The 72,089-nt window shown below is 38.0% G+C and overlaps 3 protein-coding genes across 3 annotated transcripts; 1 reads left to right on the top strand and 2 right to left on the bottom strand.

Moving 5' to 3' along the window:
* Positions 1 to 42,336: 42,336 nt before the first annotated feature.
* Positions 42,337 to 48,333, bottom strand: apip (APAF1 interacting protein). The gene is made up of 8 exons (XM_030765939.1): positions 48,276 to 48,333; positions 48,094 to 48,165; positions 47,846 to 47,958; positions 47,037 to 47,085; positions 46,634 to 46,751; positions 46,208 to 46,343; positions 44,032 to 44,199; positions 42,337 to 43,919 (listed from the first exon to the last, which is right to left on the bottom strand). The coding sequence occupies exons 2-8, from the start codon at positions 48,160 to 48,162 to the stop codon at positions 43,820 to 43,822; spliced, it is 753 nt and encodes a 250-aa protein (XP_030621799.1). The 5' UTR covers positions 48,163 to 48,165; positions 48,276 to 48,333; the 3' UTR covers positions 42,337 to 43,819.
* Positions 48,334 to 51,225: 2,892 nt separating this feature from the next.
* On the top strand, positions 51,226 to 54,686 carry cd44a (CD44 molecule (IN blood group) a). Its single transcript, XM_030794187.1, has 8 exons — positions 51,226 to 51,292; positions 51,783 to 51,948; positions 52,202 to 52,341; positions 52,461 to 52,553; positions 53,129 to 53,602; positions 53,815 to 53,907; positions 54,232 to 54,310; positions 54,491 to 54,686. Exons 1-8 carry the CDS (start codon positions 51,226 to 51,228, stop codon positions 54,684 to 54,686), a joined length of 1,308 nt encoding a protein of 435 aa, XP_030650047.1.
* Positions 54,687 to 59,037: 4,351 nt separating this feature from the next.
* On the bottom strand, positions 59,038 to 66,256 carry slc1a2a (solute carrier family 1 member 2a). The gene is made up of 10 exons (XM_030794447.1): positions 66,112 to 66,256; positions 64,927 to 65,079; positions 64,233 to 64,483; positions 63,698 to 63,833; positions 63,274 to 63,400; positions 62,792 to 63,025; positions 62,253 to 62,447; positions 60,937 to 61,071; positions 60,443 to 60,662; positions 59,038 to 59,109 (listed from the first exon to the last, which is right to left on the bottom strand). The coding sequence occupies exons 1-10, from the start codon at positions 66,245 to 66,247 to the stop codon at positions 59,038 to 59,040; spliced, it is 1,659 nt and encodes a 552-aa protein (XP_030650307.1). The 5' UTR covers positions 66,248 to 66,256.
* Positions 66,257 to 72,089: the final 5,833 nt, after the last annotated feature.

Raw genomic sequence — 72,089 nt, 5'->3', positions numbered from 1 at the left:
TCTTAGTTGGGTGGTTTCAGCTCTGTCTCTGCTGATATGAGGAGTATTTTACCTGCATGGTGGACCAATTATTTATGCTTGAATGCATCAGCACTAATTTTTTTGTGTGTGTGAGAGGAAATAGCACTAATTCAAATTTTTAAACACGATCACCTTAGCTGACCTCTTTTGCATACTGCATTACCAGAGAAACAAACCCTCTTGAATTTCTGCCATTAAACTTTATCATGTCCTTTGACTGAATGAGATGAATGGCTAACCTAACCCCCATTAGACACTGCATGAAACTGAGCATGAGCTCATCATCCAACTCACTTTTATTTAAATGACAGGAATTACAGAGGTTAATGGACAGAATAGTGGCTAAATGCTCTTTTCAGTACCACACCCTCCTGGCCCTGAGGGGAGGAACAGCAGAAGCGTATCTTGCATTGCTCTGCCCATGGCTGTCACGTTTAACACATTAACGCTCATCCTCACAACAGCGCAGTGGTCCCAAGACGACCCACCATACCCTGATTTCTTTCAGCTGCCTGTAAGGATACATCATCAATCAAAAATGAGCATTGGGATTGGAATCCACAGCCTCAAAAGTTGCTAAGGCTAAATTCGGGTCATCATTCTGCAATACAGGAAAGTGATTTTTCCCAAGGATGTTTCAGAGCATTGCCTAATTTGAAAATGAACTTATCCATCAGTTTAACATATCACTTTATATCGCTGACATTCTTCTCCCACCCGAACACACCCAATACCCCTCAGACCACATGAGTGATGATATGCTGGCCTGCTATTCAGACAAAGATGCATAGTATTTGCTAATAAAATGAGATTAGTGGGCCCCGGTGGCATCATTAACAGACAATGACATCTTAGTATAAGACTAGGCAATGTGTAGGACTATCTATACTCAATTAACCATTGCATTATTGTCTGATTTAATTTGGTGATTTAGTAAATTGATGAATTTTGTGTGATATCCTATCATTTTAGTGTCGAAAATGTATTCATGATCTTAGACATTCGCTGAGTGAAGAATGGAGACCAGTTAAAACTGAACTGTAAATATAAGTTGTAATATTAGTTGTAATGTAAGCTGTAGCTGTAAACTGGAATAAACACTGCACTATGGATCGTATTTTTTCAAATAAAATAATAAGATTTTAAAACATTTTGGACATGTAATTTATCATAATAATCATATCTGAATATTACTTTCATGAATATTCTTTGACAAAGATTATCATTTCCAATACATTTAGAGTAATCTTTTGACAGGGATGCTGGATTAGATTCCTCATAGAAGGACGTGATAGATTTCAAACTATATTATGTATTTTAGTTTCAGATAATTCAACAAAGATGCATCAGTTTATTCTTCACCAGGATGTTATCTTCAGGAAGTATAAACGCAGATTCCAAGTTTGAAATAAATTCAAGGACAAAGTAAACAATAGCAAGAAACCACTGAAAAGCCATAAAGGAGAATCAAATGGTATATTTCTTTCTCTCTTTCAATCCTTAGTATGCTTTAATGGTTAAACATTTCAAGTTCCGGAATTAATGTCAATTTAAATGGTTAAAAATCACTATTAGTAAAAGCTGATAGATAACTAAGCTGAATACTATCTCTACATGTTCTCACAGCAAAATATTTTTAGAGCTAATGCTTTCAGGCTAATTCATCACATAATGAGAAGTATTGTGGACTTACCAAAATATCTCATTGGAAGGAGAACCTCTCCAGTGAAAGAGACTGGGAGCCATTACTGTGTCATTATTGGTGAGTCAGTAGGATACAAGCTCATGTCCACATGTAGCCTACTGTAAAATTTGGTAAAAATTCCCTTTGACATTTTTTTTTTTCTCAAATAGAAAACCTTAAGAGAGTAGCCCCACACATCAGTGTCATATTCCATTGATTAAAGAGAAAACATATGAAATCGTTCAGGTCTTGGAATTTTAATCTTGGAGTTCAAATCTGGAAGGTTACGTGGAACATTGTAAGTGGAACCCTGCAGTTTCACACAAGAAGCAATTCAATTAGTAAGGTAAGGTACTGATCAAACGTAACCCTTTGATGTGGTTTCTTGATGAAATTCGACAAATCAAAATGACTAAATGTTTCTAAATATTTGGCAAGGCCAAAGGTATTAATAGCATTGCTTCTCGGTTTTCAGCACCTTCCCAGTAAAGACAGCTCCTGTTAAACTCCGCTCCACTAGCACTGGAGAAGCGTCAACCCACCACAGTGAATCATCCTCCAAATTACGCAATGTCGATCAACGCCGATGTGAATCCTAGATACCAGAGTATAGCATAGAGATGTAACTACCACCTGTGCACGCACTAGTCCTGTTATGAGGCCTTCACAGGGTTAAGAGTTCTATACTCCATCTCCGGAGAGTAGGAGACCTAATAGAGATAATCGCTACAATTTCCATGAATACCGTCGCAAACTATATAAGGCTAAAGGGAATGTTCATGGTTATTTCCCATAGTGTGGTTATGAGAATAGCTTTTAGGATACCGCGTCCGTGTTACTGGAGTTCGTTTGGATGAAATGTCTGTCATTCTTCAAAAGACCCGCAGACACAGTATCACAGTTTAACCACTCGCATTTAGAGCATGGCAAGGGACACGTGAACGGAATATGAACGACCCAAACGCCATATTCTGGCGAAAGTGACGGTAAGTAGAGCAACAGAGGGATGCGAGCGAGCGAGCGAGCGGGCGAGAAAGAGACACAGTGAGAGAGAGAGAAAGAGAGAGAGAGCGAGAGAGAGAAATCAACCAGACCACTGTCGCACCACCAGCACCTCAAAATCCCTGAATCCTGATCTCTGACTTGACAGATAGATAGATAGATAGATAGATAGATAGATAGATAGATAGATAGACAGATAGATAGATAGATTCTTAAATGACAGAATACAATGAAGGGCTAATAAATGTAGGGTTTAGAGGGGAGGGTGATTGATGCGTTTAATACAGCTTTAAAGAACGATGCTGATAAGTAGTTACTCACGCATTTTGCAGTAAGTGTGTATTTGATGAAGGCAGTAAATGGCAGATCCCATGCAGCCGAACCAACCCCGAGTTAATGTAAAATCCATGCACGATTCACCGAGACTTGGGGCTACGGCGCTCCTGGCAGCACTGAATCACTCTATAGACCCAAAAAAAAGAAAAAAGAAAAAAGAAAGAGAGAAAGAAAGAAAACCACACACAGAGGGGAGGCAAAATTCACAATCAGAAGACGAAAAAGCCGAAGAGTGAATCAGACCGAGTGAGACACGTCTTCCAAAAAATAATAATAATTTTAATATTTATCTTGTATCCAAATCCAGTTAGCCTAATAACGAGAGGGAAACCGTTTGGTTTTCAGCTACCTCTCCAGAACTGCTATTCTGATGGCGAAAAATCCAGCGGAGTTACTCAGGAGATGCTGTGTCCCAGTGAGCAGTCCGCCTCGCTCACGTTCTTTAAATCGTTAACACATCCAGCACCGCAATCCACAGACTGAACGTTCAACGCCGACTTTCTCGCTACCGTCTCAAAGCCCCGAAAGAGACTGCTTGACTCCCTTTGAGTCTTTGAATCAGCGTAGTTCTTCCCTCTTACCCAATATTCAGCGATCGCTGGTTTCGTGGGGGAGAGCACAAAAAAGAACGGAGCCCTTCCAAAACTAATGTTCTAAAAAAGCGTGATAAAACCGACTAGGCTCATTCCGTTGATAATTTTGAGATGATACAATTCAGAATCAGAAATGGCATCGGTACCGCATGCTCCTGGAAACATCACAGGCTGTGTGCCGTTTACATATTGCACTGCATGCCATGCTCTTCCATGCTGCCGTGTCTTTCTCACAAGACAAAATCTGACTCACTCTCTCTCTCACTGCACACTCATTTGTAAATGCTCGTATTTGACTTAGAGTGAGCCAAAGAGAGGCGTGTGTTTCAGGTTTACAGAACTCGTTAATGAATATCTGAGAAACTGACGTTGTGGTTAAATTTGCATGTCCCCACAATATTCAGAGGAGTGTATCCCTGTTACTGTTGGGAGTGACAAATTCTGTTTTGGACTGGATTAAGCGTAAGAACCTTTAGTAACAGTAACATGCAGTTGAGTGGAAAGACGCAATTTTGATAGAGAGACAAACTTGTGCTTTTGTGTGTGTGTGTGTGTGTGTGTGTGTGTTCACGATAGATAATACGGACACAAGATGAGATAGGATTGCCACCTACTGGCGTCTTCCTCACAACTGATCCGTGACCATCTGAAATTGCACCAAGCATTATTGCATTTACAGGCATTTTCAGGGAATATCTTGAGCCTGAATTGTGCCATATTGTATGCCATTCTCAGAATGAAAAGACTGAATCGTAAAATGTCCAAGTACAGCTTGTTTGTTGCTTCTTTATGGTGTCCTCTGTTGTTCTTAGAGTGATTAGAGTGTCTTTAATCAAATTAAAATAATATTATAAGACGTAGGTTTTCAGAGACCACAGAAATAATGAAGAGGAGCAATTTCAATTAATTACGGTATGTGGATAATTAATTAATTCAGAGACTGAAAGCAATTCTGAACTTTTAACAGGGAAAATAAGCCAACGAACAAAAGCCAGGCAGATGAGAGGGTGATCTAAGTTCCTGCCTCTCAACTTATCTTCTCCCTGAAATGGCCAATTACCCATCAACCTTACAGTTGGCCTGATGGGTCAGTCAGATAGCTTCTTAAGTACCTGTGTAGTTAGACCATTTTTTTTTTAGAAGAAACACAATGTTCCAAACATTTTCAATGAAATTATACACATAGATTGAATCAAGGCATGCCAAGGATTTAGTCAATCAATCAGTCAATCAATTAATCCATCAATCAAGAAAATTCTGCCTTTCTTAGACAACTGGTCAAGTTCAAGCGGGAGGGAAAAGATTTTTTCTGTTGGGTCAGCGTGTCTGTCTAATATTATGTTAACAGAGGTTTTCTCTCTCTAAGTGCGTGGACAGAAACAATGAGCTCTGGGTAATTTGTCCATTGTTTCCCAGGTATCGATTTGGATCATAGATCCTCTCTCCATTTTGACCACAAAGGCAGTTGTTGCTCTCATATAAGGTTTGATGGGGGTACAAAGAGATGAGATCACAGATAGTCTTCGTGACTTTCATGTATTATATGAATCCTTTAAACAGTATAATATCACGCCACTTTCTGTTCAGTGACAATACATGATGTCCTACATAACATTACTGGGCTGTTCTGAGGATAATTGGTTCCATTTCCTCTGAGTCAGTTCTGTGTTTTTTTTTCACCTGTGTTTACAGCACAATAGAGTAACCCTGTTGTGTCACAACCAATCACTTCTCCTAAACCTTTGAAAGTAAAAATAGAGCGAGCTCACCCAAGATAACTCCTCCCCACCAATAATCCTTTATCCCTCGCTTCCAATGTCTTAAATGTACATCTGCAACATTCAGTTATTACATAACCATTTCATAGCCATTAAGATCACCAGTCTTTTTGAACAAATATTGTAGACCAGATGTGTAAGGGGAAGATCTAGCATTAGATCAGTCCAACTGAATCATTTTGAGTTTTATATTGCTCACATAATTCATTTATACAACACTTCCAAGTGTGCCTCATAATGTCTCATATTCTGCCTCTTTGATTGTGTGTCATAACATGTTTAACTCTGTCTTATTATAACAGTATAACATTTATAACAGTTATGATTCTGTTTACAACCATTTTAATTATGTCTCATTAAAACATACCTGAGCTCCTTGCTGTCTTAGCAAACATGTGACTGCATATATTCGATATTACATGTACTGCTGTTCCTTGACCATCAGAAAAAAAAAGCAGTTGATATACAAATTGTTGGATAATATATCAATCAGAAGTGTGCTTGCAACTTTTATAATTGTATTTCATGGAATATCAGACAATGGAAATATTTCGTTCGCACTGTCTAGTGGAATAGTATGTTGGATCATTTTCAAGCCTTGTGCAATAATGTAATATGCCTAAAGATATGTTGTGTATTGGATGACCGAAAAAATAACCAGACTATAATTATATATTCTTATTCTATCAGACTACAGCTTTTCAATCAGCTCAGTTAACATTATTATGTTATGATGACAGATGCATATTACAGGGCCACAAATTCTGTTCAAGGCTGCTGTCCAGTTTTACAGATGTTTTCACCTCAAAGTTTTCTTCTCCTGCTCAAGTTAACTTTTACTTGTTTTTTTTTTTTTTTAATTTGTTAACAGATGCCCATTGTATGTTTATCATTTTGAGACAGGGAACCAGTCACACTTATGACCGTGACAAATTACACTAAGTGACTGTGTCTTCAAGTGCACCTGAATTATCTAAGGCAACAAATGAATATGTAGTGTACTAAAGATATGGGCAAGCATACACATGACAGAACCCACAAGAAAGGAAAGGAATTTAAAAGTGCATGATCTGTAAGGGCTGTGCTTATGGTGTTAAGGACTAATGGCACACACGTGTTGTTCACATTGTATTGAGCTTAGCCTTAGGCTAACCTTTGCTCCAGGCTAATGGGAGTCTCAGGCCACTGTTGCCTGTGTTCACATTCAGAAACCTTGGGTAAAGGTGAAGCCTTGGGCTAAGCATTCATACAAACTAAGACAAACAAACCAACTCACGGTCAATGTGTTCTTTGTAATTACACAATCTTATTTTGAAATAGCCACTAAATTAATGGACATTAATTGTTTTTATCCATATGATGCTGCTGTTCTTTGCTGCAGAAACATCAATTAACTGACTGTCACTTATTAGAAAAAAAAAGCCAATTCTAATGTTTGAAACATTACAGGCAACAAACAGATACTGTCAATGAACATCAAATTCAGGTAAGATTGAGCTTGTTTAGTGCAAACTGGTAGTGTTTAGCAGTGATTTACAATGACATCACCTGAATACGACATTTTCGGTCTCCAAATTGGACAATATACATTTGACTTTACTATACATTCGTTTATGATTCAAGCAGCTTTCACTTTGCCAGACTAAGATCAGTTCTTTTTACTTTGTTTGATGCTCATAATACAATGATGTGGCAGACAAACAACAACTGTGATTGGACAGTGGTAAAATTCCACATTGCCAACAGTACCATAACATGCCCCCTCTCTCACACATAGTTTTAACACCGTGTCTTGGATGATTTGTGGGGCTCATCAGAGAGTTAGTTTGAATTAAGCCTGTTCTGAAACAAGGCATGCTAGCATAAGCCCACAGCTGCTGCTGGACCACTTATGAGAGTGAATACTCTCCTAACCCAGGGCTAAAGTGCAGCCTGAACAACCACTCTGTTGTCTTCCTTTGCCTATTTTATTAAGTCCTATGTTTAATTAATGTTTCACCAGCAAAGAACAGAAGCAATATGTCGATGAAAAGCTCAAATTAATGTCTGTTAGCTTAGCTGGAAAGGGTGTTCCAAAGTAACACAGTGTCAAGCTACAAAGTAAACCTTGGTTGTTGGTTTGTGGAACACACTTAGCCTGGTGCCTCAGGGAGCATGTGTAAACACTTACCCTTAGGCTGCACCTTTTCTCAAGGTTAATGAATGCCTGTGTGAACACTGTCTAAGGTGCCCCCAGACCACCATTGGCCTTGGGCTAAAGTTAACCCAAGGGTAAGCTTAATGCAGTTTGAATAGCCCTTTTACATCCACCGATACAATTATATGTTTATAAACTATTACCTTTGTATATTTTCAGAAGCTCATTTTATGCTGAAATGAACAAATTAATTAAAATGTGTAATACTCTAGAGCAATGCAATTAATAAGGAAGAATTTTTAGGGATCATACACGGTTTTAAAGACACAAATTTGTTATTTTCTTGCTCTGAACTGTGACAAAATGTACCTGGCAGCTAAAGTTTATGATGGCGATCTCTAAATAGTAACTGAGAATGTTGAGTCTAAATATTGTTGAATACGCATAGATTCAGTGAATATGACCTTCTATGAAATTTTCACGAAGAGACAGCTGAACAAAACAGGATGGATATAAATGGAAACAGAAAGAATAGATTGACAGCAAAACACAGACATAAAGGGAAACAGGCATTTTAAAAAGTGTTGTGCCACATTCCAAAATTGTTGTCAAATAAGTGTAAAATTGAGAGATGACGGCATGACAGAGATGGTTAAGTGGGCTTTTTTCAATCTTTTGGACTAAAAATTCTTCTCTCCTACTGACATCCAAAAGCAGCATGTTTTGGCTTGCTTTATTTTTTGCTAAATGAAAAAGTCTCAGAGACTTTAGATCCCCTAACAGAATACTTATCAGCGTAGAACTATAAGCACAAAGTAAAGCTAAATATGATGGTTAGTGGATTGTTTACATGTTGGCTGAATGACGACTTTAAATGATAAAAATGCACAATGAAGAATTTGCTATCTACTTTGGGCTCATAGATAGTCTCCACCCTTCTTGTCTGGGACCTGCTGGTTGGATAACACAGACCTGCAGCTTTCTGGGACAAACTTCAAAAGGTAAAAAAAAAGAAAAATGGCGGGGGGGCAGGGGGAGGCGAGAGGAGAAACTTGAAGGGCTCTCTAAAGCTACCAAGGCTGTCTTTAAATTATTAACACTGCTGTCCCACTACTCTTGTTTTTTTTTTTTTCCTGTCTTGCTTAAATATTAAATGGCATCCCCTTACAGTAGAATATCTATATGATGACGCCCACGCAGAGAGCAAAGGCAGATCTGACTCTTCTGGGCTGGCTGGGTCCTGTCCCAGAGAGAACAAGATGCCTTTCAACTTAACTTGGTGCGTGACTTTGTGATGAAGACTGCTTGCACCACTGGACTAAATTTAGTAGCTCGTAAACCAATGAGAGGAGCATTGTATTTCCCAGCTATGGGAGCCAGTAGCTGTGTTTCTTACATTCAGACCCAGGTTTTGAATCCTAATTATATCTCACTCTTTTATGTCACTAAAATTGCTGTGATGATAATAATAAGCCTGTTCATTTCCATTGACAATGCAAGAGGTTACAAGAAAATGGTTTAACAATACATCATCATTCTCCTTACTGTTCCATAGGCACATCAGAAAGGTTCTAGAAAAGGAATGCCAAATGCACGTCTTCGTCAATGCTTGAATGTTAGCACATAGCTCTTGTTTTGATGTAGTATATTCATCACAATGCTAGACACATGCGAAATATTTCAAAATTTCGTGCATAAACAAATGACAACAATAAGGCTCAGTGAAACCTGTCCCATTGAAACAGAGTGCTATCTGATGTAATGTTTTGGTTTTGTATAATACAGAAGCTCTGAAGTGATTCCTCCGAGAGATGCCTCCAGAAATTAGTTGCTGTCCATGCTAAGTTGAGCTCCAGTGCTGCAGCCCAAGTTATTTTCAGCTCAAGTGGATAAGACCAGAATTAATTAAGTTCCCTCAGAAATATTGGCTGGTTCTCTAGCAGAGACTGAACCCTCTCCCCTTCACACCTCACAGTTACTTTTCTTTGTAAGTGTGTGCGTCTGACAGCACTCATCCTAAGTGTCCTATAAATGTATGAATGTCACTTTGGCTAGGAGCTGATCAGAGTTAAATAATACAGTGCAGTTTTATCTATCTATCTATCTATCTATCTATCTATCTATCTATCTATCTATCTATCTATCTATCTATCTATCTATCTATTTGTCTGTCTGTCTGTCTGTCTGTCTATTATAACCATAAGTAGTCATGCTCAGACTGTTGAAAAATTATGGTCAGGGTTATAAATGTACCTGTATATTATAAATTTTCAACATGCAATTAGATGAACTGACTATTGTGAACAATTCATGTTGCAAATATGAACAGTCTGAACTCTTAATGGATCTGTAGTGGAGCAAATTTTGAACATTACGACATTAAATAGCTGCCTTTCAAAGATGGCAAACATTATAGGTTCCAGAGAAACACTGATTAACAAAGGATGGTTGTTCAGCCATAAAAAAGAGGTCATTCATGAAAGGCAACAAAATGTTTCCTTTACAAACATCACCTTCATCAACCAAAACAAAGTCTATGTGTCTCATTTTAGCAACTGAAGTACACGATTTTGTTCAAGTTTAATGGGCTGTTCATAATAAAGAGCCAATATACAATTTCTATTTTATTTTATTTTGCAGCCATTGGCAAAAACCTAGGAAACATCCCAGATAGAGATGATAATCTCCAAAAAAAATAAAAACAGAAACAGTCTCGTTCTTCTATTGTATAATGTGTGTATAATATTTTGTTCCTCTAGTTGATCACTATGAATGCAACCTCCCCCAAAAAACTGCATACAATGTTGCTGTAAAGTGCCTGTGACCTTATGCAGATCCTTCTGAAAGCAAGGCAATACAATGGACAGGACAACTGAATCTGCTAAGAAAGCTATATATTTCACACCCTTCTTTAATGAGTCAGGGTGGTGCATGATCCCCTCACCTAGTCCTAGCTTTATTAACTGCTTCCCTTGCCCTTTAAATGCCACTCAGACATCTTCCTTTTGGGTGCATCAGAAAAGACACTTGCCCACCAAAGCAGGGTCCCAGGTCTGAATCCGGGTCTTTGCAGGGCCTCCGGCTCGGCCGGGTGTCCAGATGAACACAACTGATGGTGTTCACGGTTGGAAAGCTGGTAGGGGATTGAATCCCTGTTGCTACAACAGCAGCAGGTGTTGATTGGTCAGGGCACTAGATGAGTGGTGAGTGGACGTGGGGAGCATACCATGAACCTCTGTACGTGTTACAGCTCCTGGAGAAAAGCAGTCAACAAGTCAACATGTATTGGAGGGGTTCATGGGGTGGACTACACCTCCCTTGGCTTGCATAGGGGTTTTGCAGACAATGAGGACTAGAAAAACAAGGGAACTGGTGATCAATAAATTGGGTGAAAAGTGGATGAAAATGCAAAAAAGCTGATCTTCCTTTCAAACAGACAGATCATTACTCATATGAAATTAGCTATACAGTGATTGATGTGCCTGACACTCTTGGGAAGAAAACAGAAAAAGAAGGTATGTGCCCTTGGCAGGCAGAAATGGCAAAAGAAGGTTTGCAATTCCTCTAGGGGTCCTTGGCATCTTAAAATGCTTCTGGCAAAAAACAGAAAGAGCAGGTAAATAAGGCATGGAAAAACATTGAAAACAGAGCTCCTAGCCAGCAGATCAGCACTGAAAGGGTAAGTAGCCTCAGCAAAAAAAAAAAAAAGAAAAAAAGAAAAAAAAAGAAAAAGATCTAAACAACTAATGAATAATTCAGGTTTTAGGGAAAGTATATACATCGCGAAATATTACAGAAAAATTACACGCTTGGAGAAAAAAAAATGCCAACCAAGTGTAAAGGATTTATCATAACATTGCAGATATTTAGCAGACTGATTAAAAACCCAAAGAACATTCAAAATACAACCACTATGGAATATTAAGTAGTACATTCCTTGCTGGAAACATATCCCCATGGAACACTGGATCAAACAGACTGGAGGCTCCAGTGCATCTTGTTGAGGAAGAAGTTCAATTTGCTGAACGAATGTCTTTAAACTAGTGCATATTCACAGCATGAATTGCACGATCAACTTTGAAGTTGTGAGGTTTTCTGAAGTTTGACATTTTATTCTCCAGTTTAACTTTAGATTTCATAATGAGAGCCGAGCAAACAAGAACGCAGAGAAAGATGAATAACTTTGACATCAGAAATATGATGCTACTTAAACTTTAGTGTTCTATCATTTCTTCTCCCCACCATTTTCTTCCAAATATGGAATGGCCTATTACCTATGAAGTCTCATAAGACTCTTCCTTAAATCGCAGCCACTGCAAGATGAGTAACATTTGCACGATGTTCCTCTGATACACATGAAGTCAGCAACTGCAGTGACTTCTCAAAACAAACTGCTTTGCACTGCAACATAATGCAACTGGAGAAAAGCATTCATGCAACAACAACTGCAATGCCAAGGAGTGACAGGAGAGACTACATCCAACACACCCGCACCCAATTATGTTCCCTGGATCCCCAGTGTGTGGGACAGAAAGGATTCATAGTTGGAATCTCCAAATGGATGACTTGCCTTTTCACTTTAATACAGTCTCTTAACTTGATGAAACATTCGGGGTCTGATGTGCTGTCTATCATTTCTGATGCCACTATGACAACCTTAAAAGAAACCTAAAAGAGCCTCATTCCTCACTTCGGTGACATTTTATGGTACTTCTAATTTGAAAGTTGGTGAATATTATTGCAATGGATCTTACTCAAAGATATTATATTGTTGATTGGTGATATGTAAAAAGTCTTGCAACACCAATATGTTCACCTTTAACAATTGTTCTACAATCTGTTGATGTAAAATTACTTTGAATACATTTATTTGCAGACTGCACTGATAGAGGATATTGTAGCTGGTGCTAACTACGAACATTCTTCTCACTGGTGTAGCCTATTTCAATGTGGATAAATTGATTATGAATCAGCCGCATGTTGTGCATTTTGCTTTTTTGAAACTTTGTAAGGACCTCTTCTCTTTTGATGTTAAGCACAGGAACATCCTGTGTTGTAGTCTTACTACGTGATGTCTCTTGAGCGCATTGCTGAATACCAGTCAATGCAGAAAAGGGAAGGTGCTAAAACCTACTTTGACCCATATTCTAAATTCTCACATGTATTCTTTTTCCCAGCAAGTGACAGCTATTCAGGATGGATCCAGATGTACTAACATAACACCTACTGGGAATATACAAGTTAAAGATAGATCATTATCAAGAACCTGAAACACAGTACAAATTTGTTGATACCTTCAAAGTATTCCAGATCAATAGAAAAAAAATGCACCAGCACAGCACTCACAATATTCCACAACATAACAACTGCAGTGAATTGAATAAGACTATAAATATTCAGATGCATCATGCTGCTATACAGGTCTTCAAGATATACTATCATCTAACATGCAGTGCCGGCACTAGGGAAGGCCAAATAAAATTGTTGCCCCCTTTTAACCTGGCCTGGGCAATAAAACGATAGTGAAATGTAACTGATAGACACTTCATCAACAGCAATAAGAAAACTGTTCTATACAATGTTCGATAATTTCACTTAAATGCATTAAATGCAAACTGCAAGGAAAGCACATAACGAATACGCAAAGTTCGGTTGCATGGAAAAACCGCATGCCCCGCCCCACCCGTCTCATAAACAGCCGATCATTACCCTTGATAATGGAGCGTGCCTCAAGTGACACACAAACAGCCAATCATTTCACAGGTGTATGGTTCGGTTGCACCATCGGTACTTGACACAACAACAGAAACAATGTGTAGAGAGAAAAAATGTGTGCAGATGGTATGGAAATTGTTGATGAGAGTAAGGTGGTTAAATTCAAAATTATGACGGAGAATCAGGGCCAAACTGAAGAGCAAAACATTACTGAAATTTCAAGAATAAAATCGTAATAGTACGAGAATAAAGTCGTAATTTTACAAGAAAAAGGTGACTATATTACAAGAATGAAGTCGTAATTTTACAAGACAACAGGTGTAATTTTAGGCTACGTGTTATCTCAGAGGGGAGATATCGGAAGAGCTGCCTGCCACCTGCGTTAAAATGAGGAACCTGGAGCATCTTGTGAAGTTATACTTTAGTATCGGTTTCACAAATAATTAAATACTTTTGGCACATCACCACCACATTATCATAAATATCAGGACTTGAAAAAAATTGTGCAGGAAACTGTCTATTCTGAAGAATGGACTTGGAGGAAATTGCCTCTTCTGTTACGATTTTATTCTCGTAATAGGCCCTATTATGATTTTTTGCATACAATTTCAACTTTATTCTCGTAATATTATGACTCAATTACGACTACGACCTTATTCTCGATATCCCAGAATTTTTCCAATACTCCAATACTCCAATACTCCATCATACAAAATAAAGTGGTTAAATTGAACCTTTTTTTCTTTTCTCCTGAAATCAATCAAAATAGGTCATTAAAAGTGATCAATAATAATCGATATAGACTGAAAGGAAACATTTTATGAAGATCATTTTTTCAGCTATATCACCCAGCCCTAAGCTTAATCATAATGTACACGTTTGCCCCCTTGCAAATCTCAAATGCCCCCTCAGTCACTGCACCCTTCAGCTGACCCTGGCTCAGGACTTGTTGAGGGTCAACATATCCCAAGGGCAAAGTCCACATATTCCTGTGTGCTCAGACTAACAAGACCATGTCAAGTCTCAATCATAGTCAGCACATTCTTAGCCCTCATCTCTCACCTGCCCCTTCAGACGTCTGTTTGCCTTGTTTCATCTGTCAGCTTTCATTAAGACATCCCAGGATCCTGACCTTTCATTTCTCCACCTCTCCACAGGGACAGCAGCAGATTTAGATCAAACTAAGTTTGTGAGAGTAGTGTGCATTTGGCTCAACCTTAAACAGTGTACACTTAGATCTTCTCATTTGAGAGTATGTGGGGATTTTAACTAAAAAAAAATAATCAGTGCAGTGAAAGAAGAATGTATATGCACATATATGGATACAAAAAACTTTCCACCCAAAACTGTTAATTTACTCTTCCATATATTCAAACGCGCTGTCTCAAGCGGTGGTCCCAGTTAATCTCTTTTGATGTTAACACTTGCTGTGTGCTGAGATCTCCTCATAGATCTCATGATAAACCTTTCCATATGTTAACCAGTGTTACTTGTTAAATGATTGCTGAAACATTAATTAAGGCTGTCAGCCATTAGGTTGGCCTGCAGAGTCCTGTAATCACTCATTTATTCATTAGTGATTGTAGCTATGTTTCATAGAAATTGGATCCCTTACTATGAGAAAACAGCTTCCTTCTTTCAAACCCCTGCCTGTGGCACTGTGTAAATTTACAACACAAAAAAAAATTGCAAGCAGGTACTTCTAGAGGACTCCTACCATGCACCACATACAGCACTGCTCTGAGGACCAAAGCAAGACTCAGTCTTCAGCCTTTCCATTTGCACTTTACATACTGTTTGTGAAAGTACTGTATTTGCATCTAAAAATAGATGACAGACAGTATATGAATACAAACCCATATGATATCCATGTGCAGCCCTGTATTTAGTATTTTAAAGTAATTGCAACATAGTCACAAAAAATAATAACATGCAACTTACACATAACCGAGGAAGTGGGAAAGACACTATAGAATTAGTGGGTATGGTTGTCGTGCTTCTTCTTCTTATTATTATTATTATTTTTAATAAAAAAAAACCTTTTCTGACTCATTTGCCTATATAAAGGAAATATTGACCTTGCTGCTGGATATCCATGTGACAGCACCATGTATGTTTAACCTTTTATTAAAACTATATTTCATAAAAATGACAGCTGTTCTCCAACAGCCTCCCAAATCGAACTATAGAAATAAATGATTGAAATCCTTACTTAAGGACATGGAGGATTCTCACAAGTGTTCTGTCACTCACTCCAGGTACAGTAGCCCATGAAACTTTCATCCTAGGTGCTCTTTCTTTCTCTCATTTTCATCCCTAGGCAAAGAAAGCGTACCAGATGGTGACTAGAATCAAAGAACACTTCCCCCAAAAAGCAGTCCTCCAGTGACTCAGCTTTGCAACTGGAGTGAACAAGAGCTTCTGTCACAGAGAAGTACACTTGTCTTTAGATATTCCTGTTTCAGTCTTGAGATGAAAAAATGGGGGAGGTATGAGAAAAAGAACATAGTATTCCCAAACTTGACCTGGCATATGAAACATACTCCTGTCTTTCACCTCACACACTCTGAGGAGCTGCAGCACTAAAGCATACCTTCTCTCTCTCTCTCTCTCTCTCTCTCTCTCTCTCTCTCTCTCTCCCTCTCTCTCTCTGCCTCTCTTTTGGCCACTGAATGACATTGTACTGCATTGCATTATGCTCTGCTCCACACCCCCTCCCCTCGCTTTCTCAGCCACACGTGAGGAGACATGGAGCGAGTCTAGACTACAAATCAGCCAAACCTCCTGGATTTTCCAAAGGCAGCTAAGGTTTTCAGATCCCAAGTCAAGGCTTTTCAATATATGGCAATGACAGAGACACATTGTCTCTGCTGCTGTTTTCATATATATATACACACACACACACACACACACACACATATATATGCATATATATATATATATATTCAACATTTAAATTAGATTCCTTTTTAAAAGGCTGGCCTGGGATTTGTCATATTTCGACTGATTCTTGTTTGAGGGTATGTGTTGAGCACCAATAATGTCTTTTCAGCACAACCAAATATGATAAAATAAGCTGTGTCAAATCTTTGTAGTGGATTTAGTAAGAAGGATAGGTGCATTATGAAATGATATGGAGAGTTCACTAATTGCGTTTTAAAATGTGACTTTAGATAATACCAGTCTCTGTGATATCACTGTCAGTGAGGACACCCTAACCTTTCTGGAGGCTTTGTGTCCCTTGGTAGAAAAGCCTTATCCCTAAGGCTCTTATGATCTCTGGCACAGACTTATCACACCCTGCTTCACCATCATTTGCTATCATTTAATGACAAGACTCTGGGCAAAGGAGTAAGCATTAGGCAATCTGAAAACATTTGCTCCTGATACTTTGCTTCAAGTCATGTATTAAAGTAATTAACTGTGATCACCAAATAGAGTCATTTGTGTGTGGGGGGGGGGGATCACCCTTAATATAATTACAACATACAGAAACACTATCTTGACTGTCTTGTGTAGTTTGTAGAAAACGGTGCATATTGTATTATTATATAGAAGTGTTTAGTCCATGGTGTACCTCACTAGAGTGCATTAGTGAAATTATGGGGAGGCACTGTGTGAACCAGTTAGACATTATCTTCATAATTTTGTAAGTATTAACGTTATCTAATTCATTTTTAAGATAATTTTTAGAGAGCTTAGGTTCCACAACTATTACTCACAGCACAGAACCAGTTCTCCAGGACATTCAATGTGGGGCAAAGTGCCAAGTATTTTTGCCCAAGCTGTTCTTCATTTCACAAAGGCTTTTTTTTCTGTATCCCCTGTACAACAAAATGTCTCTCCTCATCCAACAACCAATGCCACTATATGTATCTAGTCCATAAATGGATTTAGCTTCTGAAAAAGGACTCAGATCCACCAAAAAAGCATTTGAACTCACTCACTGTTTTCCTTTGACCTCTTTGGAAATAATAAGAATCCTATGTGATAACCTCATCAATCAAGTGAAAGAGTCTTTAGGGGAGAGACTCCCTGGTCGTGTTTGGCTCTGTATGATGGATGATCTGAGGCTTTGGCCTCCTCAAAGCCCACAGACTCAGAGCCTCAACCATCATATCTAAATCACAACACAATCCGCCTGCTCCTCAGCTCAGTCTGGACAGAGAAGGACAGCATGGGGACAGGCGACAGCTTCATCAATTAGATTCATTTCCATGGCGACAGCGTTACGTATTCAAGTTAAATAACACTTACATAAATCTTCATAGTGGACACTGAAAAACCAAATCAAACCTAGTACTGAGGGCTTAGTGTGGAACAAATAACTGAACCGTCAATCTAACCCCTGATGCTTTTACCAGGCCTCTTGCCTTTTTGTAATATGTAAAAAAAAATCTCCTGAATGAAGAACAGACAAGGGGCCCAAAGCAATGTCACTTTATCAAGAGCTGAAGGATGATCTAATTCCTGCCTTAAACATTTTGCTTTTTTAACTCAGTAAACACTGCCTGTATTTAATGCTATTACATGAAGAGTTTGAAGCATAGTCAAGACGTGAGCAGTTTTGTAATCCAGCAAAACGGAGCACATCTAGGAGCACAAAAAAGGCAGATCAGTAAAAATATACAGCTGTTCGGCTTACTGATGTCTTCGGGTAAATTAAAACATTGAACGACAGTGTATGTATTATGATAACAGGCTTAGTCAGGTTCAGTGCCTCTTAAGCTTAGTGTTCTACCCAGAAACCGACAGCTTGGCCTCATTCAGTGCCTTTTTAGATGCCAGAGTTTGATTTTATCATTCTTAACAGTGTCCCCCCTGATGTCCAGGATGCTATAGTCCCTGTGGTTTGTGCATGAACATCTCTTGAACAAGTCTGAAAAGCCCAGCTGGAGAATATGTGCTAGTTCACCTCATGTAGTCACAAAGGAAATTAACATTGGCTATTTCCACAGTTTTTCATGATAAAAAACCAAAGCCAATTCCCACCACGCAGAATTCAAAATTTTTGAAAATGCAATTCATTATTAATGTGAGAACATTTTGAATTTGCAGTATTTTAGAAAGTTTAATATTGAAATTATAGTCTAGTTTATTTATTACTTTTTTATTACAATTGCCTCATTTCCCAGTTCTTATTAATAACCATATAAACACTTTTTAGCCCTATTCCAGACCTTAGAGAAGAAACATGCCAAAACAAAGAATTGTGTCTCATTATTTTAAAAGAAATTTATATTTCTAGGTGTAGCAATCTGTTCTGTAGTATCATTCCAGTGTGCAGCACTTGGGGTGGTTTGAAGGTGAACACTGAATGAGCTTTATGAGTAATTTCCAGTGATCTCTGGGTAGGCTATTGTGTGTGCAGTCAGTGATTTCTGGGCTAATTTTAACCTATAGTGGTGAAGAGAATTCACATTAACTACACAAGTTACAGTCACGCGCAAGTTACATCCATAAATGTGCTACACTGATATACCGGGTACAATAAAACAATTTTCAGCATCTGAGAAATGTCAGAACCATATCAAATGTAGGACTCTTTTGTTTTATGTCATACCATGGCAGACAATTGACTGCTGTGCTCCTCAACAATACCATTTAACATTTTTCCATCAGACTTTGCCTATGACAGGGAATACATCTTGAAAGATTCATTAACAACATGAATACTACAACAACTACTCATCATCAGTGGAAGCTGTTGACGGGTTATGTGATAGTTAAGACCTATACTATTATCATCTACAGCATTATCAAACCTTCCCCGGATGGGCCTTAAACCGTTTTGTCAAAAAAAAAAAAGTTATTCAACACTGCTTGAATTAGTTAAAAGCAATGACTATACAATTCTTATTCTCCTCAGACTCAAGGCAGCTAACAGACAAACACAACAGAGATGCATTCTCTGATCCGCTGGGTGGCAGATAACTTCGGGCTAAAACTCTGAAAATGAAAACAACATAAATGCTAAGAATCATAGATCTCAAAGGTCTTCCTTACAATTACACACAAATTCACATTCTTTCAGGACAAATTTTAAGATCCTCCTTTCACAGATCAAAACACCCTTATAGACACCCTCAGAGTCCTAATTAATGGGGCTCAGTCAGATGAGCTGGATTTAAATGGAAAAGAACCTCAGGATTATGTGCTGCCATGATTGAACTTTTCGTTTTATAGAAATAAGATGAGTGTCCCTAACACTAATATCAAGCTCTTCCAATATAATGACAATATGGGCCTTGTTAGGCTTCTTTTACTAGGCAGTGCTTGCGAAGATAGCTACTTGACCATGTCATTGTGATGATCAGAGTAGTTGAGTAACGTAGTGACGTGGGGCTCAGAAAACATAACAAAATACAGTCAGTTTGAATGCAGTGTATCTGGTGTGCAGATTGACTTCAGTAAACCACTCTGAACAAGTTCCAGTCTCTTTTATTCGACTTCACAACACACACAAGAAATGTTACAGTAACTGTACTGCAGAATTGGTGTAAGGCATGTAAGGCATGTTGAGATTAATATTGCCAGAGTAAACGACTAAGGCAGATTAAGACAAATGAAATCACATTCAACACATATTCAGCGGATTAGTGCGCTGTTACTCATTGGAGCAATTTAAATATTTAGCATCTGTCACTGACCACGAGTTTTGAGCAGTCTATTTGGAGGGAACAAATCAATATCTGAGTTTAATAACCAAGGAGGTTGGGCATCTTTGTCATAAGTTTACACACTCTGAAATATCTTGTGAGAGCTTTTTTTTGTCCTTCTGAATTGCACTGTGAGCTATGGCAAAACGAGCAGAAAAAAGCCATTTTTCTAGAATACTTAACATTGCAGGAAAAGTAATCTGCAAGCAACAAAGATAACTCAAATAAATTTTTATCAAACAGCCTTCCCTACTCTCACAGTTTGGGATCCTCCCCACTGGCTTTCAAATGTTAGGGGCCAAAAGGAACTTGCACAAATTGTCATTCATAGCATATTGCAAGCTGTGGAGTGTGCTGAAAATCAGCAGATCAGATAGACTGTGAGCTGCTAAATGTTAGCAAGTGTTTTTTTTTTTAAACAAATTTTGTACTTTTGCATCGATTATCTGTCTGTAAGTGTCTATCTGTATTGTTCTGTTTATTGCATTTTTTTTTTTTTGCACATGCGAATTTTATGTCATGCGCTCAGTATACTTTCATATATTTTTTTTTATCTTTTTAAGAGAAGCCAAGGACAAGTTTCCACTGAGTATTCAATGCTTTCTTGTGCTTCCATTTATATGTTTTTATTTAGCAGTTTCTTTCTTCCAGAGCAAACTACAAATAAGGCATACACAGTATATGCATAATGAGCAAAACAAGGGCAGGTCTGTCCAAGCCCACATTTCCAAAGAGAAATGACTACAACACCGCTGGGTTATTATGGTACAAAATAAACCAGGGGTGGCTCTCTAGTAAAAACTCCACTGTGAGAAAAATCACAACACTGCATAAAGCAAATACAACAAAAAATACAATCATGCAATCAGTACAACAAAGCAAATGAGATATAAAATACATAATATACAGTACAACATACAGCTAGACAGCAGTGCAACGTAGGTGTGTTAATTAGGTGATGTATTTAATGCTCGTCCAGGCACAGTTTAAAAAGATTTATTTTTGAAGCTATATAAGAATGCAAGCAGCGACAGGGCAGTTGTGACTGAGAGCAGTGTCAGACAGGTACTTAGTTTCTTCACTTTTAGAGTGAAGATGTATGAGAAGAATTATAGCGTAGAACTAGAAGTGCTATATGAATCATTACTTGTAACCGAACTACTTGCAATGAAATCTAACCAAATTGCTGCAAGATTTAATTTAACCTTTAACCATAATAGTTTTAATGATGGAAATTGGTAATTCAGTTAGGTATTCCATTAAGGAACAAATCCAAATAGCTTAAAACCTTTCATTAAACATCATTACTTGCTTTGAAAACAATATCATTTAATGGCATTGAAACAAACAATAGGAAGTATAGAGCCGTTAAATCATTGTGTCAGCTATTATATTACCCACACAAATGCAACAATCATAACGTTCAGATGATCTAGCCGCTTTCTGACATCTGTGGACCTCTATAGATCCATTTACTCTGCTGTCAGGTTAGAGATATGACTATCTGTCATTGCATCCCTACCATCCATCTGCCTGGGGAATGAACTGTACCCGTAGCTCATTCATTTTTCACAATGGAGATTCAGCACAATAAATCTGACAACACCGCACATTCGATAAAAAGCAAATATAGACAAGCAAATAACAGAGCCTGAGCCTCTCTCCAGACAGATTTCCCTGGCAGAAGGAAAAAAGGCCTGGGTTCCTGGTAATGCTGTGGCAGAATCCTGATTCTTGAGAGATGATCCTGTTTCACACAGGGGTGACAGACACTTCTGGGCAGAGAGTGGGGCCGTCAGTTTCACGATTAGCCGAGAATGGACTCACAGGAAGGTGCTCCAGCGATTCACCGCTGAGCTCGAAAATGATTTTCACATAATTAGGCTGCATGTTTAAGACGGCAAAATATTACACTCTAAATATGAATGAGTTATCATGTACGTTATTTATGAATGTTTGAACAAGGAGGTTTCTGCATCATTTCCTGTTAACAAGCTCACATAAATAGATGTCATTTTTACAGGCACATATGTACATACATTTACTGTACGATGAAATAATAATAATTAAAAAAAAACACAAATGAGTGAAATGTGAGTCACACCAGGACAGCCACAGGGACGTCAGTACCACAGATGAACAGAAGTGTTATTTCAAATTGTTAGAATCCTGTTTCTGTCCTTTAATTTGAAATATTAAAAACGGAGAAGTAGGCCCAACGGAAGAGTGAAAATGGTTTGTGTTGTGCTGGGATGTGGCTGGAGCTCTAGGGGTGTTGGAATGGCAGCTGAAATAGAGTGGCATATGGTCATCATATGATGCGGCTGTGAGATGACAGGGCAGAGAGATACAGCACAAGTAAACCAGGTCAAATCACAGGCATCTGATCACACACACACACACACACACACACACACACACACACACACACACACACACACAAAAGACGCATTGCTTCACATTAAAATCCAGTTGTAGAAGATGATACTTTCAGACAGTTGACCTTAACATATTTCAAGCAGACTAAGAAATCGCTCGTGTTTGCGAATTTGTGGTTTTTTTCAGCGTGTAATTTTCGATACGGTGTGTGTTACATTTTAGCAAGGAGTTTGTCACTGAGCGAATCTACGGGCTCACAATGCATTGCATCTACAACGATTTTCTCAGAGGAGCCAAACGATTAATGTTCATTATTAACCCAGTCTGTGTAATTATTATCATATCCCTATGTGGGTGCATGGGTTATTATGTGACCAATATTTTATCAATTATGTATTTTGTAACTGACTCTGGTTTCAAAGCCATGTGAGAGGGTGATGTAGACATCTGTGAGGACAGGAGACAACGCTGAAACTCTTTTCGGTTTCGTCGAAAATATTGACCTATTTGTTAGTTTTGTCTTAGCGGTATAATAAAAACCTTATTAGTCCACATTTCTGAGAGTTACAATTTTCAGCAAGTCAGACTAAACTTATGTCAGAATAAAAGGGTGCTTGTAAGATTTAATAAAAGAAGAATTAATTGAGGTTTGCCAGTGCAGTGTCACACTGATTATTTTCAACAAAGAATTGACCGGTGCAGTAGCTGCTGTCTCTGTATTAATGCTGTCATGAACAGACAATGCAGCTGGGTGCATGTGCGGGGAGATGATTTATTCAGGCGAACCCAGGTCAAAAAGGCTTGGGTCAGAAATCGGTGAACAAAATAAAAAAAAAAAGGGTTCAGCAAAGATGTAATCCAAAAGCCAAAGTTTCAGAAATAACTAGGACAAACAGGAGCAATGTAGGCAAGATTGAGACAGGGCGTGGAGAGGTCGTAACACAAAATGGAGTACAAACAACACGTCTCAGAGACTCAGTGGAAATGAGAAACCTCACAGAGATAAACTGGGAAACAGGAAGTATAAATAGGCAGAGAGAAAGAGGCTTGATTTGGCAGAACAGGTGTGGTAATAATGAGTTAACAATCCAATAATCAGTAGACAGGGAGTGATGAACACTGATAGGCAGAACCAGATGGAGTTGGCTGCAAGGGTATGACAGATACACAGAGGTATGGTATAAAAAAGAAAAGATAGTTGCCCTTCATCTCACTCTAAAGACATTTTCATTATACACTAATATAGTATGTAGGATGAAGCCCGCTTAGATTTATTCATGACAGCACAAAGACCTTGTGCTCATTCAGTCAAGTAAACACGATACATTATAAATATGCTTGTTTAATCAGAACCTAAGTGCTTGACGTTTAGAGGTAATTATATGGTAAGTTCTCTTCATTTTCAATGACATGTACTGTGGCTACATCTCACTGCAACTCTCTACCATTACTTCTGCAATGCTGAGTTTATATGTCATATGTTATTATTGGCCCAGACATTCAAAATTTGACCTTGTTATAGCACATTTGTTTAATAAGGGAATGAGATTGGTAAAGAACAAGATGGGTGGCATGAGAAAGGCTTTGAGGTGAGCATAGATTAAGGCACAGTGACCGAGCAAGAATGAGTTAAGAGTCCTTGGAAGCACTCTGTATTTTATCACTTTATATGTTTTTATTTCTTTGGCGTGGCCTTTGCAATTTGTGAGAATTAAAATGAGAATGAGAATTAGATAAATTCTCTTAAAGACATTTTCAAAAAATTTTTATACCTCCGCGGCCATGAAAGATCCAATAAATTTCTCTGCCGGATGGGGTAATTAAATTTCATCTGCGCTCAGAGAAATGTTCAGTTTCCAAGGAAAAAGCTATCGGTGTTGTGGTTTATAAAAGAAACAAACAAAAAAAAAAAAAAAATCCAAAAGATGAACTTTCAGGTTTTTTTTTTAGATTATGCAAAGTTTAGGTTATGGTAAAGTTTTGTATAACTAGAAAAGGAACTTGGGGGGAAAGAGTAAAATCTGAGGGAACTTTGCTCAAGCGCTTTGTTCTGAATCACAACGCCTAAATACATGATTTATTGATCCCTTCAGCTATGATCTGTATGATATGTAGCTTTCTGGTAAAAGTATGTCACAGAAATAGACATTATCAACAAGCTCACGATGCAGCTGGGCCGTGGTGCCTATGCCAAGTGACACGCAGAGTACTTTCTCTCAGCTCATAGTGTACGCCTGCTTCCAGATAGTTCACAGATGTTCCCTCTGTCTCGCAGGAGATAAAGACAAGAGCTGCAGAGAGAAGTTTATACATGTTTAAAAAGAGGCACACCACAAGGATGACTGCTCTGTGATTGTACAATCAAATGCATACACATTACCTACTACTCCATGCACAGACAAGGTCTTTCAGCATCACAATAGCTCAAACGAGTGGCAACATGTAGAAAATTCTACAGCTACAGTAATCAATTCAATCGTCCTTTAAGCAGTATCCGGTTTGATATGGTACTGATATGTAAAACACTGTTATTAAGTTTTAATTTGCTAAATACATACGATTTGTAGAAGTGATACTCCAGAGTCGGTCCCTTCCTTCAATGTAAACGGTCAAAAGTGGCTGTAATCAATGAGGAGAACAAAAAAGAAAAGCCCGTAGTAGAGAGGATCAATTCCAGGGCTTTGCAGCATGGTCACACAGTGTGGTCTCTCACAACTGAACCTGTCAGCTCCTCATTCCTATGCTCTGCTCCCATGTGTCACGTTGGCTTTGAACATGTGTGGAGATGTGACCTTGGCCCCATCCAGAGCTGTGTAATATCGGCTTGTTTCAACTAAGTGCACAGCATGTCAATCATACAGTTCCGCTGCATAGTGCCACTGCAGCATTTATAACCACCTTAAGAATAAATGTTAAAATCAGTCAGTTCACAGCAAAAATGTTTTAAAAACCTTATAAGAACACTTCACTTATGTCTCACCCATGTTGATCTATTTTTATTGCACTGCATTGTATATTACAAGTGTGTCCAGAGTGCCCCATACTAAACGTAGACGTTAACGTTCTCTTGATGTGCAATCCCATCTGTGAAATTCGGATAAAATTGATTAATTCAAAGTATTCACTGTTCCTCAGGTTTGTACTTACATGCAGCGTACCAGGAGCCATTCATAACGAAGAACTTCTAGATTTATAAATCAGCAATATGATGGAAAACCTCAATTCAACAATTCTCAATTCTCAATACAACAAAGTATTATAGATACGGGTGAAGCAGGGTTTGTCTCGCCTTCCCTCCTGAAGACAAGGAATCTCAAAGTTGTGACATTTTGCCTTGCTTCACATTTAACACCCCCTAACAAACAAGCTGAGCTGACAAACGCTCCTGATCATCAAGGATATTTATGACCACGTGTTTGACAAGCTGGGCACTAAACAGAACAGAGCATGATGCACTGAATGACGCATAGGTACCGGCTTTACGTGAGACCAGAGACGCAATCAGCGATCATTATCTCCTGTCTGAGTAAATCAGTGTGACATTTTTATTTTCATTGCTTTAAATGCACATGGCTAAGCACTGTGTGTAAAGAGGGTGTTGCAGGTGATATTCCAATTCGTGACTGCCTCCTGGGCTGAACTGACGGCAGCAGAGACTTAGAAATTCAGTTTGTGAGTGTGGTGGACAGAACACGTCCCTGTAGCGCAGAAAGGTCGGATAAGGTTGTCCACTCTCAGCCTTCTGGCACTGTGCTCTTGAGCAAATCACAAAACTCCAAAACTGTTCCGAAGGCTGCGATGATGTTTGAAGGTAAACATTTCATTCTGAATAAGCACGTCACCCGCATGAATAGACTGAAATGCAAATCTCTCCATTTAAGGCTTTGTTGTATCATTATTCAAAGTTCTAAAAACATCCCTTTTATATCAGTTATTGAGCTGATCTATGAAACATTACACAAATTGTATCAGAAGGGAATCGACAGCTCTACTTTAAAGGATCAGCCCTGACCACTAGATAATTTTTTTGATTATAGATCATGGTACTCTCAATCAAGAACACATAAGCAAGTATGACTCTTTATAACTGATCTCAGAGGGGATTTTTTTCTCACTTTCGATTTCTTCTTTTTTCACATTCAAGCCATTGTCATTATTCAGCCTATGAGTTTTTAAGTAAATATTGAGCCAAATGGACCCCAGATGTCAGATGTCCCAGGTTTTTTTTTCTTCTTTTTTTTTCTTTTTCTTTTTTTTTTTTTTTTTTTTTACATTGAAAATGACGTATTTTCAATTGCTGTGAAAAAAAAATTAAGATTTAAAAAAAGTTTCCTTTGAATAGCCTTGTAAAATAACATACATTTTTCCTGATTTAAGAGCACTTAAAAGTCATGTTCACCCTGCAGTAGATTCCTGATGTCATTTGATGAGCCCTTTCATGCACCTGAGCCACAGTCAAACATTTATTTGCTGCCTACCTGCCTGCAGGACATCCACACACCAGACAGGGATGGAATTATTTTAGAGTTCACTGTGCAACAGTGCAAAAACAACCTGCTTTGCTCACAACCTGAATCTTCACCGTTCCTCTGCTCATCCAGACAATGAACAACACACATCAGGCAGGTGCTAAGACATTTAGATGATTTTTTTTCTGACTGCAGCATTCATACTGGCTTTGTAAACTCATGTATGTATGGACATGTTTAAAGTACTGCCAGTGATTAGTTCATTGCACTTAACATCAGTTTGTATCAAGGATGAAACTGCATTATTTTTATTATACTGAAGAAATAATGAATGCAAAATGGGCATTCACACGACCTCCTGACATATTTTGCACTCTAAGAAAAAGAAAGACATATCTGAAGAGGAGCGTGAATGAATGAATGAATGAATGAATGAATGAATGATGGACCGAAAGAATGAAGGAATGAGTCAATCAATCAATCATTTAATCAACCATTCATTCAATCAATCAGTCAATAAAAAACATTCTTCTTTCTCTTCCAGTTGTGTGTTGATCTCTTTATTCATGTACCCATTTGCTTATTGATACTGTATCTCTTACATTACAGCCTCAACCTAACAGACAGCCTTTATCCATCAGACAGCAGGAGTGGTCAGTGTGGCTAATTTAGCTGCTCCTCTGCACGCTAATCTACTTGCGGAGCCAGATCAGATGACAGAATGAATGGGGCTTTGTTGCTTTTGAGGGCACACAGGTCTGATACAGTTGTGGAGGATCAGGCCCTCTCCATGCTTGTCTGTATGATTTGATCCTGAGTAGATCTGGCAATGCATTAGGCATATTAATTGGTAATTAAAAGCAAGGCCTGCCGGTCAGGGTAATGAGGCCTCAGTAATGGTTTGATGTATGTCTCCCAGAGACATGCTTTAACCATGACTAAAGAGAAGAGAACACCACTCTGTGGGTAGGATTTGATGACATCTTCCCATTGATAATAAAGATCTCTCAATTACATTGATGAGCTGTGTAATGTATGTAAGGACTATGCACTCCATCAAAAAACCATCATAAAGTATTCTTTACATCTCTGTCCCTACCTAATGTCTTTTCCCTTCGGGTACAATAGGATATTAAAAGATATTAGATATTAGAAGACACACACAGGTCACATTTGGAAGGAATAATAATCAATAAAGATAATAATACATGTATTAACAAATAAAAACTAACATAGATAGATAGATAGATAGATAGATAGATAGATAGATAGATAGATAGATAGATAGATAGATAGATAGATAGATAGATAGATAGATGACCCATAAAAAGCTTAGCTGAGCTATGGATTATTTCATTTCAGATGTCCTGTTCATTTCTGGAGGAACATTCAAGCTGTCCTTGGAATGTTCATTTTGGCAAACCTCATCCCACACAGCACAAACCTTTTTGCAGTCATAAAGCTTTATGTATTGAGGTCTATCATCTCTTTTGGTCTCTTACTGCCACTGACAAGATTGATTCCCCTTAGCAAGTCACTTGATGCCTTGTTTCTGATAGAGGGGATTTGGAAAAGCCAATGTGTAGTTGTTTACTATGGGAGAAAAGAAAAAGGTCAGCTGTTTGTTTTGATTCTCTTTGGAATCGTCATTCATGGAAGTCTGTTAACTGACTATATACAGTGGGCTGCTAAATCCTGAACTAAATCTAGATGACAGAGAGAAACTGCAGAGAGGTTGCAGGTAGTGACAGCCTGATAAATTACTTTCTTCTCTGATCCTTATTCTCTTTGCTCCGAGTTTTATTCCTGCACCATGTCACACTCTGTGTTTTAGCAAGAGCACTCATTACAATTTGCCTGAAAATCATTGAGGTTTTGTGACAACATAAATATTTATGTCACTATTTGGCCTGTCGAGATGCTTTTACTGAATCTAAAATTCAGAAAAATATTGACTGAGTCATCAATACTCTGTTAATTGTAACAAAACAGGAGCTTTTAATTCTCCTTGAGCTTGCTTGTCAAAACATTCAAAACAATTCGGCCATAACTTAATGTGGGTAGGATGACAAACCTATTTGGCTGCCATGCGTTCTCTGCTAGATTTATTGATCCAAACCAATAAATACATTCAGCTTTGTTTGTCCACTACTGCAGTTCATAATTATTAATGATGTATGCCAGCTAAATGCTGATAATAGTTTATGGAAGAAGCCAAATAGAACAGAAAGGCTGTTTCACGAGAACAGAAAGATTGTTTGCAGATGAACATAAATGTATGCCATGGGTAGACAGTAGAACTGTAAGACATAAATTTTTTTAGCAAACTGACTATGACATTTTGTATATCTTAAACTACCACATTGTTCAATATGTAGAGATACAATTGTCACTCTTTAGTTTGTCTCTCTTGAGGCTGATTGTCAGTGATACTAAAGCATCTATATCATTCCTGACTAACTACTCCTTGTCTTTAGTGACTCTAAGAATGTCATACGACAATATTATATCATCTTTCATTGTTTTACTATATTCTTAAATTAATAATTCATTAATATTATGATAAAATATGTATCATTTCATTTGAATTGTTTAATCTACTCTGTACATGATGCTCATTTTAGGGAATACTGCGATGATAGTCCTTTGACATGCATTAATTACTATTGCAGTAAATGTTCATATTTTGCCCATTTATGTAACACAAATAATTTATTGTGAGCAAACATAACAATGAAAAAATAGTATCTAACTGTACAGCTGTGTCATGATGAGGCGAAGTGAAGATCAGGCATAATCCACTTATAATAAGTTTCTTCATAAGATTAGTCAGTAAATGAGAACATCTCTAACTCAGCAGCACAGAATCTTAAGGGCATGTTTTCATGATGCTCAACTGGTGCTTGTCAAAATGGGTTTAGTTCCCCTTCATCTCAGCACTGCTGTGCAAATTCACTTCAGCAAGTGTGACAGAACACATGTGCCTGTAACACCCATCTCATATTCATTAGGAGAGATGTATACACATGCACAGCCAAAAAACCAACCTACACTGTCCTCTCCTGTCATTCCTCAGAGTATGGCCTACCTGATTTTATTGAATTTTATTATCTAATCTAAAATCCTGAGAGGGCTGGATCCCCTTCTCTATAGCGGAGAGATAGGTGTCCAAAACATAATTCGTTTAGTTATTTTTACTCACCCCCATTTCTGTTGAAAACCATTTTTGTGGGTGTTTTTTTTTTTTTTGCATCCACGTCAGTTGAAACATCTGCTGTTTACAGTCATTAGCCCTCTCCAACATAATTGATTGTGATGACGGGCTAAAAAAGAAGGATTCAAAAGTTTGTCAAAATATTTTTCAAATGTTTATCAAATATTAAGGATTATATCACTGACTGGCTTAACAGCCCACTGTGAAGAAATTCAGAGCTGATGGGTGAGACAGGGGGAGGCTGACACACCTGAGCCCCTTTGACACAATGAGGGTGGTGAGCAATAGCTAGCAGAAATACCAGTGTAATTATGCTAAATATTAATCAGAGCACACGCTTTTTAAATTCATTAAATTTTTGTTTGGTTTGTACATCCTGATATATGATGAATGTTTTTCAATTTGGAGAGGCAGACAATCTTCAGTGGTGGTAGCTAAAATATAATATTTGGAGGAGCATTTCTTTGAGAAATATAATGTAGGTACCCTGCGTGGTGATGCACACAATGCAGAAGAAACACAAAAATTGCCTGTTTTTCAGGAAAGGTTGTTGATCTGCCCACCACTTGATGCTAGTCACTGGCGCCCAGGTGTCTTTGTACTTGTAGATATCATTTTGCAAATAACAGTCTTTTTCAAACACATTATGTCATTAGATGAAGCTATGCACCCTCATATTATGATAAGATAGAGTGGCTGGCTTCACCTATCTCAGATGGAGTATATGCTAACCTCCTGTTTGTAATAATCATGTCCCTGTATACTGTGTAATATTTAATGTCTTCAGCATTTCCAGTAAAGAATGAATGAGTCTGAGTCTAGTGAAGTATTGTTTATTATTTCATGAGGTATTTTTTAAGTACATGACTGAATCGTATTTTTGCTACTCTTGTTTTTCTACTCTCCCCTATTTCTTTACACCTAATGATCCAAACTCCATAAACTGGGCCAAGCGAAATCCAATTCATTATCTGAAACAGAGAATATGTCAGATAACCTAAGAAAAGTACTTGTTGCAAAACCATAAGCTGTTCTCATTCAGCAACTGGTACCTCTCTTAGCTGACCCTGGAAAACTAGCAGATCATAACTCTTTTCGTATACCAAAATACACTGCCTGGCCAAAAAAAAGTCGCACACTCTGATATTTCTTTGGACCGTCTTTAGCTTTGATTACGGCGCGCATTCACTGTGGCATTGTTCCGACAACTTTATTCAACGTCACAACATTTATTTTCATCCAGAATTGCGTCAGTTTTTGGCCAAGATCTTGTTGAAGATGGGAGAGTTGAACCACTCTGTAAAGTCATCTCCAGCACGTCCCAAAGACTTCCAGTGAGGTTAAGGTCAGGACTCTGTGGTGGCCAATTCATATGTGAAAATGATTCCTCATGCTCCCTGAACCACTCTCACAATTTGAGCCTGTTGAATCTTAGCATGGCCGTCCTGGAATATGCCCGTTCCATCAGGGAAGAAAAAATCCATTGATGGGATAACCTGATCATTCAGTACATTCAGGTACTCAGCTGACTTCATTTTACTGCCGCATAATGTCGCTGAGCCTAGACCTGACCAGTTGAAGCAACCCCAGATCATAACCCTGCCTCCAGAGGCTCCAAATCCAAATGGAGACTTTTTTTTTTTTTTTTGGCCAGGCAGTGTATATGCATGTGTCATTGTGTGCACAAAGCAGAGCTACTAGCATCTCTTTTTATCTCGTGTTGAATATATAAAAGTGTATACTTCCTTGTTTTGAAATGTTATATTATATATAATTTTGTTTTCAGTTATTTGGTTTAGACTGTCTGACTGAGGAGTGGTGATTAAAAATCCTCTCAGGCCCCTTCTGATAATGACAGAGTGTCCTCATTTCCTCTCCCTCAGAGAAACGCACCCAAGCATCTCAAAACATCCCAGCTGAGGGCACAGCAGCATGCCGGGAGGAAGGCAGAGAGGGCCCAAACACATAAAAGGAGCCAAGTCAATATACAAGCACTCATGTCAAGAACAATATGCTCATTATTAGCCACACGAGACGTCTGTGCGGACAGCTAATCTGAGATTTTTTTATTTATTTTTTTTTAATCAACGCTTAGTGTGCTAACCACGACACAGATGGGCCATGTTTACGCATTTCACAGAGCAATCAGTGCTTCTCTGCATTTGGGAATATCCAGTTGGTCCTCAAGTATGGTAAATGATTATAGATGATTCATTAGAATAATTTGTGTGATTACATTTCTTGGCATGCTAATATTTGAGAAATATGGAGTTGTATCGGCAGTCTCATTTGTCTCCAACCTAAATCTTTCACGTAGTCTTAGGGGAAATGTAGTGTAGCATAGTATCAGAGTATATAAAATTGAATATTAACAAAAGTAAATTCATTATGTCTTAACTTATATGAATTTCAAATTCTGATTAATTGTCTATCTATCTATCTATCTATCTATCTATCTATCTATCTATCTATCTATCTATCTCAAATAAAATATGCATGGAAATAAGTCATGTAATGTATGTGAATATGAATTACTTGCACATAACCACACCTCTGGAGACAGCGTTATCGATTTTGGATGTTTTGAGTATACTGACGGAGAAAGAAAAGAGTACTGATCAGTCAGAGGTGATATTTTGATTCCCATCATGCCTTTTACTCACATCAGAACAAGGCAGGAAGTTTAAAACAGCACCTAAAGTGGCTGGCTATAAAAGGTAATTACAATAATAAAAGGTAATAAAAATATGTTTACAGTTTTCCTATTCCAAAACAATATACACAGTTTTCATATTCATCTACCCAGATGTATTCAGAAGTAACTGTAGGACTCGTTTTGTACTTTTCTGTTTACTGGACCTAAGGGAGTAATGCGATACTAGAGAGTAATACACTCAGACAGTATATAGATGGTATGTATCTACTGCTGCAGAGTACTTGAGTGAGGCACTTGACTCCAACATTAACATCATGGCTGCTACATACAGGTACAGCCTGCACTTGAACCACTGCACTAACATGTGCCCTCAAACACTGAAGTGTGTCAGCAGCAGGGGGTACATATTTAATAACAACGGATGGTCTAAATCTGATTACTCTTGGCAGATTTGAAAATTTTGTAACAAGTTCCAGTGAGAATTCAGCAAAATGTACTGTAAAAAAAAAAATATATATATATATTCTGCTCATGCACATGAAAAACATGGTGGATAAGATAAAAAGCTTGAGTCTCATGTACATGAAAAATAAATATGGCTTTACATGAATTGAACACAACAACAAAACAAGCCACAAAAAAAAAATCTTTTTTACACTGTCAGCCACAGCTATCTCTGGAGGCTCTTGTGGAGAAATGGTCTCAGTGTGTAATTCATCTTGAGGTGACGTGTTTATTTTGGTTCGCGCTCTTTTTAGGCTTACAAAAAACATGTGAAGCTGGTTATCCCTTGAGCCAGGGCCAAAGTCAAGGAGATATAAAGAGTTTTTACAGAGGGTGGGGGCATACAAGCAACATTTTACATTGACTCAAAAACCTTTTTTTTATTACCTGTTGTCATGGTTGATAAGACTTTATGATGCAATGGGTAAAATTTGTAAATACAGTGGAGGGGCATTACAATAATATTCTGAATTGTGTATTTCAGTTCTAAGCCTTCTCATACGTCATTACTTGCATAAAACCCTGTTCGTGCCGCATGAATTTATGTAGTACCAAATAAACTTATGATAACCTGGGGTAATGCTGCATCTGACCAGGCAGGAAGCAGTCACTGTGGAGTTCTGAGCCAGTGATTAATACAACAGCTTAAAGGTCTGTGTGCATGTGAGTGTGTGTATGGGCAAACAGGACTTTTTGTACTCTTAAACTTTTAAGATGAGTACATCTCTGTTGCTGACCATGCACACTCTGGTTGGTAGAGATTCTTCGCCTTTTAAATAAGAATAGAAGAAAACCTGAAAAAAATAGATAGATAGATAGATAGATAGATAGATAGATAGATAGATAGATAGATAGATAGATAGATAGATAGATAGATAGATAGATAGATAGAGTCTGCAGAGTTGAGGGACAATGCAAAGTGATGAATATTAAATGACGAAAAGAATGAAAAATGTACAATGTTTTTTTTTTTTTTTAGTGTTGCTTATGGTATATTAACCTTGGCACCAGTATATATTGGAAAATTGATGTAGGCCTCCTGGAAAATTGAACGCTGAAAATTGAACGAAATGTAAGGACAGACTAAAGCGTTGTATTATCTGCTAAGCTTTTGTTGATGATGAAATTTCTCCTTAAATGTACCCAGCAAGTGTTTCCACAGAGACTGTAAATGGACAATAAATGTGGTCTGTGATGTAACTGTACTTTTGTACATATTGTCCTCACTGAAAACTATCATCAGACATGTGTAATATAACTTGGCAATCCAGTTTAAGTTTTTTATATCGGTGCCTTCTACAATTTTACTCAAAATTACTGTAATAAATTTTGTTTCTGCATATTTTTATTATATGTCTCATCCTGTGACTTTTTTTTTTTTTTTACTTGTTTGTTGTGGAGATTAGTCATAACTGTGTTGAGCACTGAAGTCTTTCTGACAGAGCTGGTAGTGTGATTTATTTGCTCATCTTAACATAATCCATGGGCCAAAGCAGAGTTATTTCAATAGGTAGGGCCCTGGCTGGGTATGAGTGACTCGCCCCTAAAAATGATCATACCAGTATTGTGCTTGTCTCATTCCTATAGTGTAGTTCAACACAGATTTAAGTACATGGATCAATTTTCAAAAAACATGCCATGGTAAGAAGTAAAGTGAAGGTGTAATATGTGACTAGAGTCAGATATCAGATATAGTTATAGTTTACAAACATTTTAGCATAAATACACCCAACAAGTAGCCTGTTTTAAAGTTCAACCAGGTTTCAACAGAATACAGTTCAATTAGACAGCCCTTTAAATTCTCAGTAACGATTTGCAACAATCACCTTTTCTCTGTTAAAACCCAAAATGTGTAACTTACATATGTTTTAAGACAAGTTATCTGTGATGGCTGCAATTAGCACTCATTAAAGTTTCCCAAAAAAAAAACTGAAATAAACTGAAATAAAAATGTAAAAGACCAAATGCAAGCTTTACCTTATTAAGAGATATTGCCAGTCTCCCCAAATAGCTCAAACAATTTGTAGACCATTTTTCTGGACATATTATTTCTCCAACTCAATGCAGCGGTCAATTTATGAATTGTATAGGCACAAACAAAACCCCATCTAACACAACACACCCCTTCTGAGTAGAACTCCAAGTCTGACAGATGGATTGACCATTAAATAACTAAAGGAATAGAAAATGTGCAACATTCTTTTCTTTTAGCTGTGTATGATTTACGATCTATCCTACACAAGTAAATGTATGTGTAACTAATAATGTAAATGCAAATGTAACTAATCTATGCAACTAGTTACAGCCACATCTAAAACTGAGAGAAATGTCAGCATGGCTACATTTGCTGCTATTTTTTATGAACGTGACACTGAGATTCAGTATTGATCAAGCCATTTCCAGCAGTAATGCTTTAGACCAAAAATATAAGAGGGCCATAATATATTGATACATTAAGCTCAACAGAACAACCGTGTTTCAACAAGCTCTGGAAATAATAGTTTACAGTAGCTTTTACGCCAATATATAACAGTCTGGTCAAGGGCTAATCACAGCTAAAGTATATCACTGTTCCTGTGGCAGTCGTTCCTGTGGACACCGTAATTTATGATGCTGAACAAAACAGCTCCCAGCAGGAGTTTGCGCATGTAGCCATTTCTTCGTGTCCTTTCAAACAATAGAAGGGTAATGACTTCCCAAGGCTTTTCTATTTGTACTGATTAAGCAGCGCACACACAAGACACAGCTGGCAAAGTAATATCCAGGACAATCCATCTAGTTCTTCATTGTTTGTAAAAAAAAAAAAAAAACAGCACAAGAAAAGAGCAAAAAAAGAAAGAAAGCCTCATGATTGCCAGCTCGTGGAAGCTGGTGGCATAAATGAAACGCTCTCTGTCGACTTGTTTGGACACAAAGTAGTTTATCCAGTTCAGAGAGTAAAAGGGGATTTATCATTTGACTGACCAAATCACTTTAGATATTACTGCCAAAAAAAAAAAAAGAGGAGCCATGAAGAAGCCTCTCCCTTTGGAATGACACCTTGACGTCATCTCCCATCATTCAGAGTCTGCCACCCCCCCAGGTCCAGAGCAAGCTACTGAAGTAGCCCGAAGGCCATTGCTAAACTTGGCACACCACGTCCCTCTGAGAACATCACTGGGCTCTTATTTCTATAGTAACAAATGTCTCTTGCTTATGATGTAGTGGTGGTTAATAGAGGTTTTTGAAGATTTTGTATGAGAAACCCATCTGTGAGTGTCTAAATGTCTTCATTGCTAATTCTAAGAGCTTTTTAAGATAGTGTGGACAGCTGGATTATACAGTTCTCCCTAAACAAATACATTTTGAAGTTATTAAAAACAAAACCATTTATTAAATGTGAATAAAATGTATCATATTAATGGTTGATTAATTGTCGCTAGCTTGCTTTTTACTCGCCTACACTTTCAATGATAACTCACTGTCTACCATAATCTCTCTCCTTCTTCTTCCTAAGCTCTCTCAAAGATACTCATTAATCAAAAAATAAATCTGTGTGTGTGTGTGTGTGTGTGTGTGTGCAAGAGACCCTCTTCTAATTTGAGGATGAACCGATTCCAATGTTTACAGCACAAGCTATGCATATCCTTTCCTGTGCTGGATAAATGAAAGAGTCCTCACAGGATAGCAATTCTGTGGTTAGTCTTTCAGTCTTTTTTTTTTTTTTTTTGTCACTGAAGGATTCCTTTAATTTATGGGGCGGAATTGAGTCCCCACATGAGCACCTGCGTTCTGTTAGGAGATAAATACCCAAAGTAAGAAGACATCATGAAAAACAAACTGAGAATGTGAAACAAGATGTAGGCATACAGAGAGAGAGAGAGAGAGAGAGAGAGAGAGAGAGAGAGAGAGAGGGGGAGAGGAGTAATTTGTCTGATGTGATGCTATACAAGTTTTTTTTTCTATCCTGATTCATTTCTGAGATAGGGAAAAAGTCCATTCAGAAGCAAAGCGGTGCATGGGAGAGTTGTACCACAGCTTGCTCCACAGAAAGAGGCTCTAGAGGCTTTCATGAGCAGAGACACCCTGGGGCTGTGTTTGGCAGCTTTTTAACTCCAGCCTCTTTAGCTCCAGCCTTTCTTTCATTTTATTTATTTATTTCTTTATATACATCTTTTAATTTGACTATGCTACTTCGTCAAGATGATTGGATCCAAAAATAAAAGCCTTTCATTCAAATATTTCTGACCACTTTGGTGAAGAAAATGAGCAACAGAAATTCTTTTCTTAGAATTAAAAGATGTTTGCCAGAAGTTATGTTCCCAAGATAATACTTTTTCTGAAATGAAGACTTTAGAAATGTAAAAATGACGATTATTTTTATTTCCATCATCTTGACCTTTCTGGCACTCTGTTTACTGCACAGGGGCAATGTTCATGAACAATTTTTTTTTTTTTTCCATTTGACTGAACTACCCAGAAATATAGATGTTTGATGAAATAGTTTGGTTTCAGTCAAAGATTCCTGTTTTGTGTTTCTGCTGAGAAAGGAGAGTTCTGAGGATCTTGAAGTTGGGCAATGACAGAGTTTTAAAAACCTTTAATGTTCCAAGTTTTCAATTTTAAAATGAACCTGTGTGGTAGCTTGAATTAATAGCTTCATCATGACTAAACCTATGGGAATGCTGATATATACTAAAGAGAGCACAGCAAAACACAACCTAGTCACTCTGCTGATATTAGAGAGGCCTGCAAGCTTTCATTGTCATTCCAGACACATACGAGGCCTTTAGTCAGTTCAGAACCAACTCTGATAGGAATCTCCCTGCAACAACTAGCAATTTCTGAAACACACAAAGGAAAAGAGAAAGGATGAGGGAGAAAAAGAGAAACAGACAGAGACAGAGAGAGAGGGAGAGAAACACACCCCCATCCAGCATCTTGACTCATGATTGTATTGTGTGGTCTGCGGCAGAGAAGCATCATAACACTCTCTCATACTAGATTAATTTTTGTTTGAGAATATCAGTGAGGTGTTTGATGTCTAAACTGACAAGAAGTACAACACCCAGGTCACAGATTTGATGCAAATTAACAGCATAGCAGAAAGTAGTTGCAGTTGGATGTTATGTTCAGATCCTACTCAAACCTACTCTGTAATCAACCCAGAGTCAGTGTTGCAGTGAGTAGGTGGTGCACAGTTTTATGTTTATTTTATTCATTTAACTTGGCCCTGTTGGAGAAACATCTATGTGCCGTCTAGAGTAAGGAATATTACAAGCACAAAAATACATTTCATTACTTGGTAGTTAATAGTATTCTAAAGTCAATACTTAGTGCCTCTAGTAGTTCTGATATAATTTAATTTAAATTTCCAAGCTCACTCATGCAGTTAGAATACTATTAGAAGGCATAACTTTTAGTTTTGAATGATAATTCTACAACTACTGACTATCTCAGGGGAATATTAGCCAGAACTATATCTTTACCAAAACCTAGACCCCATGGATTTGATTATAATTCGATTCACCAATAGCTGTCAAAGAGAAGTATGATAAACACGAAAAAAACATGAAACATGAAAGAAAAAAAACCCCATATATATATATATATATATATATATATATATATTTTAAATATTGTTTAAAGGGTTCCTGGATAAGTATACCTCCAAATATGGCACGATCCATGTTTTTTGACCTATTCCATAATAAAATTGTTTTATTTTGTAATGCGAACATTATCATAGTATTGACATACTTTATAGGACTGCACACATCAAGGTCACGGCTTCATCTAGGTTTTCAGACAATGCAAATGAGGTCCCTGATGTAATTGCAATATCATTTACCTCCTCCCTGGAGGCAACACCAAAAATGAACCAGCGCCCTCCTCCATTTATTTAAACGTATACTGAAATGATTCAGTGGTCAATATTTGTTTTTGCATGTGCTGGCAGCTTGCAAATTGGTTGTTTTATATTCCTCAGTAAATACTCCATTTAAGGTGCTTCTGCCAAACCACAAAGGGGGAGTGATTAAGCTAAAATAACTCGTTTTGCTTCTCCACCGGGGGCAGTCAGTGTTTATCTCATTTTGGTAGAGTAATGTAGTGGAAAAAAAGGAAAAAAAAGAAAAAAATAAAGCCAGTCTGTCTTCCCTGCACCATCCCTTTATGTCCTGTCCTAAAACATTTTCAACATCACAGCGCTACTTTCGCTAATGTCAGGAAAATGGAAATATTACAATGCATCTGATACAACGTTCATTCTCACTTACTGTATCTTCTTACAGGTTATTGGTGCATATCAAAAATTTCACGGATGATCATTGCTCTTCACTGCCACACTTCAATTTTCCTCAGAATGTTATGACGCTATCAATGAACTACAGTTATTGAAAAAGTGAAGAGACACAGATACGATGATAGTGAATTTATCCTCTCTTACGAAGAAAAGCATACTGGATACGCAAACTAGATCCTGTTTATCTTGAAGAATTTAAAGAAAAATTAGAGCTTTGCTGTTTCTGACTGTTTTCTGATAGTTTTCTATGGTGTCCCCTCCAGTGGAAAAATATAACTTTTATTATTTAAACCAAATGGCATGTTTGCTATGTCTTGCAAGGGATTCTAATGTTCTGTGCCTGTAGTATGTGTTTGCCGATAGATTATGTTTTGTACCATTGGTTGCACCCTGTGAGCTTTGTCGCTTTGCCTCATGGAGGATCATACATAAAGCTCTGTGGTATATTGTTCCTTTTACTCAGGGCTACCTGAGAATGAACATGGTAGAAACACAGTGCAGTTTGCACTATTAGTGTACCTTGCTTCGTATTTCTGACCAAAACGTAATGGAAAAAAAAGAGTAACATAGAATATTAAAAACTAATTAAACATAAAATAGATTTGAGATTCAGGCCACCTCCTTCTCTCCAGCATTGGCTAGAAAGGTATTACTTCAACGCTGAACATTTAGCAAAGCCCCGGCATTTGCAAGACTATTTCAAGCAAGCAAGGACGTTTTTATATCTCATAACCAATTATTAACTAAAGGAACTGAACCACTGTAGACCATTGCGTTGCTATGAAGTACTGTTTATCTTCTCTTGTACAAACTTCCTTCTCAGGAAAGATTCTTCAAAAGGACTACCACAGAAACAAAAAGGAACAACACTTCCTTACACATTCTCTGGAATTGCTCTTACTCTGAATATAGCCTCAGTACAAGCAAAGCACTAAAGGTGTGGCTCTTGTAACCGTGGGAGTGTAGCTGGCCTCTCACGACTTTGAATTGATGGGACTTGAATCAATCTACAAATGAGCATGTGTACAAAACAAGTGGAGCCATTGGAATCGCTCGGGGATGATCGATGTCTCCAGAGACGCAGCAGAACGAGGGCTGAATACTCTGATTTTCTCTTTACTGGGTCCTGACAGAGCTAGAACTGAAAAAAAGGCCTTGATTACCCACATAAAGTATCACAGTACCTTTCCATCACTTCACTAAACCCAAATGGTGCTCATTTTTTTTCTTCCCGGCAATAGATGACGTTCATGACTTTAGGGGAAAAGCATTTGATATGAAGTTCACCAGTCATTACCTGCCACCCAGATCCTTTTGTGACTCATATTTGGAAATTTACATATTAGCAGGAAGTTGTCTTCACAACATTCAACTCAGTTACCACAAACCTCCATCAGCTTTGAGATAGGTGTATTCAGTTGATTACTAGATCAATCAGTAGCCTACTTACAGTTAAAATATTCAGAGAATCAGAAAAAAAAAAAGTCAACAATTTTCCAATTTGTTTGCTAGTATTTCTCAGAATTCTGCCCAAAATTCAGTAACACAAACACAGTAAATGTCTGTTTGATGATACTTCTAGTGCTTTAGATGTTTATTTTGCTTCCAAGTAAACAGGAACGAGCTGACCTCAATTAAATACTGCAAAAATAACATAGAAAGAGAATCAGAGACAGAAAATTCCTCTCCCCATCCACCGGCTGGTTTACAAATAGCGTGGCCATTGCAGAGAGAACCCTGTCCGTTAGTTCATAAAACATGTTTACACTTACAGAGTGAGTAATATATCAGTAACACTCCCAAACTCTTGTCAAGCATATCAGAGTCTGCCATATGGTAGGTTTGACCCTTCCATAACCCTCACAACATCGTCAAGGCAAACAACGCACCTGGGATTTATGTGACAGTGCCATGCCCAGAGCTTATGTTTTCAGTGCCAGTGCAAGTACAGGTAGACTGCTCTCACTCAGAGACTGCCAACACAAAGAGTCCCAGTGACTGAGACTGAGTGAGAAGGGGAGAGAAAGAGAGAGAGAGAGAGAGAGAGAGAGAGCAGAGATGACAATGACAGATGTAAAACAGTATAACAATTTCATCAACAGGTAAAATGATCTCTAACCCTCAGGCAGATTATTCAGATCATTAAACTCACAAATCTGTGCTATGTCTCATTTTACCCTATAGGGCAACACCAGCTCAGTGCGGATCGTATCCTTGGCAGAAACTGAAGCATTGCTGCTTGAATCTAAGATGGGAGTGCAAGTGGTGTTGACTAAGTACTGGTTGGTTGTGAGCTCTAATGTCTCTGTCCTTCCTCTGGCAACTGTCATTGTGCTTTTGTGCAAGCCACTTAACCCCAGACAGCGTTAGGGGTGCAGCATGGTACATCCTGGCCATCACCCTAGTGGGAACACCCCGGAGAAGAGCAAGTGTCCTCAAAAAAGCCCATTATGGCTTAATAGAGGCAGAAAGGTTTAAATTACGGTATTTGAAAGGAAATAATAAAATACATCTCAAGCATGAATGATATCAGACATGTTTTCATCTATTTTTGAACTGATCTCAATGGATTCCAGTTTTCCCTAGGTCACCATGTAAGATCTATTAGACACAGCAGTCAGTTTATGCTGCACAGACAGGAGGAATGGCGTCAGTGAAAAATGAAGGGCAATAAAGCAAAGGACCGGCTCCAAGAAGTCCCTCATCTTCACTCAACAAGACGCTTTCATAGTCCTTTCCTTTTTAAAACTCTATCTCCATCATTCTCTTTTCCCCCCTGTTGGGTCTCCTTCTTGGCTAGTGAAAAATAAAACATTTCATATTTTGAATTATTCATCATAATTTAGGGAGCATGTAAATACACAGCAGAATAAAAATACTCTTTTAATATAACACATGATAGGCTGGTTCAGTATTTGAAAGGGAAATGTTACCATACAATGAGTTGTGGTGCAACACTGCCCCTCTGTGGCTGAAATTTCAAACTTCACTTTTGACAAATCTTTTAAAATTAAGATGAATATTATGAAGAGTTTAAATGGAGTTTTGCTAAATGTTTTATGAGATGGCTCCAGTAAAGTCAAATTGATGTAAGGTAGATAATATTACAATGATGGATATTACAACAATGGACCAAAGTAGTGCTCTACTGCCCCTAGAGGTCATGTTGGTTACAACTACAAAAAAAATTATATACCATGTCCATATTCCATCTCATATGTAAAAGACAATTCACTTTCCTGAAAATTATACATTTGATAAATATGCAGAATTTAAAGCACAGATTGCATGCCACAGTAAATACTGTATAAGTCAGTATGTGCTCCTCCATATCTGTATTAACTCCGCGAAGGCTGATGAATATAACGGGCAGTGATTAACGAAACTCTTAATCAGGGTGGGTTCCATAAAGTGGACTTTTCGGTCAGTCATGATCTGATTAGCCCATAATTAAACATAACCTGCTTATGCTCTGCAATATTTGAGAGACTGGCACAGTAAGTTACTTGGAAAGCCAAAACAAATTAAACACACCTGGAGGAAATAGCAAGATTGTCTTTCAAGGAAGTTTCTAAATGAAAAATAACGTCCCATTTTGAAGTGTAACAGGAAAGAAAAACAGTTAGGCAGTGCTGTCTGTGGTACGGAGGTGTAGCAGGAGATTCATACACAGTAAAGGAAAAGCATTACACCTGTTCTAAAACAGAATTCCTTTACTGACAACATCAGAACAGAGAAAAAACATTTATTTTTATTTTTAGTATAATTTCTTTTGACCTCAAAGCTGTCCTCCTTCCCTTATCTACTATTTGTTGGCTCTTTGTGTGTGTGTGTGTGTGTTCTGTGCTCAGTGTCTTTACCTCAGATCACCTTATTTAAATATTGAAAGTTTCCCTAAACAACTCACTTCTACTGTTCTGCACTGGACTCACTGTCATACATTTCCATTCTCTCTGCTTTGAGGAAGTGCTGCATTACAATGCATGGTCAGGGGACAATAATAAAATCTGCCTTGTCATTCAAAACTGGAATCAGAAAACTTTGTATAAGCCTTGTTCTCTTATAAGAAAATCATTGCTGTTGATATTTAAGTTTAATGTTTCAAAGACCTGTGGAACTATGAGAGAAACTTCAAGATAAAAAAAAAGATAAAACACTTTCGAAAAGGTAACATGTTCAGCGGATTAGAAAAAGAAAACACTGACTTTGATCTTCTGTTCTTCTTATTTAAGCAATCTTAAATCTGGTAGCTTGTTTGACTCAGACTTGCAAAACACTTCATTTCAAAGAACAGCAGGATTCTGGACGCTCAAAGTAGGGACGAAAGCTCTGCAGATTGATCTTAAAGTGTTTCTCAAAAGCCACTCACAATGAGAGTGCTGTTTAATGTCAGAGAATTCCCTTCTGCTCTGTCGGTAGTGCGGATGGATCCAGGCCAACAGTTTTCATCTGAACGGCTATGTCAAACAGGTAATCATAACACTCACACCTGAGGAGACAAACGGAGCCAGCGCACTAAGTTGCATAACAAGATCTTTCAGATAACTGAAAAACTGATAAAGTTGAATTCAATGGAAAAAAAAATGTCTCTGGTTACTCACATTGTTTTCGCCTTTTCCCATGAATCGCCCCACACATAAACGCCATGACGACGGACGAGGACCGCACAGGATTCTGGATACTGCTCCATGGCTCGAGCCATGCGTTCCTTCAGGTCCTTCTCCTCTGGGGTGTTCTCAATGATGGGAACCACAAGCATGTCGTCATATCTGTAAAGAAAAAAAAACAACAAAAAAAAAACCTGTAAATGAGATACTTTAACACAGATACCTCAACACAAACACAGATAGAGCTGTAACAATTCCAAATGTTGCTGTACAATTAATTGTCTCTGAAACAATTGCTATATAATTGTCTCGCTTAGTCAAATTGAAAAAATATTTATTTATTTATTTATTTATTTATTATTTTTCGAACAAATGAAAGTTTTGAATGAATCCCAGGATACATCTTTTGGTTATTTCACTGTTATGTGACCCAGATAATGTAATAACACAAGCACACAGCCTATGAATAGCTAAACTCAGTTGGGCTTGCAGACTCCCCACATTTTGACAGGGTCAACGGAACAGTGTGAAGCGATCTTTTTTTTTTTTTTTTTTTTTTTTACCAACATTAAATGAAAACTTCAGTGAAAACCAGACGTATGCCAGTTTAATGTTATGGGCATTTCTCAAAGGTACAACACTGCTTCTCATGAAAGTGCTCAATTCTGCTTGGATTTTTAACGTTCGAAAACTGACTTGACTTCGCAACTGCAAATCAATGCGGTCGGAGCGTCCTCTGGTAGGATAGGATACCTACTGTTCTGTCGCGCTACAGGGTGCACGCAAGCATCGGAAACGTGTTTGATGGATGCAAAAAAAAAAAGTGTGACCACACTTTGATCCATCTCATTAAAAAACTAGAAGGGCACTCAGAGAGCGTAGACCTCTGCCAAGGCCAGCAGTCCACTCCTCTATGATATTCAAATCTGCAACCACAGCCACTACGTCTGGATATATTTCCAAAACTATTAGAATAAAAAAGTCAGAATGTATGATTGTGAAATCTAATTAAGTAAGAAACGCTTAGCGGTTACGCGCGTGTTATGTATCGGGGTGGAAGTATTGTTTTGTTTGCAATTACGCCGGGTTCGCGCATGCGTGACAAGTTCAGTTCATTTTTTTTTTTTAATCTCGCAGTGTTAACGAAAGTGGAAAACAATACTTGGATCCACCCCGTGACTCTGATCCGCTCCAGAATTTAATGGGTTCTTCCTTGGCCCACCCTACCCCCTTCCACCAAGTTTCATGTTAGTTTTTCCGTAATCCTGCTGACAAACAGGCAAACCAACATACAAACAAACCTCACCGAAATCATAACATCCTTGACGGAGGTTAAAAAAAAATGCTTTAACCACGGTTCAACAAATAAACCGCGATCACATCAAAAGATGGCGGTTAGGCAATTATGAGATAATTATTACAGGCCTAAACACAGATACAGACTGCACATTCACTACACAGAAAGAGGCTGCACACGTAACATTCCAGTTCAGAAAAATTCCTGAATAAAGCAAGTCCTGTCTTTCAGAAAACAATACAGTTATTTGCCTGATCCGTGCTGTAATCTAACACCAATCTAGTAACCGATTACACAGGCGTAACTTTAATCATCTGCCTGCGCATTACTGTGGGTACTGAAGAGCACTGATGAGCCATCTTCATCAGCAGGGTTAGTGTGAGAATATTCTAACAGATAAGGCTGTGTAGACATGACCTCAACCAAGGATACCAAGTGTCTGGCCTGTGAAATCCTGTAAACGTTAGTCAACGGATATGAGGGCGTAATTTAATTCTTTTAAGCCAAGTACTTGCAGAACTGCTAAAGTCTCAAGAAAAAAAAAAAAGGTCACATAAAAGAGAGCTCAATGTTGTGTGCGAGTGTGTGTTTGTATTTTAGTAAGAAAAAAAAAACACAATGGGACATAACGCACATAAAACCTCATATTATTACATACACAAGTTGCACTGTAAGCAAAATTACACTGTAACAGACGTAAATGCTTAACCAAACACATGTAAAAGCAAGAGCCCAAGATATCGTACAAAACATAAAACACGTCTTCATAAAACAAGTCACCATAATAAAGTTTGTCCCAGAGAATTTTATCCAGGAAATTGTACAGGCACGCCGCAGAATGAACAGTGCAACAGTAACAAGACATGTTCCTACCTGTAGTTTGTGCCTGTGTTTCCCTTACGGATGCCTTTAATCATCTCTTGGTGGGTGATGCGAAATTCTTTGCCGGGAAATAGGAGCGTTGCCATCACAGCTGCCTTTGAGTGCGTATGGATGACTGCCTGAGCCCCTACAGACGTCATACTTGATAAGACTAAATCCATTTTATAAAGCCATAGACAATAGGCCAACTAAATACACAGTACACCTAAATAGTGAAAATAAAAGTGCCTTTATTGGAGCTAACTGAACACATACAATTTGGCACTGCAAGGCAGGAAAAAAGAAACTTGATTTGGTGAGAAGAAACATAAACAGTGCCTATTGCATTTTGCCTTGTTGGAGACCTGTTGAAAGCATGTCCTTACTGATGTATGAATACCTCTCATGGTGTAGGCGTTCATGAACATGTATGAATACCTCTCATGGTGTAGGCGTTCATGAACAGCGGAGTACACTGACTTTTCTTCAGTTTCTTATATGGGGGTGGACAGCTAATGTCCCTCTCCTCTATATCACACACAAACATGTCCTCGGGCTGAAAAGAAACAGCTATTTCATTTTCGATACACTTTCATTCAATTTTTCACACACTCACATTCAGCAAAGCTAACATCAAATCTGACATCACAAAGATAATGTAAGCAAAGACAGGGGGGAAAAAAAAACAACTAAATTTGAAAAACTGTGAAGAGGTGTGCAGAAAGACTGTGCAAAGGTGAATCATGTTCAAACTCCACATTTCCCAGAGAGCTGATGAACTACAGTTCATTCACCCATACAGACTCTAAGGATATATGTTGTTATACAAATAAGAGCTTGCCTGTATTCTCTCCTTCTGTACTCCTGAGGGTGCAATATAGATGTGATCACTGAAAATAAAGAGAGAGAGAGACAGATTAGTATGCAGGAAAACGAAGTCTGATAGGCGATTTATAACATTTGAAAGAAATGCTCAAACGTTCAAAAAGCAGACAGGAGTGGCAATCACTGAAACGACCTGATACGTTTTCTGACGCAACAGGTCAATAAATTTCTGAGCAATATATCGGTTTCGTGGAATGGAGCCATTCATTAAGCAGCATCATGTACTTACTTGAACTTGAAATAGCCTAATAATGCATATGTGACGTTTTTCATTCAGTTCCTAATATAATGCTATATAACATGAAATGTTCTAGGTGCAGTATTTCTGTGTTATGTTTACAGATAGACAGACATACTTGTATCACAGGAGCCATGTCTTGCAATTTCTTAGAAAATTTGCATGTTATTTGCTTCTTCAGAGTGGACTAATCCACTCACCTGTGCCAAAGCAGACAGGTGTGGCAATCACTGAACTGACCTTGGTTTCTGACGCAAGAGGTCAATAAATCTCTGAGCAATACAACTGTTTCATTGAATGGAGCCGTTCAATATGAAATATGAGTTTGAGCGTGAAATAATAATGCATACGTGACGTTTTCAATCAACTCCTAACTGTTATATAACAAGAAATATTATTCAAAATAAAGTACTTCTGAGTTATGTATATAGAAAGGTAGGAACACGTGTATCACAGTAGTCATGTCGTTCCGTTAATTAGAAAATTTGCATGTTATTTGCTTCTTCAGAGTGAACTAGTCCACTCACCCATGCCGAAGGCTAATTCCTCCCCCTGTTCCTGTCACCCAGCCAAGTTGATAGAACAGTCTGCAGAGTTCCGGGATCAGGAGTCGCGGATGTTCCTTATCCTCACTGCATTTCTTACATGTACAGTGATATAACATGTATCAGCACAGGCCTATTAAACATTTTAAAGTGCAAAAAAAGCTCTCACTGAAATTTAAAACACATGCGGGTTAGCCTTAGCTTAAGCTAACTGCAAACGGCATGCCTACCAAAGTATGAGCCGAGTCTGCATGGTCACCGTTAAACTCTTCTTTGCCTGAGTCGCACACAGATGACATTGTCTGAGAAAAATACGGAAAGTTAGTCACTTTATTTTGAGCAGCCAAGAACAAAAACAGACAGAACTCATATATATTAAGACTAAAAAGTTTTGATACTGTTTCTAGCCTACCACGATCTCAAACAAAGTCCTTTAGGTCCCTTAGCAGTATTAGTTGACTAGATTTATGCCTGGCTAGAAAATGTAGAAAATCATTTTAAAACGCAAGACTGTAATACTTCTTATAAATAAGATCACCAAGGATTATATTATTTATAAATTCAAAAAATTTAGTCAAGATCTTAAGTTGCGGACTCTCGAATTTACTATACGAAGAATCCGTTTCCTTTCAGGACTCGTATAAGTTTCCCTTTTAATGCTGAGGTTGACCCCAGTTGAATGCAACAGTGCAATAGAGCGTGTTTCTTATTTTCCCATTCTTTTGAAGGATAATGTGAACATCTGCTCATTGCTTAGTTGTATTGCAAAATCTAGACTGTGAGAACCATTCCCAGTGGCTGTATTGTTTCTCTTGTAATAGAGTTATCAAAGTAGGATATGCACGTCAGAAATGATATGCTGATATTATTATTATTATTATTATTATTATTATTATTATTATTATTGTGGTAGGGTGGTGCTGGTTGTTGTTATTCCGTAAAAGGTGCGCAGGGATCACACACATAGCCTACTTCAAAATATATATGCAGTGATAGAGGACAGCCAATGTCAGCATGACACCTCTGTCCCATTCCATAACTATTGCCAATAAGGAATGAAACATTTCTGTTTGGCAAGACAGAGGTCTAATGTAATACCAATTGTGTACTCTCTATTATCTACTATGCTATAGAATTAGTATGTCATAGACTTAGAATACTCCTTGTATGTTTTGGGTCTTTCTGGCCCTCCTGGATGTGTGTATGACTTGACATTATGACTGTAGAATCACCCAGTGTGAAATCAGCACTAAATTTATCAAACAGTGAAATTGTTAAGGACAGAATTAGGCGTTTTCACTGGAGCCACATGTGACTACTTAAAGTTTCTGTCAGGTAAAAACAATCCTATAATTCATATAAAACCTTATAGAAATTAGCTAGATTTGTTGTGAATTGGTTGCCTTACAAAATCAAGACAGCCTTGAATGATTAATGGAACCTTCATGAAGACAGCAGCAAAATTCGTCAGTAATGACAATGCTGGATTCCGCTCTGGAGCTCATCCTACATGCCATAGATGTACGGTTGCTGACATTCAGTTTTGTTTCATGTCATCTGACCGTTTTAATGACCTCTATAACACAACATGTAATAGACATAGTATAAAAGTGACATAACTCACTCTTTAGCATAGTTAATTGTATGTCTGTGTTATCTGACATTTTATCTGACACAATGTTAATCATTAGTCTGTGTTATTGGACATGTGATAGGATGTAAGTGTGTGTGTGTCTGTGTGTGTGCGCATGCTTTTCATGTGTGTTGTACAGACAGTTGGTAGAAGTGGCATTATGGGTAGTGTGATTGCAGCTTTAGAAATTAGTGTAAATTGGAAAGAGGTACACAAAAGTGTCTCATACTGAAATTAGTTCTTGGTTTAAGTTATGAGCACTCCAGTTCAATTCCCATCAACCGCACTACTGATTGAGGATGACAACGGCCCTCAAACAGATTTTCAGGCAAGACAGGGTACCCAATAAGCCCTGGCTTTGATGATGCCGCTCTTCTCTAAGATAGAAAAAAGTATCAGTTCAGTAGAAAAGGAAACATATCAACAACGCAAAGCTTTTTTTTTTAAAATTTGCCCACGGGTTAAAGCAAGTCCAGGCATGTGAACATTTTCACTTGTTTAGTGGGAACCAGATGACTCACTCAACCTCCAGGTTGAAAAAAATGAAAAGATAAAAGACTCGAAACAGGAAATGGCATGATTTTTGGCATGAACAAACAATGGGTAAGGAAAAAATCTCACCCCACCTCAGCAAGCCGGGGATTGCGCCATCCCTGAATCAGCTGCCTCAGGCTCCTTTTCTCTGTTACCGATACGCTTTCTCAACAAACTTCATTTAAATATGAGTCAGGTTCTCAGAAAATAAAAACGATAAAGCCATAACTCAGCACTTTCTTAGCTGGACATCCAGATAATACAGATCAACAGGCCAGACAGTCATCAGCTAATGTGTCATTATTAATACAAAAGGTGTCATTGAAAAGGTCGTTTGATTTAATACTTATTTAATTTGCTCTGATTCATATTCGATTCTATTCTTTTCTATTCTATCCTGTTCTATTCTTTATTTTATTTCTTTCATACAAGACAATATGGCCCTGTTTGCACTTGGTTTTAAAATGTACCTTGAGCCATCGGATCACAAGTGGACAGCTGAGACACACTGCCGTTTACACCTGTGTCTATCATGCGTCTCCAAGGTGTCCAGCTGACCACTTGTGTTCGGATTTCATTACTGTTACATCAGTTTCGCTAGAAGGTTATTACATTAGTTTCTGTTGAGGATGGATCAGGACGCATAAGCATTTACACTACAAGAGATATGTGGTCAAATGCATCCCAGACCACCTCGGCAAGTGGTTTGAGTAGTCGGATCACAATGTGTCTTGGTGGTCATTTACGCTTGTATTTAGCGCCGTCCACTTGTGATCCGATTGCCCAAGACACATTTTAAAACCATGTGTAACAGGGCTCATATGTTTCCATTTATTAAAACATTCAAATATTAGCCTTTGTATAAATTCATATGATGTAAGTATCACAACTGAGAACTGTATGAGGTTGTTGCAGACAAACAAAGTATAAAGAATTACAAAACAGGTGAGAGGAAAAGAGAAAGGGAGGGAGAGAGACAGAGCGAGAGAGAGAGAGAGAGAGAGACAGAGAGGGTGTGTTCTTCAAGTTCCCACCCAACGTCTTATTGTGACGCATTATTGATACTGAGCCTATAAAAAAGGAGGAAAATTTTCCTCCGGTTTCAAACTAACTGGAAATTTCTCTGTCTTCAATCTCAAACCATATTCATACAGATACAGATATAGAACCATATCATTGAGACAGCGCAGCAGACATGATGTGGAAGTTTTTGGTGAGCTGCATTGGATTGCTGGCAGTTTCACAGGCAGCTCCAGCTGAAGGTGAGGGATGTTCTTGTGGTGTATACTTTACCTTACTCTTTTTAGATCACCGTTTTATGTAATCGTTAATGTGATTTCGTTCCATCCTCCGTCCAATGTCAATGTGTACTTAGAAAAGTAAACTTTAGGAATTGTAAAGTTTGTAATATCAGAGCGAACATTCAGCAGGTGACTACAAAGACTTGGTTGTTTGTTGTGTGTATAATGGTATCATACAATGCAGTTTGGTTTAACTATGGTCTCTAACACATTATGATGGTAAATAAGTTTAATGTTTTTTTTTATCTAATTTTACTGTAAACCTGAAAAACCTAGGATCACGTAAAAAACAAAACAAAACAGAACAGAACAAAACAAAAAAGCAATCGTAGCCTAGCCTCATAAGTTACACTTGCGAGAGGTATTCAGTGGGTTAGCCAGACATTTGGGGTCTACTGTGAGACCCTGTCCTGAGTATATTTTTAATAGGTGTCTCTCTCTCACCCCTCAGGACAGACTGGCAGATGCAGCTATGCTGGTGTTTTTCTTGCGGAGGGCAGTGCTCCGTCCTCTCTGTCCTTCCAGCAAGCGATGGAGTTGTGTCAGAGTTTGGGCAGCAGTCTGGCTACAGAGGAACAGGTTAAAATAGCCTTTGAGAAGGGCCTAAAAACATGCAGGTGAGACATCACACTTTACATGCTTTTTAATTTTCTCTGACCAGCATATGAGAGATGTCATACCAGGTTTAATGCAATAGCGTTACAAATATTAGGACAAACTAGAGTTGGCAGTCACAGGTGCGACTGCACAGAATCATCATCGTCCTATTATAATCTTTATAGTCTAAACTGTTTGACTGATACAAAATGTCATTTGTAAGTTACTTGTTCTGATAGAAATTGCTGGTCTTAACTCTACTGCTTTGTTCAGACATGGTTGGATTCATGGCCAAAACGTCACATTCCTCCCACACACCACTGACCCACACTGCCCCTCCACATCCAATGAAGTAGTTTCCCATGCTAAGCCCTCCAGCTCTCTTCATGATGCCTACTGCTTTGATGAATCAGGTGAAAATTATATATTAAAATCACGATGAAACGATTTAAAGATTAAAGTAAACACATCTTAATTGAGACACAGTAGCTCATTAGTGTATTTGGCTGCTCCTTTTTTGTGCCTCGGGCAGGTTCGTCAGGCTTGGACTGTGACTCTGCCATCACTTCAGGTCCTGACACATCTCAAAACCAGCCAGACACACAAGGAAATGGAATTCCTACAGGTAAGTGAATGACTTTGAACTTCCTGTTTCAGATGAAATGAAAAATCCTGTTTTGCACTGGAAAACTACTAGCTCTAAACATAACACAAATGCCCAGAGGAAATGACACAGATTGTTTGACTTGGGGTGTAGACTGTGACAGAAAGAAAGAGGATTGAATGACTCCGAGCTTTCATTACGTTTTTGCATTACGTACAGACACACCTGTGTTGGATCTGAGCCAACGCTTAGTCACCTGTGTGAAAAGTACTCTCGCTCAGTGTCGCTGGCTAAACCTCCACTGTAAAAGCTTGGTTCAAACAAGAAGACTTTGACCCAATTGGTGCAATATGTTATTACATTGTGTTCGGTGACAATGAATTAACTAAGAGGATCAGACATTTGAAACTAACGTATCCATGAAGCTCATAAAACTTTATTATTTCTACACTGTTGTGACTTTTGGCACATATGTAGAATTATACAGCAATGAGTCTGGGCTTGTGAATAGCATAAAGTGTAACGTAAGCAGAGGAGTAAAACAAATCACCACCTTGTAAATGCACTTCCCTAACATGAACTTTTTGTCATTTCAGCACAGCCAGATTTAAATGAAGACATCACATCTCCTCCTCAGCAGAACAATGCAGATATCACAGAACAAACCAACACTGCCCTCCAAGACCTTGGGGAGGTTCAGAAAGATGCTCAGACACCTACAGAGCTCCCAAATGAGGATTTCCCTGTCGAGAAAACCACCGAGAAACCTAACTATCAGACCACAGAGTTCCCAGATACAGTGGATCTAGAGGAAGAACAATACCTGCCCATCATCACCACAACCCACAGCCCTGCTAAAGACTCTGCTCAAACCACTCACAAATCCCTGTTCCCTGAGTTAGAAGACATGTCTGGATCTGGATCTGGATCTGGGTCAGACTTTGAGTCTGAGCGAGAGAAAGACAAAGTGATGCCCAGGATCTTCCTGGAGCATGGCTTTACCAAAGCACCACCAAAGCAGACTCAGGCTCCAGATAATGAAGTAAAACACCCCATTCCTGCTGTTGAAGGTGCTTTTCCACCACCTCTTTTCTGTGTAATTTTATAGTTCTTAAAAGCTGTTTTCTTAAATCCGAACAAACATTTAAACAAAACCTTTGTAAACTTCCAAAAATGTGGCACAAATGGTTGTTAGCCATTTTGAACATTTTGATCATTTTATTCATGAAATTAGACTTTTTAAGTGTGTGACCATGTCCTCTGATGTTTATTCCCTCCACAGCTCCTTTCAGCGCTAGAACCAACATAGGCCAGAGAGCTGTGCCCCTTGCTCCAGAGCCAACTGTAGCTGCTCAGGCACAAGAGGGTACACCTGGTGAGTTTATTCGAATTTTCAGCAATTGCAAAAAACTTCAATTACTTTTTGTGTATTTCTAGTCTAAAAGGTTATATCAGTAAATCTTTATTGTAATATCCTCCTGGTCATCTTTTGAGTGTCTAGATAATGCAATCAACTTATTTGTTCTTTTCCCTAAAATGCTTTGTTAAAAACTTTCTGTATAAAACTACCGTTTTTCAGTGTATCTGAGAAACCATGACTATAGCATTAGCCTATGTTAGGGTTTGACATTCGTCAACCTATACAGTAATGTAGGCATTTGCGCTTTTACTAATACCCAATGCCCTCCTCCTCTCCTAGGCTGGCTGATTATCTTCTCATTTGTCTTGGTGGTTGGAGCCATAGTTTGTATATTAGCCGCCATTGCAACCAGGGACAAGTAAGTTCTTGACCTTGTATCAAAAAAGCCTATGGCCCAAGGTGTGGCCATAAGCCATATATGAGTCATAGCATCAGAGTTTACAAGCATATTCAAATACATCCTCACCAAACTCTAGCTGGCTCTCTTCCATGACACGTTGACTTATCTCTCCTACCATTGTTCAAATTTCTTTTCCAGGTGGTATGGACCAATACGTAAGATGACAATCACATCCAGAAAAGGTGACAGGACAGAGAAAAAGCTACAGCCCATCATGAAAGAACAGGAGATGGTGACTCTCGTGCGCTGTGAGCCGAAACAACAGAATGGCAAGGTGGAGGACTTCACTGTCATTTCACTGGAGGAGTGCCCAGAGAAAGAACACCTAATGTAGCTCCCACCAGGCATAGCACTGAATGCAGAGTAACACTGGGCACAAATAAGGAAAGCCATTAAATGTTTGCACCTTCATCTAAATTGATGAGGTTCTTTCAACCAGAGTTAGAGCCGTGAAAGAAATACTGGAGGAGTGAAGACGTGCACTGAAAGGTTTATAGTTGTGGACATACAAAGCTAATACTTTTGTTTGTTTTGTTTGTGTGTCTGATTTGGTTTATTTGCAAAATTATTACATTTCTCACAAGTATTTCAGAAAAGAAAAACTTTGTACCCAACTTTCAAATAAGTGAGCTTGATTTTTTTTTTTTGACAATTACAGACAGCTGGTGTATATAAATATATATGTATTTCATTATGTTATTAACCCCTTTGTAAGTACTGCGTACTGTACCAATATCTATACTGGCATATTATTGAAATGATATGCAGTGACCAATTATTTCCCACCTCAAAAGTCTAACAATACACTAATATTTTTTTCTTTATTATTTATTTCAAGTGTGAAAAAAGGCTTATTCTGTCTTTTGTGAATAAATGAAGTTTGATTCAGATATTTAACTGCACCGTTTTGAACTCTTTAACTCACAGTTCAGTTACACCACAAAAAAGCAGATCACCTCTTTTGAAATAACAGTTACACATTACATAAGTCTTTTATGAGCTTGCCCTCAAATAAACGCATTTCTTTGGCTGTGAGACAAAGAACTTCAGGTAATGATGGTAGCGTTATACTTGATCTCTGTGGTTAAATAGTTTAAACAAGGCATTCAAGTGTGAAATGCACAGTTGGCAGTAACTTACACTCTATTTGGATAGGAACTAGGGATAAGATCTGTTTTACCACTGTAGCATAGACAGTCTCATGTGGCCTATATAAACTGTGAAATCGCCTGTATATAATAACAATACTGAATAGTTCACATATATATATATATTAAATGTATGTATAAATATATATATTTTTTTCATCACTTAAACAACTACCTTAGTAGGGCTCTGATCAGTATAAAAAAAGCTAGTGCTTTAATATTGTGGAAAGATGGCGTAACATTTTTAACGCAATTCAGAAAGTTCAAATAAGCACTTTATTGTTTTATAGATCTCTCTTTCACCATTCCCTCTATCTGCTTATTTATTCTCCATACTCCCTCCCACCCTAACCCCAACCACCACTCCTTTTTTCTTGCTTTCTTTTTCTCTCTCCCACACAGATGCTCATGCACATGTATATGCATGCATAGACATGCTTTCACTCCAGAGTATCAAGATAAAATCAAATTTTCCAGAGTTTAATTATGTTGAACCAACACCAGTGCTAAAGTAATGTGATAAAGAGACATTATGATGGGTGTATTAAATTAATCATGTTTCATCAAACAAGAATTGGTGAAGTAAGAAAGGAAATATACAAAGTGGAGACAGTGAGAGATGCTTTTACTTACAGTTTTTCATAAATATTCATAGAAAAAGAGGAGAAAGATAAATTGAAAAAGTTGATCTCAGTATGCAAGAAATACAATCTTTTTTTTTTTCTTAACCAAAAGGGGTAACACAAAAGAAGACCGATTTGGTCACATTAGGATCAATATACATACATCCGAAACTCACACATTAGTTTCAATATCAGGCCCTGCCTGAACTCCTGGTGTCCACTACTGCACACATAGACACTGCTGTACACACCTTGAGTACAATACAACACACTGTTTCTGACCTCTACTCATTTGTGAGGACTTGCTTGAACATGCTATACTTGGTTTTCCATAAACATGCTTTGGACTTTTTCCTCCACACCAAAAAACTAATACCAATTATCAATACACAATGTATGAAACACAGAACCTTCTGGGTTTTAATAGATGAGTGAAAAACATATGTATAGATCAACATTTTCCCCCCCATTTTTTTTTTTTAAATTTACTTCCTTTAAGTAAAGGAGTATTCTGCATATACATTCTGAACAACACAAATTGTTCCAGAGTACACAAAATAATACGAACGTAAGTTTATAGAATGTAAATAACAGTGATGTGTATTACATGTAGCTATTCAAAACAGTTTAATTCTATGCCCAAATAAAAGAACAAAGCCCTAATAAAACTTGTTTAGATGCACATATATATATAAATTGCCTATGTTTTAAAAATCAAAAGCTAAAAATTTGCTACTGTGGTTACTGATTCTACAAACCAGCTCACAAATATACGTCATTTCATAATTTCCTTATTGTATGGTATGTACACAAAGTGCAAGGAGGCACTTTAACATGAATATTAAAGATTTTGGTGCAAAAGAGGAACAACAATCATAATCCCATGACAATGGTTGGAAACAGAAGACCAATCAAATGTTCAGAATGCTGCAGTGACTTTCCTGACAGCATCTTATAAAACTACAACAGCACCACCTAAAGCTACTAGGGCCTTACTGCAATACAACTACCATTTTACTGAGAGATTTTATGCAGTCTATAGAGACTGTCAAACTTTCAGTCCTGATTTGAATGACTATGTAGTCTCTGGATTGTCACAAATTAAGTTTGTGGGTAGGCATATACTTCCTATTTCTCAGGGCAAAGTCTACAACCTCTGCTGAAAAGCTTATGACAATCACATCCTAAAAGGTTTGTCGGAAAACGTGTCAGAGCTTGCTGTGACTTCCTGAGTTTGAAGACTGATTTACAGACTCATGATTTTGCAGGTCATTGAATATGTTTTGCTGACTCTACATGTGTGGTGGTTCTGAGCTGTAATTGTATCTCTTGTCTAATACGTTTTTATAAGAATATACCTAAAGACCAGTCAGAGCGTTGAAAGGGCTCTTTGTAATATTGTCGACTAGTTTTCCAGATAAAATGAAATGTAATGAAATATTTTATAAGCGTCATGCTGTCTGCAGAGTTTGCAGTTAACATTTTCAAGGCAAGATTGTCATTTAGCAAATAAATGAATAAATAAATAAATAAACACATAACAAAAACACACAAGAATACATGCACAACCTATACAAATGTTTGAGCATGCAAAATAGCTTTGAGAAAAAAAAAAAAAAAAAAAAAAAAACTCCCTTCAATCAAAAACATCCTAAAGATACATATGCACAGACACACTGACTGGACTTCATAACAATACGAATGTATAAGTTTACTGTGTGCTTATTTGTTGTTGTTGTTGTTGTTGTTAGGTGTTGTCTTGCAGCCTAACTTAATCCAATAGCAGGCTCTAATCAAGAGCATCACTCTTATCTCAGTGTCAGGGTTCGTGTCTGTCTTCGGTACGACTGCTTACGTGGCATTTACGTTGTCCTGTGTCTAAAAATACATGCCGGTATTTGGAGGCAAATACAACTGAGCGTTCTGGAGCTTCTTAAGTACATTGGTAAGAGGCTGATCATGCGTGCCGCCACAACGGGTTAATCTGCCTAAGCCAAACCAGTCAAAGGTGACTATTACAGACAAGCTGCACATCTCACAGAAAGTCACTTCTGGCTCTGACCAATCAGCTGAGACCTCTTACTGAAAAGAGACTGCCACTTCTGGCCCTACCCAGTCACCTTTTTCTTAACCAGAAATGATGCAAATTCATTTGACCTTAGAAAAAGTCAGTTTTGAGAATGAATGAGACTATCAAAATAATACCTAACATGGATATTTCAAGTGCAGTTAATACATGTAGGTTCACAAAGCTTTGGTTTGGTAGGCTGTTAAAAGGTGGAAAGTTTTCAGGAAGCTAAAAAGACACTTTTCAACTCAACGAGCTGAGGTAATGACCACAGAAAATGTTATTCATAAAATATGGAAAATGTTAACCCATGTAATCTTTTCACGACATATGAAGTAGGAATAATATATATAGCTCTCTTAGAATATTTGCAAAAATCCACAGTACGCGCTTTCTGTCCTGTCTAACATCAATTCTTCCCAGAAAGTTTATACTTTCGATTTTCAATGGGCTGTCACTCACAAGTAAGTTTTGAGGGCATTTACTAACAAGTAAGGCTTGAAATACAACCCTCAGTCAAGCCTCTCCTAGACTACCAACCAAAAAGTGCCTTGCTGATGGCACCAACTGCTCGCAGCTCCAAACACTGTCATGAGTCAGTAAAAAAGGATTGCTCTCAAGAGGCAATGGTTAGTTCTTGTACATGTGGTAAACTCATTGTTAAGATGAGCCATTTCTGCGAGTGTAAAGTTTGTGTTCTTTTGGGGGGCTTTGTTTTCGTTCTCATTCTGGTTTTATTTTGTTTTGTTTTTGTTTTTGTTTTTGTTTTTCTTTTGTTTTGTTTTCACCAGGGAGGGTAAGCTTGTATGGATTCAGGAAAAGGCGGAGCTGGAACTGTGTGCTGTATTATTCACGTATCCATGGTTCCTCCTCAACAACAGAGAACTCCGCAGGGGAGCCATTTGAGGCCAAGGTTACCTGAAAGCAATTATCAGGGACAACTAACTGTTGGACCGAGCCAAGGCACACTCAAAATGCATTTACCTTTACGAAAAACTCTCTATGGTTTGGAGCAGAGAAACCATTTAGCATTACTCTTAGACCATCCTTATGAGTGTTATCCCGCCTGCTAACTTGAGTGCCAATGTATAAGTCCCACAGGCATTGAGTTACCAGAATTTGTTAATAAATGTCCATGTATCATATGGAGTCTCTGCCCAAAGGAACTCATCTAGGGGAACTGAAATAAAAATACCGTACTAATGGTCATAAAATAGTTTGGGAACAGACAAGCATGGAACATAAATGTTTACACTACCACAATGAAGAAAAGATACATGGAATAATTTATGAGAAAAATAATATCAATTAAAATAAAATAAGATTGAATAATGTATAATGTAAAATTCTCTCCTGCCACTTGACAGTAACCAACTGAGTAATCAGCAGTGCTTGGTAAAAGGGCTGAAATGACATGAAATAGCAGCCTTTATGTTGCACACAGTCAGTGGATGCAAAAAGTTTGCCTTAAAAAACAGTGGTCATACAACCAGAACAGCTGCAGTATTATTTACACCAACTATATAGTGTCAAATAAACTGTCTATTGTAGCAACACCTATTTGAAGCCAAAGCCAGCTTGGCATTTTAGGTCACTTCTACCTAATGTCCTTTATTGGGTTGCCTTATCAGAAGAGCTTTGCTTATCTAATATGAATCATGAATATGATACAATAAAATATATATCTCTGCCATGGCTAAGGAGTTTCAGCTCAGGTAGACAAATGATACCTTAATTAGAAAGATACATTCAAAATCTGTCATTTAGAAAATGGAATGCTTTAAGGACTTTGTGTAGACACTTGAAGAATAAAGAATTAGGTACAGTATGTACAAATAGAGTGCAGACAAAAAAGCCCTCACGACAGAGAGGTGAGAGATTTGAGGTTATTGTGTGCATTTGAATAATCTGCACACTGAAATGCATAAAACAAAGTCCTCTGGTCATCTTCAGTGTAAGGAATACATATTCATTTTTGCAAATATTTATATTTTTTATCAGAAATGAGTAAGTGAGCTGCTATTTCATCAAATAAAAAAAATAAAGTGTTTAATAAATAAGACAATATTTCTTTTTTTTTCTGCCCTCATAAGTTTCCAAAATAAATGTGCATGCATTCACATCAGGAATGGCGAGAATACAAAAGACAGTATAAAAAAATAAGAAGGAAAACAAAAACAAAACTGTGGGGGGGTAGCACAAAGAGAGGTTTCTACATACACGTTTCTCTATCTGTAAGAGTAAAATGTACCTTGCAATCATCTATCAGGACTTGTGGACAGGAGTTGCGGGAAGCATATACACACTGGTTTGTGTTATTTTCATAGAAGGATTGTGTCTTGGCCATTTCTAAGTCATCTCCCCTCATTTGCTGGGCATCAAAAGTGTCAAGCTCATCTTTGGAGAGGTGGTACACAATGCCTGCCCCATACGAGTCACCAACAACATTCACCGAGGTTCGGAAGCGATCCCTGTTTTGTGAGGTGGAGAAACAAACAAAGAGACACGTGCCACAAGATAATCTCTATAGGGAAAAAACTAAACAGGTACAAGATCTCATGTTGGGTGAATGCTACATGTTTTCTTATTTTAAATGTGAATGGTTAAGTAGGCTCATCTATTGTATTTCCATCTGAAAAAAATTAATGAAAAAGATAACAAAATCTTACTCCTTGTTTTTTATTTTTGAGGAACAGTTTCTTGAAAAATGGAATCGTATTCTGGAGACAGTTGAAATGTACTCACAGTAACCAATCCACCGCTACCAGTAAACTGATATCCGAGGTTGGCAAACCCACAGCAGTCAGGATCAGAAGCATTGTAACAAGTCCAGCACTGGGAATACTGGCAGCTCCAACACTAGCTAATGTAGCAGTCAAACTATAGTGAGAGACACAAAAATGTATTTGCTTTATTTAGCAGAAGATCACAACAGATAGATCCTCACAGTGTACAAGTAATTCGTATATAAGACACAGCAGAATCATTTAATCTTCTCACATCCTTATTTACTGACTGGTGCCAAATATACTCGAGAATACTGTTGTAGAAAAAATAGTGGAAACACCAAGCAACAGGAGTCGTTATTAACTGCTAAGGGTTTTGGCCACCTTTTGCTCTCAAAACAGCCTTGGTCCTTCTTGGAATACTGTTATACAAGTTTTTAACTGTTTCTGGTGGGATACTGAATTGTTCTTCAAGGAGGGAAGCCTCCTGTTCATTCAGAGATGAAGTAGGTAGAAATCTGTTCTACACTTCATGAGCCATAAGTTAAACAATCAAAGCTCACTGTCTTCCTCCTGGTGTCCGTGAAACTCTGGAATCCATTTAACAGCATCTATGGTGTTGTTATTGTCTTAAAACATGGAAACATTTTCAGGCAGTCACTTTTTACACAATAGCATGTAGCTGATCACCTCAAACAGCTTTAGAGCTACTAAAGAGGACTGCCCCTATCGTAACAGAACCACTACCATTTGACTATTTGGAAGTATATATTGCAGGTGGAAGGCTTCTTTTTAAAAGTGTAAAAGACAAGCCATTAGACTACACTTATTCTTAGTTTGGAATTCTTACAGTGACACATTGTTATGCATGGGCCTTGGTTATAAGTGTCCTGAGAGGCCTTGGTAAGACTGTCACAGAGGAGTAGAAACGGTTCTTTATTCATTTTTGAGGTCATGGTTTTGTAATTTTTATAGCTGTGCTGTTACATATCCATTAATCATTGTCAGTGAATTTCAGCTTGAAATCACTGTTCTCATTTCCTGCTTGAATGTTTCTTTGTTTGGTGAATTCTTTCAAAATAATTCAAATCTCTAGTGTTCCCTCAGAAACTCGAGTATTAAAATGTTGATTTTGTTAGTCAAAAATTCACCATAGCAATGCTTTCTCTTATGAGTTGAAAATTATCTTCTTTTCTGAAGAGTTTATGTGTATTTTTCCAAATGAATCAGAAAGCTATTCTTTGCTACTTTCATGTTGTGTACATATAAGCTTTACAGTTGTCTGTTATGAGGTAGATTAGCAGAATATGAGTGCTGGAGAGATGCTGGACATACCTGACAGTCACAATCTGACCCGGATCCAGTTCAATTCCATTCATTTGTGCGATGAAAATGGCTGCAACAGCCTCATACAGAGCTGTGCCATCCATATTGATAGTGGCCCCAACAGGCAGCACGAAGCGTGTCACCCTCTTGTCAATGCCAAGGTTCTCCTCCAGACAACGAAAGGTTACAGGCAGAGTACCAGCACTGGGGGAAAATCCCAGATAAAGACAAAGTGCCAGTTAAAGCTCTGTTAGGCATCCTGATATTGACCAGTTAGTCTTCCAGTCTGCCATCTACAAGGCAGCATGACAAACTCTACCAGTTTTATAAGCTATACCCAGGCAAACTGAATGATTTGAATGTTAATTTGGACATATGCTTTTTCTCTCCACTGGAAAATTCACCAATAAAGGGAAGATAAATACGTATAAAAGCAAGCTAAACATGAACAGGTATCCTTTGTAATGATTCAAAATTCAGTGTGGCCTTTAACGTCTACCTCTAACTTCCAGAGGCACTGGTTTGAAGGTGCAGTGAGTATTCTGTACCTGGAGGCCGTGCCCAAAGCAGTCACCCAGGCCTGGAACACGCCCATGAAGAATTTAAATGGGTTTTTCCTGACGATGATGAAATATATGAGTGGTAGGAAGATGGCACCGTGGATGATCAGGCCAATGATAACTGTAATCATGTACATTCCCAGTTGCTTGGCCACCACCTCCAGATCATTAATAGAGATGATCTTTCCACAGATCAGACACGCAATACCAATAGGAGAATACCTGTAACACAGCAGAGTCATTAGCTCAAAATATGCTGGCACCTCTTGCCAGTGTGTGGCACGACTTGTGCAATTTGTGGCATACTTTTTAATAAAATGAATATGAACAATAGTAGAAAATGACAATAGTTAATAGAATATGATTTAGTCTTTCATTATACTGGAAATGTATCGATTACATTTTTCTGATGAAATCTGTATTCATAAAAAGAATTAAAAAATGAAAGAAGCAATCATAAAAAAGCTGACCACATGATCATGCCCACTAGTCTCATAACAATCTCGTTAAGAACATTGAAGAACTCCAGCATCAGTTTGGCTCGTTCTCCCATCTTTCCCATACAGATCCCGAATGCCACAAAAAACCCAATCAGACCTGTTAAAAAAGGAAGGACGATTAAGCATTTACATTCGTAAATTTACATGGCGAACAATTTTTTTTTATCTTAAACTTTTTATTCATTAATATATTATGTTTATATATTGTTTACATATTAGGTTGGTGCATGAGGCTTAAATAAAAATAGAAAAAGAAATAAAGGGCAAAATATGAATGTATGTACAAACATATGTACAAACTATCTTATCAGTTTAAAACACCATTTGGTTCAGCAGCATTCAGTGTAAATCAGCTTTATGTAGGACTGACTGTTAATGATTTATGTTTACTTACCCAACACATTCATGCCACTCTTGAACTGAAGAGATTTCTTCACAACATATTTTGCTGCCCCCTTTGTTGCATTTCGTCCATTAAATCTTGTGGGAGGAGGAGGGGCAACTTCTACCCTACTAGTCACAGTCTGGATCTACAGAGGACGAGAGATAGAGAGAGAGAGAGAGAGAGAGAGAGAGGGAGAGAGAGAGGAATGTTAATAACTTCATTTTTCTCTCATCTTCTCTTAAATAATTTAAAACAACATTTTCGGAACATCCTTACTTCAACCACTTAAGTGAATTTCATGCAGAGTGTCATATTTTAAATGTCATATTGTTCAAAGTGTTCAAATTCGTATCATAAATTCTTATAGCAATTGTTCTGCACATTACTGAACTATTTGTACCATTTGTCAAGGAAGATCTTGCTCTATTCAGTTAATGCAAATGAAGTGCATTTACAAAATGGTTTTGTGCCATATATAATTTTGTTCTGCATAGAAATATGAATGCACTTGGCCATGCTCAGCATTTTAAATGGAGATACATACCTGTTGGAAGCACGCCTGCACCAGATTTTCTGGAAATAAATTTCGGATAAGGTCAAAGAAGGCATCTAAACTGGACACTTCGTCATTCTTCTTCCCTTCTCCCAGGTTAGCCTTCAGTTTAGGGTTGCCAGGGTGAATGGCCAGCACAAGAATCACTCCCAAAATGGCAGCAATAATCGTGGTGGACATGTAATAAACCATTGCCCTCGTTCCAAGACGTCCACTGGATTTGGCATCCAATCCTGCCAGCCCTGTAATTGGAAAAGCAGTACACTGGCACTTAACAATAATATTGCTTTTTGTAATGTTTTTGCGTTAATATTCATACTTTGCACTTTACATTTTAAAGATCAGTATAGATGATGATTATGCTATCGATCATGGGAAAGGTGATAAGCATTATTGGCTAAGTTAAATCTGAATTTGTTGACATGTATATATATAAGACAACTGCCAAATAAAGTTATCAAAAAGATTGCTTACAGATGTTATTATTTCTCCTCATGAATGCTCATTTATATAAGAAACTATCCGTTGTTGACTCATTCATGCTTTTGTTAAAGGCAAATTATTTGTGGTGTTACTCTTTTGGAGATTACATGTAACTAAATGCCTGGCTAAACCGGGTCCAAATTTGAACCAGATAGCTATGAAATCAAACTATGTGTGTTGTCGGGCTTGCTCCTCAGCATACCTGTGATTAGACTGGAGATAATGAGGGGAAGGATAAGCATCTTCAGCATCCTCATGAGGATGTCTCCAGGGAAGGCAATGATCATAATCAGGTCCGGAGGGAGTGGTGAGGCATAGCGAAGGAGAATTCCAGCAACAGAGCCTACAACCACACCTATAACACACACACAGACACACACACACACACACACACACACACATATACACTTTCTGTCAACAATGTCCATAACGCAGAAAAAGTTAAACCTTAGTCTGATTGTGAGTAAAGCTGAACTGTATCCATATCTGCTCGGCCAAATAAAGCTAAAACATGTGGGCTACTTCACACTGCTGAATGAAAATAAACACTCTGAAAGAACATTCAATTTTAATTTGGCGTTATTTTAATTGCTTTTATATGCCCGGGTAAAAATACTCAATCGATTTAATCAGGCAAACATGTATAAAATAAATCTAATATGGCCTCTACAGTTCCTCACACAGGTATTCTTGCCCACTTTTGTTTTCAATATGTATACTTTTACTAGATAAGAACATTTTTGGAACTTTCATTTCAGAAATAGTCATACAATTACACATTACTGTAGTTAATTACTGTAGTTAATGTAATAGTACATAAAGTGGGCAAAAAAATTCTATTTGAGGAAGTTCTACGTATTGGATCAGATGAACAGATACAGACGAACTGGAGTTTTAGGCTGAAATAAGTGACTTGACACATTTTTTTATATTCTTGTTTGAGTTTCATATTCTAGTAATGTCATATTAAATTGAACGTCAGCATGAACATACTCGTTGAAATGTTTTCAGCAATAGGTTTAGCCACAAAGGACAAGCAGGTCTTAACAAAGTGTGACGAGATTGGCCTCAGGTAACTATTTGATCTCTTTGTAACCAATGCAGGGGAATTAAAGCTCCAGCTAATACCTTGCAAGAAAAAAAATGACAAAGCTTGCTTCTCTGACCGTACTCTGAATGTCTAAAGGTGTATTATCTTGCTAAAGGTGTGCATTTTTACGACTCAGGAGAAAGGAGGCGCAGAGAATTTTTACTCTCCATTTTGCAGAAATGTGATGTAATGAGAGAGAAGGAGATAGAAAAAGGAGGAGAGGAAGAGGAAGAAGAGAGAGGGACGATCAAATGCATGGTCAAAAACAGATGATAGAGAAAAAACAAAAAGACTTACCAAGAACTGTGACTGTTAGAAGCAAATTCCTCATTATTCTGTCACAGAAGCCCCCACACACGGGCTCTGCTGGAGGAACGGGGGGCTCCATGTCCAGGTGACTCTCGTGCATTCTGACCTCTACTTGCTTTTGCATCCTGTTGGCACTGTGACAAAACAGATCCAGAAAAAGTTAAGGAACAGACCTACAGCACCCCAGAGATCAAAGGGGTTTTTTTTTTGTCTTAGCTGTGAATTATTAGCATCTGAGGAAATTCAAGAAAACTTTATTTTTATATATTTTAATTTTCTGAGCATTACAGATCTATAAAACCATCAATCTAAAAGGTACTCTGTACCCTGTAAAAGAGTTTGAGGCAGAACAACAAATGGTATGGGAAATCTATCTGCTGGAAAATGTAATTACATTACATCTCTCTCTCTCTCTCTCTCTCTCTCTCTCTCTCTCTCTCTCTCTCTCTGTTTCTCCACAGTTTGTGGAGTGGTAAGTATGGCACTGCAGGTTTACCTGCTGTGTTTGTAGCAAACAATACATTGACATTTTTCTATGCATCCTTACAGTGGTCATTCACAAACCAAACCTCCTGACTCTCATGGCTCTTTTAAACCATTAATAATCATTATAAAATGAGCTGCTTGCCATCTCTTACACTGTGATGTGAAAAGGGATATGAAATGTCATTTGCCTTTTATTCATGCAAGCATAGAAGTTGGACTTGTTAAGAATAGCAAATGTAAATAAGATGAAGGAACGACAACATAAAAGTCTACTCGTTACCCCGGAATTCCTCCCGATCTTACAAAAAGTCATAAAAGCCAGTGTCCATCCTCCTAGATAAGATAACTAATTAGACCTTTTGGGACATAATTCCTTTTAAATCTGATGCAGCATATTGCTGCACTGATCTATAGCGCTGACTGAAAGAACAAAGTGCACATTTGTCTATTTTGCTGGGAATAGACTGGTAGTTTTCATTACTATGCCAGTATATCTTGGCACAGTAAAATAAAATTGAATTTGAATTAAAAAATGTTCCCCATCTGTAAGATGTTTGATCAAGTTTGCGGTGGAGAATGATTTGTGTTCGCTCCTTCAGTGAGTGTGAATGAGGTTCCTGATAATAACAGGGTTTTGAACAACATTTACTTAAAACTCATCAGTGTCTGTGACAGCTCTTCACCAATTACCTGTGGCAAGGCACGTCACATGACACAACAGGCTTTGTTGTGGTCTGGCTTAAAGGGTCTAATACCTAGAAGTCACCTCTTCTTCCCCTCTCTCCCCCACTGGACACAACCTTGTTTGGTTACATAACTAAGGGGCTTGGGGCAATTAAACATGCAAGTAGTTCAACACACCACACAGTTTATGGTGTGACGGCTAGTCACGCTTCTTTCAGCTCATCTGCCATGTTTCAACCCCTCACACATACAGAAATATGCCATACCGACTCCCTGAAAATGAATCAAAACATGCATAAAAAAAACCGATTTATTATCTTTGTCCAGTAGTTGCTTGCACACAAAAAAAGATAAAAGCCTTGCACACAAAAAAAGAATGACTTGTTTTCAATGACTTTTTGGAGGTTTTTTGGGGTTTTTTTTTCCTTTTTTCATTCTTTCAACATGAATGCTGTGCAGCATCCCTGTCCCCATGCAGCTGATGGACAGGATTTAGGATCTGCAGTGCCAGGTAAATCAGAGGCTGTCTGATACACACTGCTCCAGCTCTAATGACATATAAGCTTGTTAACTGGTTAATTTTAGCACTCCAAGTACTGCAGTAATTGTATTGCACAACAGTCGGGCCTACCCAGGAAAAGTCAAGGTGTCATTTAGCCCTGAACATGGAGTACCATGTAATAGATCCCAGAGGGAAAAAAAAAAAAAAAACATGGGTCAGGACATTTGAATAAATGCTTTTGTCATGGCAGATGCATAACTCTAAAACAACAAAGTCTTAAACACGTTATTAAACTATGGTATCTTTTTAATTCGACCTCACACTGAAACAGCAACAAATGGAAAAAGTTAAACAAGTCCACATGAACAGTTTACTGTTTGTTTGTTGTTTGTTGCACTAACAAAAGCAGTTTGTTGCACTGACACAATGCAAATGGATAAACTGTCTACTCATTCTGTTTCACATCCAATCTGATTATTTGCAGTGGGTGATTTGTTGACAGGATCTTCATCCTCAGTGAGCATGCAAATCTGATGCACAAAGCTTATTGGCTTGAGATCTGAGGAAAGCGACAATATGACCTTGTCTGGAGTCCATTTTAATTTAGGATAAGCATTATCATTCAATCCCAAGGTCAAACCATGATTTTATCTCTGATACATCATCTGGTTTGATGGCACTTGAAAACAGACCTTTCTCCAGCTACACCTTGGTCTTGAAAAATCCTAAATAGTAAACACAGCCTGATTTCTGGCATGTACAAGGTAAGTCTTCTCGATAACTTATAAAAAAAAATTTCCAGTACCAAGCAACATTGCCTAAATCCCCATTTATTATCATGAATAGCTTGAGAGACCATAATGATTTCCAAGTTTCTGGTGTCAAATGCATTAGGCCTGCTTCATTTTATGAATTACCAAAAAGTCTTACCTGCTGTATTACCGTTGCTTTCAATGGGAAATCTATCCGTTATAAATATCTACTCAGCCATGGACTGCAAGAGAGGTGTGTTCTAAAGAATGGAAGTATCACAGGTTATCCATCAGGCGATCCAGTCCAGATCATCAGAAATGTGCCACAGATATCCCTGCACTTAGTGCAGCGGAGAAAAAAACAACATAGAACTTTGATAAAATAAAACTAGAAAAAGAAAACCAACTTGATTTCAAGCTGTAAAGAACTTTCATTCATTGACTGATGATTCCAATTACCATCCACAGTCAACCAAGCAGTCTCATCCAACCATGGGCACCACAGGAATGATCAGACACAAACTGTTCAGGGTTCCCCAGGGAGCATGGGAGAAGGGTCAGGGAGGAGCCAGCAGACCAGATTAAATGTAAGCAGCAGGTGAAATCCTTGAGAGTACATTCTCTTTCCCTCTCTGTCTCATCCCTCTCTTTCTCTCTCTCTCTTTCTCTCTCTCTCCCTCTCTCTCTGTGTGTGTGTGTGTGTGTGTGTGTGTCATGCTAATGCACAATTTCAACAGATAGGTAAGCAATAATCCAGAAATCCAGAAACATTAACCTGCACTTTACAAGTGGGTTGGTGGGAGCATGCATAGACTTTTTGGTTTAATCTGTCACTGAACAATATTTAACACTTCACATTACTCTAGAGTGTTGCACCAGCGCTGGCCACGTGTCCATGTAATTTTCTAACAACGTTACCCGAAAAGTTCCATAGAAGTCAGCCCAAAGAGGAAAGAATGTGGAAAACAAAAAGGAAACAAACTCCACTTCAATATTATTTTCATTGCCTCCAAATAAATGACTGATCCATGTCTGCTTTCTAAGTGACCTAACTAGAACGTCTCATTATATTGTCACGGTAACTGTTATGTGATCAAACTGGCACAAATATATATATATATATACACACACCACTAAACAACTTAACAATCTCGCTAGTGTTTCAGTGAGTGCTTGGCTAAAGTAGCCTGTGCATGGTCAGATGGACGTAAACTGTCCACTGGTTCACAGCGTCCTTATGACATGACCTTGTGCTCTGAAGGCTGTGTATCCACATAATGACTGGCAATTGTGCATAGACATCTTTTTGGGATAATCGATTCAGACAGTTTGCTTGCTTGAGTTATAAGGAATTTAAAAAAATTAAAATATAGATGTAGATTTAAAAAAAAAAACCTCAATTTATCCTTCCAGTGTTTTTTTTTTTTTTGTGTGTTTTAGTCATAGCGTACATTTGCCTGGAGATCTATTTGTAAAATATATTCATTTAAATAAGAATTTGAATCAGTTATATTATATTACTGCAGATGCACAGGTTTACTACAAAGATCCTCATGACTTTAAGACTATAAAGGGCAATCCCTTAAGGCTTTCTCTGAACTAGAGTGTTAAGCACTGGTTTTGTGAAAGAGCGGTGGAATTGTGTGTGTGTGTGTGTGTGTGTGTGTGTGTGTGTGTGTGTGTGTGTGTGTGTGTGTGTGTGTGTGTGTTTGTACGGGCTGGTGGGTGTGTGTCTGAACACATGCTTAAAGTGAGAGATAGTGTACAGGCACATGGACTCCCATCTGCTGGTTTGCCAGTGCTGCTGCATGCCTGTTCCTCTCCCTGCAGGTCTCCTCACGCACACACACCTGACTCATCTTCATGCTTAGCAGACAGGTGTCTATAATTAACTAATCTGTCCTGAGCTTCTCTAATCCAACACACACATAGACATGAATGCACATTCACACACATACATGTAGGCACAAACACATACACATTATGTGCAGATAAGTATATATACCTGTAAACCAAAGTGAGATACAATATCAGCTGTAATATTGTGTAATATTGCGTGTGAGTTTTACCCCATAAATCAATCCCAAAAAGGAAACTTAAAATGGTATCAACAGTGCAGATCTGAACAGGCCTAAAATATTGTTGCAGTATGTAACTCAGTACCATTAATGTAAGTGTGCCTTGAACAAAGTGATGGACAATCCCAGCTTCAGTAAATCTGATAAGTCAAATGAAACAGTGATGGGGAAAATACATTGTGTTTCTGTTTGGAAATACAGCTCCCAGGATTCATTTGTTTCTGTTGCATAACATGTGCACATGGTTACTCACATGCATGTTTGCTACATGTTGGCCACATGAAGCAGTGGTTCCACCCAAGGTGAAAAAAGTCTGCACGCTGACTTAAGATACTATATTAAGGAGGCTAGGTTTAATTTCTTAGCCAATCAGAGCTATTGTCCAAGCACAGATCCAAGATCCGACGAGGCATCCTTTAAGTTTTAAAAAACTACTTCAAAAAGCCTGTAGATGAATGAATGACTTCAAGAATGATTTCATTCTTGCAATTAATTATCATCCTTATCATATTTCCTCAGAACAATTTCAATGCACTACGATTTGATGTAGATAATGAAACCAGCATCCTCGTAGTCATCCAACAATATGATCATCTACTGAAGTCCTGAAGGCACCGCTTTGACCCTGCTGGCATGCCAACCTGCGTGCTTGCTTATTTTGTCAGGCCTGCCCTCACTCCACCTTGTGAGAATTGCCTTCTCTACCTAAAACAAGATGCAACTTGTTAACCTCTAACCCTTATTGTCTTTGCACCTACACAACAAGTGTCCTGAGGCGGATCTCATATCACCTTGATAATCCTGTCTTGTTGGGGTTTGTTTTGTTGTTGCTGTTTGTTTGTTTGTTTGTTTGTTTCAAACAACCTCACTATTCTGACTCTGATTCTGATTCTGATTCTGGCTGTTAGCATGTTGCAGCAAACTGTAAACTGGCTGGTCACAACATATAATGTTTCTTATATTCATTTTTACATTTTTCATTTTACTAAACTGCAAAAAAAAAAAAAAAAAAAAAAAAATGGGAATAAGATATCATTACTATCTTAAGTGTTTTGTTCTGAACGGTGTCTCAGTTGGAGGTCGTTTTGGATTAATGCATCTGCTAAGTGAATAAGTGTAATGTGCTGTAAATGTAATGATTTAAGTGGCTCAGCCCTGCATACCACACTGTTGCTTCCTTGTTAGTGGTTGCTCCCCCAACAGTTCATGCTTTGATGAAAATCACCCTCCTGTCTAAGGTCACATATCAGTGCTGCATGGACAATTTTTCTCAAAATTTGATGCAGCTGTCACAAGATCACCTTAGGCTTTCTGGTTTGAGTTTTGATGAACTGTGTTGAATTCCACAGTATTCTGCTACCCAGAGCGCACCGGGCTCCCCCTTAGAGTCTTGTTTCCTCTCAAGGTTTTTCCTGTTACAGCTAGATTGTATTTTTTTTTTTAAAAGGTTTGCTAACTGGAGGT

The sequence above is a fragment of the Chanos chanos genome, chromosome 2, assembly GCF_902362185.1.
Source record: "Chanos chanos chromosome 2, fChaCha1.1, whole genome shotgun sequence".
Lineage (NCBI taxonomy): Eukaryota > Metazoa > Chordata > Actinopteri > Gonorynchiformes > Chanidae > Chanos > Chanos chanos.
Note: the sequence above shows the minus strand (reverse complement) of the source record. Positions and strands in the feature narration are given on the sequence as shown.

What these genes read in the sequence shown, in the direction of transcription:
- apip (XM_030765939.1), bottom strand. Translation starts at nt 48,162, where the DNA reads ATGTCATCTGTGTGCGACTCAGGCAAAGAAGAGTTTAACGGTGACCAT. An exon ending in CAGACTCGGCTCATACTTTG is followed by an intron (nt 47,959 to 48,093) that starts GTAGGCATGCCG and finishes TGTACATGTAAG; the next exon opens with AAATGCAGTGAGGATAAGGA. An exon ending in TACAGAAGGAGAGAATACAG is followed by an intron (nt 46,752 to 47,036) that starts GCAAGCTCTTAT and finishes GTTTCTTTTCAG; the next exon opens with CCCGAGGACATGTTTGTGTG.
- cd44a (XM_030794187.1), top strand. Translation starts at nt 51,226, where the DNA reads ATGATGTGGAAGTTTTTGGTGAGCTGCATTGGATTGCTGGCAGTTTCA. An exon ending in AGGAAATGGAATTCCTACAG is followed by an intron (nt 52,554 to 53,128) that starts GTAAGTGAATGA and finishes TTGTCATTTCAG; the next exon opens with CACAGCCAGATTTAAATGAA. An exon ending in GCCATTGCAACCAGGGACAA is followed by an intron (nt 54,311 to 54,490) that starts GTAAGTTCTTGA and finishes TTTCTTTTCCAG; the next exon opens with GTGGTATGGACCAATACGTA.
- slc1a2a (XM_030794447.1), bottom strand. Translation starts at nt 66,247, where the DNA reads ATGCAAAAGCAAGTAGAGGTCAGAATGCACGAGAGTCACCTGGACATG. An exon ending in GAGTGGCATGAATGTGTTGG is followed by an intron (nt 63,401 to 63,697) that starts GTAAGTAAACAT and finishes CTTTTTTAACAG; the next exon opens with GTCTGATTGGGTTTTTTGTG. An exon ending in GCTTTGGGCACGGCCTCCAG is followed by an intron (nt 62,448 to 62,791) that starts GTACAGAATACT and finishes ATTTTCCCCCAG; the next exon opens with TGCTGGTACTCTGCCTGTAA.